The sequence below is a fragment of the Helianthus annuus genome, chromosome 4, assembly GCF_002127325.2.
Source record: "Helianthus annuus cultivar XRQ/B chromosome 4, HanXRQr2.0-SUNRISE, whole genome shotgun sequence".
Classification (NCBI taxonomy): Eukaryota; Viridiplantae; Streptophyta; class Magnoliopsida; order Asterales; family Asteraceae; genus Helianthus; species Helianthus annuus.
In genome coordinates, this window is record NC_035436.2 from 145,504,836 (window position 1) to 145,576,924 (window position 72,089).

At 35.5% G+C, this 72,089-nt stretch overlaps 5 protein-coding genes across 12 annotated transcripts; 2 read left to right on the plus strand and 3 right to left on the minus strand.

The window, feature by feature from the left end:
* The first annotated feature begins 12,631 nt into the window (after positions 1-12,631).
* On the plus strand, positions 12,632-15,803 carry LOC110936744. Of its 7 annotated transcripts, XR_004891424.1 has the most exons (8): positions 12,632-12,787; positions 12,929-12,981; positions 13,053-13,170; positions 13,243-13,405; positions 13,497-13,628; positions 13,724-13,969; positions 14,293-14,354; positions 15,287-15,803. XR_004891424.1 is itself a non-coding variant. In XM_022179158.2 (6 exons), exons 2-5 carry the CDS (start codon positions 12,943-12,945, stop codon positions 13,591-13,593), a joined length of 417 nt encoding a protein of 138 aa, XP_022034850.1. In that variant the 5' UTR covers positions 12,633-12,787; positions 12,929-12,942; the 3' UTR covers positions 13,594-13,613; positions 13,724-14,244. The 7 variants fall into 7 exon arrangements, 4 of the variants coding, with proteins under 4 accessions (XP_022034850.1, XP_022034851.1, XP_022034849.1 ...); XR_002590241.2 differs by having other exon boundaries at positions 12,633-12,787; positions 13,497-13,969; XR_004891423.1 differs by having other exon boundaries at positions 12,633-12,787; positions 13,497-13,969; positions 15,450-15,803.
* Positions 15,804-28,772: 12,969 nt separating this feature from the next.
* Positions 28,773-31,629, plus strand: LOC110936743 (vesicle-associated membrane protein 722). The gene is made up of 5 exons (XM_022179156.2): positions 28,773-29,130; positions 30,436-30,577; positions 30,685-30,805; positions 31,092-31,154; positions 31,281-31,629. The coding sequence occupies exons 1-5, from the start codon at positions 28,941-28,943 to the stop codon at positions 31,428-31,430; spliced, it is 666 nt and encodes a 221-aa protein (XP_022034848.1). The 5' UTR covers positions 28,773-28,940; the 3' UTR covers positions 31,431-31,629.
* A 349-nt stretch (positions 31,630-31,978) lies between these two features.
* LOC110936742 (pantoate--beta-alanine ligase) lies at positions 31,979-34,277 on the minus strand. Its single transcript, XM_022179155.2, has 4 exons — positions 33,595-34,277; positions 32,735-32,848; positions 32,493-32,624; positions 31,979-32,209 (listed from the first exon to the last, which is right to left on the minus strand). The coding sequence occupies exons 1-4, from the start codon at positions 34,153-34,155 to the stop codon at positions 32,090-32,092; spliced, it is 927 nt and encodes a 308-aa protein (XP_022034847.1). The 5' UTR covers positions 34,156-34,277; the 3' UTR covers positions 31,979-32,089.
* A 6,291-nt stretch (positions 34,278-40,568) lies between these two features.
* Positions 40,569-43,888, minus strand: LOC110936741 (glycine-rich cell wall structural protein 1.0). Of its 2 annotated transcripts, XM_035989031.1 has the most exons (9): positions 43,645-43,888; positions 42,200-42,280; positions 42,043-42,131; positions 41,880-41,954; positions 41,684-41,778; positions 41,452-41,547; positions 41,200-41,421; positions 41,067-41,129; positions 40,569-40,979 (listed from the first exon to the last, which is right to left on the minus strand). In XM_035989031.1, exons 1-9 carry the CDS (start codon positions 43,765-43,767, stop codon positions 40,900-40,902), a joined length of 924 nt encoding a protein of 307 aa, XP_035844924.1. In that variant the 5' UTR covers positions 43,768-43,888; the 3' UTR covers positions 40,569-40,899. The 2 variants fall into 2 exon arrangements, with proteins under 2 accessions (XP_035844924.1, XP_022034846.1); XM_022179154.2 differs by having other exon boundaries at positions 41,200-41,547; positions 43,645-43,886.
* A 22,622-nt stretch (positions 43,889-66,510) lies between these two features.
* On the minus strand, positions 66,511-67,877 carry LOC110933619 (protein ALP1-like). Its single transcript, XM_022176833.1, has 2 exons — positions 67,418-67,877; positions 66,511-67,334 (listed from the first exon to the last, which is right to left on the minus strand). The coding sequence occupies exons 1-2, from the start codon at positions 67,875-67,877 to the stop codon at positions 66,511-66,513; spliced, it is 1,284 nt and encodes a 427-aa protein (XP_022032525.1).
* Between the last annotated feature and the right edge of the window lie 4,212 nt (positions 67,878-72,089).

Genomic DNA, 72,089 nt, shown 5'->3' on the forward strand with positions numbered 1-72,089 from the left:
CTCGTAGAGTCGTTTGTTAACAACTCGGTAGAGCTCGGACACGTAGTTTAACTACGTTATTTTATTAGAAAACTTATAAGTATTCCTTCGTAGGAATGTCATAGTTGCATGCTAGGTAATACACGTTCTTGGAACAACACTACGGAATCACGCTAAGCTAGCTTTGCACAGGAATGTCAAGGTGAGTTCATAACCCCCACTTTTTACTGTTTTACATTTTTATAAATGTTTTCGGGGGTGGAAAGACATGCAAGTTTTTGCTAAAGCAAACAATATTTTGACGAACAAAAACACATATTTATAAACCATGTTACGAATGGATTTCAAGGAACTTAAATGGTTTACGAACGATTTATACTAAATATACTGGTTTTACAAAACAAACGCGTATTTTCGCAAACGTGCATGAGTTTCATGACTAGTGACAGGAATGTCCTAGTTACTACAACAGGATTGGGTTGTTCTGCGTACGAACAACGAGACAACCCAATGGGTTTATGTCCCCCCTTTTCTTTTGAAATACATATTAACTAGGGTATGATTAAGCTATGGAATGAACTCTTGGATCACGTGCGAATAGGCGCAAACTTAGGCACCATTAATCCTTTTAAGGACCACGGAACAGGGGGTAGATCTATCGGGTACGGGCGAGCCCCACTCACGGTCCTTGTGCGGCCACATAGAGTGCTTTTGTGTCCCTGTCGAAGTGAATCGACACTTAAATCGTCTACCGGGTTGAGTGCTTCCTATGTCGGCACACATATTAATGTCTTAGCTACACATTAATAATCAATATGTTCATAGACGCATTACATACCTACTTATAAACTGAACTTTCAAATGTTTTTAAGATTCATTTGATGTAAACTCACAAATACATGGATTTACAAACTTTGGTAACATTTTTCAAATTATACCTAAGTAAGAGGACGCGCTGATCCTGCTTACAAAGGTTCGTTTGGGCTCGGCCCACTCTCTCTCGTGCAATGCACAAAGACTATTGTGGGCTAGACTCACAGTTTTTCATATATCATGCCAAGAAAATAATTTTACTATATTTTCTTAACAACTTTAAAACTGGTTATCAAAAAGATTTATTTTAAATCTTTTCAAAACAAACTATGAACTCGCTCAACTTTATGTTGACTTTTTCGCATGTTCTTTCTCAGGTTACTTTTTCAGAAACAATGGCACGGTTGGAATAGGGGAACCATGTGGAGTCGAGTACTTAGTGGCGTTCGTTACCTAGAAGTCTTAGTTTATTTGCTTCCGCTGTGCAATGAAGATACCGGTCCAGTCACGCCAGCTCTGATATTTCGGGGTGTGACAGATTGGTATCAGAGCTATAGGTTTCAGCGAATTAGGTTTCTGTATAGATACCTAGGCTCGAACCTCACTTTCCTCTGTGGACTTAGATTATTAAGGCTTGAACACATACAAAACGCCTAATACTCGAATATGGGTTCCAACCGTTGCCAAGAACAATGAGTTAACTGTTTTGATTTTAAACATGCACAAGAGTTGTGTCTGATACACGATACACGAAACGATTACATACAGTAAGCAAAACCTTGAGAGTTTTGATAACATGGATCTAGGACCTTTGTAGAATCTATGTCAAAATCCATTAAAGGTCATTACGTAGGAACTGCGACTATTAACTTGGGCAAGCACTGTTATATTATGTCGTCTATGCTATCTTACTTACCCGAGCAGGTAACCTACGCGGAATGAAATGCTAGTGCACAAGAATACATGAAACTTAAATTATACGTCAACGGATGTCGGAGCACATCACATTCTATGCGGAACGAAACGCTAGTGCACAAGTGTACATGAAACTTAAACTATACGTCAGCGGACGTCGAAGTACATCACACACGATTTTCGAGGCAAGGCCTTGGGGAAAACACGATTGGACACGCCAACAACAATGTTAATCCCGTTGGCAGGAGAACTACGGACCGAAATGCGGCAATTTGCCACGCGATCATACAAGCGACATGAATCACGCTAAATGGGATTTCACAACAGTCGATACTCAGTCTAAAGAGACTCACAATGGTTTGGCGTTGTAAAGGAAGTCACACGTCTTCGCATTCTCCCTACTTTATTAATGGCGACTACACTATGTTTGACATTCCATGGTAATGTCATCTAACAACTGGTTATCACATGAACTTCCAGGTAAAGTCCTTAAATTCTTTTATTGAAATTCTGAATTTTGCATATAATGAGTAGATCTTCCCACTTCTACTCCCCCTAATGGTCCTTGTAACACGAGGATTTCTTCCTTGATAGCAAACATTTATTTGTTTCATTTCTTTTGACGAATTCACATGTCACACATGCATTGTTTGTTACGCATGTGGTTTCACTTCGAATGGTTGTTTTGTCAACATCTCATATATTATTTCGCTATAATAAATCTTTACATTGTATTCTAGATGACCCGTATTATTGCAAAATGTTGACTCCTTGGTATCGAGTCAACGGAATTCTTGGAAAACTCATTTTCTTTTGAGTGGCATACATGGTTTTTCGTTGTGGCCATGTCGAAACTTTCTTATTGATACATGAATTCATTGTTGGATTATGTTTCAACCAAGTTCAATTGATTGAACTTGCTCGTAATATATATTCGAATCAAAATTCTATATGATGGATTGAGGCCATCATATTCATAATAATCCCAACAAGCACTTCATTTGCTTTGAACCGTAACAGGCTTGTTTGGTCTTCGACTTCATTGAATCGTTTCCTTGATCACGATCACCTTGTGGTGGCGTTTTTCACAAGTCTGAAGGTTGCGCTAATCTCGTTGCTCACATCATGCACGGATTTAATTATTTAATTATTAATTTGGTTATTGATATTAAATCCGCTTGTTCGATTTATTGTATTAAAGCAATCTTAAGACAATCGTGTGTTAAGATAATGGTACACAAATTTATGTCATACTTCGGTGTATCTCCTAACGGTTCTTTCAACATCGATCGAACATTTTGTGATATTCATTGCTTTCATCTTCGATCAAGAATATCATTGGGTTGTTTCAATATCAATTGAAGATCCTATGAGATTTGTTTTTACTTCGTTGAACCTTGCATCTGATTTCAAAACACGGTGATACTTGTTCGGTCACCACTATCATTGCATTATTTTGATCACTACGACACCTTGTGGCGTCGGTATAAACTTGTAGCTTGGGCTAATCATGATCGAGCGTTCATGCAAATCACGGTGATGCTTGTTTGATCACCGTTATTAACGAATTGTTTCATTCATTACGACACCTTGTGGTGTCGGTATAATCCTGTAGCTTATGCTAATCACGATCAGCCGTTTCATGTGAAACTATTTATACTTTTCATTTGACACATCGTTTAACTAGTCTTAATGCAACTATGTATTAAGACAATGATACACCAGGTTCGGTGGTACTTCATTTCGGTGTATCCTTGCAACTCAATAGTGCCAACACGTTAATTTTATTCATTTAATGGTTCGATAGTTGACAAATCATTTTTATGATTCTATTTAATTGAGCTTGTTGAATTCGAGTTTCAATCATACAATGCAAGTTTCTGTTGGTAGTAAATTCTATTGTTTCAAAAATTGATTTGCAGTTTGTGAACGTTCATTTGGAATTCCATTGGTTGAATTTCCTCTTTTGTTGACCCAGTAAACCTAGTCAAATTGGTGATAGTTTCACAACATCTCGTTCACTTGACATCGATTTCTAGAACAAACTCAGCTGAACCATTGGGTTCTCATTGATGCAAAATGTCTTTACATTCACGTAATTTGAATAAGTCTTGATTCAATCAAGTTGTCATTCACTTTGGAATTTTTCGGACTTACCTGCGAAACGAAACAACTCTAAGGAGATAACATAGTCTAAATTTCGAGGACGAAATTTATGCAACAGGGGGAGAATGTGACAACCGGTAATTAACGGCTGCTAATTACGTGATTAGCAAACGTTTCAGGCGGTAATAAATAGTGATTAAGGCACGAATTAACTTAATTAGGCTATTAGAATGCCTAGGGGCGCTTATCTGACGCTACAGTGCGCGTATGGTGATTTTCGGAAAAACTGCGGAACGATAAGTAGTAACGAACTGACGCCGGACAAAATACTGACAACGCCAACAAATACGAAGTTTATACATAAAACTTATCCTTATGAATGTGGTTTTAGGAACCAACATGATTTCGAACGGTACAAAGCGCAAACGGGAACGAATTAAACCGACAAGCACGAACTTTGGTGATAAATGTTTAAATACTTGGGAACCCATTCTACTGTATTATTAAGTGAGTAACACTGTAAACATATATTTAAATATATATATGTGTTATTATTTGAAGTTTCTATCACGTAAATCAAGAATTATATTTGCGTTATGCTGATTAGCACGACACGAATACAAACATATAAAAGTAATTTTTATACAACCGACACGTTCATATTTTTATGGAGATTATATTTAATATTTCTATTAAAAATGAGTAACTAATGGGTATAAATAAGTGAGTATGTTATACACCTAATGAAACCCAACCTTACATTCAACCAAATTAAGTAACACATCCTACATACTTAATTGTATGAACCCACAAGTCCAAAACATGATCTTGCTTATTGATCATTTACCATCGACCATACACCTCTATATATGTATTTTCCATATTCCTATTTCATCACATGTAAATTTGAGGAATGTTTTATTTTAATCTTGTAACCATGCCAAATATACTTAAGTACTAAAATGTGTTAAGTCAAAGACAACATATCTTGCTTCCATATCTTTCCAACGTCCATGCCTCCATTATTTACCAAATTCCATCATTTGATTTTGACTTCTTACTAAATATCTAAACATATACACGTTTCATATCTTATATACAAAAAAAAAAAGTTTACATATATAAGCATTTCTTTTTCTCCTCCTGCCATTTTAATTGGGGAACCCTAGACAAGCTCACCTGCACTCATACGCTCCATCTCATCTCGCTCTCTGCACACCGGTCACCGGAGTAAACACCGGCCGATTTTCCGGCTGGTTACCAGTAAATCACACCCACCAAACATCTTTCCTCCTCCTCCCTCTCTCACAACCATACACCCCAGCCCCCATTCGCTCTAAAACAAACCGGCCACCACCAACGGTGGTGGCATACGGCGACGAGAACGGAGAGAGATGGAGCAGAGAACGGGGAGAGAGAGAGGCAGACGAGCGGCAGGGGTCTCCGGCGGCGGCGATCTCCGTAGCTGATATCGATGATGAGGATGATGATGAGGGCTAACTGGCGAGCGGCGGCGACTAACGGCGAGCTCCGGTAACCGCGGTTCCTTCTCCGGTAAGCTCCTCGACTTCTTTTCATTTTCTATTTGATCCTGTTCGATCCGTGTCTTCCGGCCTGTTTTGATGTCGATTCAGGATATTGATGATGATGTCCGAGATGATGATGGCTGCCGGTGACAGGGATGGTGGTAATATTTGACTGGGGTCCTCAGTCCAGGTTTCGGGTTTAGCTGTCGTATACTCGTATGGAAGTTGTCCTTAATATATTAATCATGTTGGCAAGGTCTTTGGGACACGGTAACTTTACTCCAAAGCTTTAATCATACGATGGATACTGATCAACATGCCACTATATATATAAAACTATAAGTACGTGTCGATCATTCTCGGGTGCGGGTTCAGTCAAAACCAGTCAACAAATCAGGTTGACTGGTCAAAGCGGGTCAGTGGTGGTCAACGGCAAGACTTGGTGCGTCACGGTTCGGGTCTCGGCTCGAATCTTGATTCAGTTTTCGACAAGTCAAACCGCGGTCAACAAAGTCAGATTCGGTTCGGGTCAGCGCGAGTCAACACAGTCAACGGTCAGTTACGGGTTTTCGGCTCGGTTTCGGGTCTTGGTCAAAGGCAGTCAACGAGTCAATGGTTCGGACAATTCAGTCAACGCAAGTCAACTCTAGTCAACCAGTCAACTGGTCAAACGCAAGACGCGGTAAAGTTTAAACGACGCGAAATTCTTTTTTATCTATTTCGTTGTTATGAAAAATTTTAGTTTACGCGACCGAGCTCGACCCGAATCGATTAAATATTAGTTACTTTTGATTCATTTGATGAAAAATTATACATATAGTGTTTATATATTATTGAAATATTGTTGAATTTTGATGAATATAACGACACTTGATTGTCGGGATCGTACAAGAACAGAGGAAACTCTGTCCGTTTTTCCGTAAAAACCCGACATACAAAATGTATTTTGGATATAAAAACTGACACTTATCGAAATCCAAGTTAGATAAATGATCTAATGAGTTTGCACTTTTAAGAACCTTGGTTCTCTACAAAGGTTATATATTCTTTTAAGGAGTTTTACAAGAACCGATACATCTTTTAACGAGTATTTTCTTATTACGTTCATGACACGATTCAAAGAAATTTTGGTAAGTTTTCATTATTTACGAAGTTTTACATGGAAATTTTAAAACTTTCAAAGTCCTTATAAACTCTATTTACTACAAACACTATATTTGGTGGGAAAGAATATGTTAGTACATGTGCATATGGAAATACATATTATATTTGGACAAATCAATACTTATGTTCGCATAAAATATAATTTTAAGAACTGTTATTGTTTTGCACAGATTCATAACGCGAACTAGAGACTATATCTCCACAATAAAAATATATTATATATGTGTAGTTATTGTTCGAAGCGAGTTACGACTTCAGTTATAGATAAATTTATTTATTACCACCCTACAAAAACTACAACGGTATATTACCGTATCATATATGATATTTCGAATACATACCATTTCACCTACGTACTTCTATTCGCGACGACTAACAAGACACCGTAAGTATATTTATATTCAATTATATAAATAGATATATATCTTATAACACTCCAAAACTAATTTGATTTCGTGACTTAGTTTCATCCCGATTATAAACGGGATCGAATAACCGTAGTTTGGTTATTTCAAATCAAATTAATAATACCCTCGTAGAGTCGTTTGTTAACAACTCGGTAGAGCTCGGACACGTAGTTTAACTACGTTATTTTATTAGAAAACTTATAAGTATTCCTTCGTAGGAATGTCATAGTTGCATGCTAGGTAATACACGTTCTTGGAACAACACTACGGAATCACGCTAAGCTAGCTTTGCACAGGAATGTCAAGGTGAGTTCATAACCCCCACTTTTTACTGTTTTACATTTTTATAAATGTTTTCGGGGGTGGAAAGACATGCAAGTTTTTGCTAAAGCAAACAATATTTTGACGAACAAAAACACATATTTATAAACCATGTTACGAATGGATTTCAAGGAACTTAAATGGTTTACGAACGATTTATACTAAATATACTGGTTTTACAAAACAAACGCGTATTTTCGCAAACGTGCATGAGTTTCATGACTAGTGACAGGAATGTCCTAGTTACTACAACAGGATTGGGTTGTTCTGCGTACGAACAACGAGACAACCCAATGGGTTTATGTCCCCCCTTTTCTTTTGAAATACATATTAACTAGGGTATGATTAAGCTATGGAATGAACTCTTGGATCACGTGCGAATAGGCGCAAACTTAGGCACCATTAATCCTTTTAAGGACCACGGAACAGGGGGTAGATCTATCGGGTACGGGCGAGCCCCACTCACGGTCCTTGTGCGGCCACTTAGAGTGCTTTTGTGTCCCTGTCGAAGTGAATCGACACTTAAATCGTCTACCGGGTTGAGTGCTTCCTATGTCGGCACACATATTAATGTCTTAGCTACACATTAATGATCAACATGTTCATAGACGCATTACATACCTACTTATAAACTGAACTTTCAAATGTTTTTAAGATTCATTTGATGTAAACTCACAAATACATGGATTTACAAACTTTGGTAACGTTTTTCAAATTATACCTAAGTAAGAGGACGCGCTGATCCTGCTTACAAAGGTTCATTTGGGCTCGGCCCACTCTCTCTCGTGTAATGCACAAAGACTATTGTGGGCTAGACTCACAGTTTTTCATATATCATGCCAAGAAAATAATTTTACTATATTTTCTTATAAACTTTAAAACTGGTTATCAAAAAGATTTATTTTAAATCTTTTCAAAACAAACTATGAACTCGCTCAACTTTATGTTGACTTTTTCGCATGTTCTTTCTCAGGTTACTTTTTCAGAAACAATGGCACGGTTGGAATAGGGGAACCATGTGGAGTCGAGTACTTAGTGGCGTTCGTTACCTAGAAGTCTTAGTTTATTTGCTTCCGCTGTGCAATGAAGATACCGGTCCAGTCACGCCAGCTCTGATATTTCGGGGTGTGACAGATTGTGACAACTTGTATTTCAGAACCTTTCTTTATACTTTGATGTGACCAGTGTGGACGCTATGTGATTAACTAATGTGATTGTTTGCAATAAAACGTTATGCTTTATTATGTGGTATGTGATACAAGATTGTGGTATGTGATGTATATGTGTATAACTTATGTGAATCGTGCAAGATTAGTCTAATCGCACAAAAACCCATTCGGGCCGCACACGTTAAAGCCAACCACACAAGATTGTCCGGTCGCACAAGATCGTTGGGCCGGGCATGTCGCACAACAGGCTTCTTCCTCTCGGCCCATTATGATCAATTTGAAACCAATGGGCAAGCCATGAGGGATTCGGCCACTCCCCTATATAAACCGGTACCTAACCCTTTTGAGGGTTTGTTCCCTCATTATTTGCGAATCACACAAGACATACAAAAACCCTAGCCCTCTCCTTCTCTTCTCTCTTTCTTGTTCGACGGCTGCCCTTCTTCCTCTCGAAGCTTTCTTCATCTCATCATTGATCTGGTTAGTGTCTCACAATGGTTTATGTAATACATGATACTACAATTGCTATATGTTGATCGATACTATGATTGTTTGCATGATAATCTAGGGTTCTTGTTAATAGATCATTGGTAATGTATGATCATGAGATTTATACAAACGATTAGATGTAATAATAAAGTTGTATGATTAACTAGACGTGGTAACCAGGCGAATCGGCTCGCATGCATATTGTAATTAAACCAAATATATGATAACCGATTGTTAAGCGTTTGGGTACGGATGTTGATGTATGTTTTAGCTTGATATATTGTATGATGAACTAGGGGTTCCTAGTGATTCGATGTTGATGATAATGGGCTGATGTTAATGATGATGAACTGTTGTTATTCATGATTGTAGGATTAATTAGGGTTCATGATTGGGGAATTCTCTGGTTAGATCGAATATAGGCATAAAAGGAAACTGTTGGAATTAATTGGAAATAAGGTAACTGAATTCCATGATTTATGGAATTTTAAACTAGTCGCACAAGCCCTCTCGGTCGCACAAGATCAGGTCACACAAGACCTGATCTGATCGCACAAGGTGCATCGCACAAGCAGGGTGCAACCACATAAAGCACATTGTACAACCTAGGATTGCATGATCGCACAAGACTTGTGGATCGCACCAGACAGTGCCGATCGCACAGACCTTGGGCCACACACAATTGCCATGATTTGGGCCATGCGGCCCAACTCCATCGCACAAGCTTTATTCAGTCGCACAAGCTCTATTGGATCGCACAAGATTATTAAACTGCCTAATTATTTGGGCCGCACAAGTTGTTGGGCTTATTTATAAACTGGGCCAGGCGAACATTAGATCGCACAACATGATGTGGGTCGCACAAGGTTGTGCTGACCGCACAACATGTTGGGTCGGGTAGTTGTTTGGGTTTCAACTACCCAATCGCACAAGATGTTAGTGGGCTTACACTGCTACTTCAGCCCAATACATCCTGATCGCATAAATTTGGGTTTTTATGTGTTTAACTGATTTGTTTAACATGATCTATGTGTATGCCATGATCGTTATGTGCTCGTAACTTGCCAGTTTGTGTGTAAACATACGTGCACTACTTGAACCTAGACCTGACTTGTATGGTAACATGCTAGGACGTGGTTGACCACATATAGCTCAAGTGACCTTTTCGTGTATCTGCCGAGCAAACCGAGGTGAGTTCACACTTTCTACAAGGCATGGGATTCCTGGTGGTTTGGGAATGGGTTAAGGAACTAAAATGAAACCTACATATTCTCCTTGGGTAGAATATGTACCTCGGTCCTCCTTGGGTAGGACAACCTTTAACTTACTAGATAAAACTCTATCATGAAGTCCCTCATTTTTATATCGACTTAATCGCCGGGCCAATGGCGAGCGGGTCATTAGTTGATAGCGCTATTAGAGTTGACAAGCCTCACACCGTGCCGGTACGATGGGCGTGTACTAATGGATCTGGGCACTTAGTCAATGATGATAGACATTGACGTAGGGCACAACTTACTTCAGTCAGTTGTCGATATGGTAACGGTCTAGTGGTTCACATGGGGAAGCCCCCACTGGTTATGGTTTGGGAAAGAAGGAATTGGTTAATCATATTTTCAACTATGGGGTAACCCCCACGGCAAGTAAGCCAGCTAAAGAAAAACTATGTTTTTGAAACAACTTAAAACGAGCATCCAACTGTGAACTCGCTCAACTTTGTTGTTGATTTGTTGTTGCATGCCTTGCAGGCCTTTAGGTGCATATCATTGGAACTTGCTGTCTGGGAGGCTGGAGTGGTCATGGGTCGAGATACATGGAAACGCAACACAAGACTAATGGCTTTTACATGTGGTTTATAAACTCTTAACGAATGAAAATGCTTCTGATGTATATTGTGAATTATTTGTAACGTGTAACACTTGACTGTAATAAATGAAAGTTTATTTAAATACACCTATGAGTTCAATATGATTGGTGGCTAGATCCTAGTACGTCACACGCCTCACGGGGGTTTCCGCATGTGGTATTTTGGGGGTGTGACAACGACTCTCTTCCTTCTTTAATAATATTGAACCAAAACAAAACAACCAAATAATTACATACCCTAAAACATCTATTTATTCTAAACTAATTACTTGCTAAACAAGCTATCCTAAACCAATACTAACTCTAATTCTTAATGAGCCAATAAATAAAATAAAATAAACTAAATAAACATATTACTTCAAGATTAGCTAATAATTATCTCTAATTATTTAAGGGATTTTTACATATTTTCCCTTATTAAGAAGGCTTTTTACAAATTTACCCAATCTCTAAATTTAATTACATATATCCCCTTTTTGTTATGAAGTTACTCATTTACCCTTTTTAGTATTCATTTTCTTTAATCACTAATAATTTCAAACAATGTTCCCCATGATCTTCCTCTGCTTCTCTTCACAAACGACAGCAACAACCCTAGTACCCTACGCAACTTGGTGAATGGTGGTTTGCGGGTTTGCTTCAGCTTGGCAACAACCCTATAGTACGGTCACAACATCACCGACAGCAGGGGCTGATTTTGGATTCACATTAACCTGCGTTCGACGACAACCTACTTCTGGTCGACGACAACCCAACAACCTGAGTTTATCTTTTGTTTCAGAGGATGATTTCGCAGTCACCGTTGTGGCGTTATACGATATCAGGCACGCATTTTCGCGCTCTTAATTACACGTGACGTCGGGTTTTTGAATTTTGAAACCATTAGCTGTTTAATTCTATAATCATTACCGTTTTTTTAGGCATTAGTGATAATGTATCCAATTCTATTTTCAAAGATAATAGTAACAGCTTGTTCTTTCTGCGATTTGGATATAGATAGAACTGTAGTGAAAAGGAGCAGTGGTGACTTATGTCTTGTTGATCAGTATATATATTCTTGTTTCTGGGTTATGTTGCTTGTTCATATTTCAAAAAACAGCTGTTAATAGATTAACTCTTAGGTGTATTATACAGTGGGATCTTATCTACTAATTGTAAATAGGTTCTTCGATTGTATATAATGACTATTTTTTTTGGTGGAGATGCATAAAGTGAAAAATAATTGCCGTTCACGTTTTTAATTTGTATAATTTTATAGAGATTCACAGGAGACAAATTGGTGATAAAAAAAAACTAGAAGAATAAAGGGTGTTATTAGAAAGGGGAAATATGTAATATGTTCATTAAGGGTAAAATAGTAACTTAATAAGACTAATTTTAATGAAATGGACAAATATGTAATATATATAGTTTAGGAAGAGGAAATATGTAATTGATTTTAGGAGTTGGGTGAATATGTAATAAAGTCTCTTAATAGGGGGAAATATGTAAATGACCCATTATTTAATTACTTCCTGTTCAGGATTTAGAAACACGAATCAAGATTGTAGAGGAGGATTCAGGGAGAAAGAAGGGTCGGGTCGGGTGTGAGGAAAGGTAAAGCGGAGCGTGTGTTTTGTGGATCGGAATAACATAGTTGGGTCGGGTAACTCAAACGGGCTTCACTAATGAGAAAAGAAACCCGAAGATATAATAGATATATGTTTGGGTAAGCTTATTGAAACAACTTATTGACTTATTGGCTTCTTGGAAAAGTCAGGATTTTGTGACTTATTGACTTATTGGCTTTTCCCCCTCACATACACCATCTTTGCCAAACATCATTTTAGAGCTTATGACTTTTCAAAAAGCCAATAAGTTGTTTCAAAAAGCTTACCCAAACATGCCCTAGATCCCCGCTGTCACAAGAATATATAATAACAGATAACAGATGGTCGTTTGTCTTCCATTAGGGTTTCGCACCATTAAATTAATCATCCGCTCTTTGGACGTTTGATCATCCGGTTCTGGCGATTACGCTTGATTGATCACGGTATGAAATCATCAATTCAGTGATAATTTAATTGCATACACCAGTATATCTATCTATCTATCTATCTATCTGTATTCGTCGTATCTGCGTGTTGGTTGTTTTTCTAAGTAATTGATTGATTGATTCGTGTGTTATATGAAGAGTAATACAAGACGATGAGGCACCCGAGAAGGCCGGAGGATGTTTCTCAGAGAGTAAGAACATTCATTCAATAAAAATATGTCTTAAACGAAGAAGTTATTGATGACTGAGTTTAATTGTGCAGCATCGAGATCACATTAAAAAGTATGGCAAGATGCCTCTTGGACTACCATCAGATCTTAATAGGAAGAAGCCATCTCAGCTGGAGGACAGGTTTGCCAAGATGCGTCTTACACCATCTGGTACGCATTTTCTAACTTGATTATGGATGATACAATTGATAAATAACTAATATAAATTCTCTTTATACATAGATGAAATTCCACTTCCTGTATATACCAACATTAAGAAGGCAGTTGACATCATGAGTGGTCCTAAGGAAGCCAGTAGTTATCTCGATGATTTGGAAAGAGCTGAGTATGGAATTCGCGTGGCTACTAAGGTCTACAGATCTTATCTTCCACCTGGCTGGAAATAGTATGTCCCCTTCCTTCCTTCCTTCCTTCCTTCCTCATATTTAAGTTTTATTATGTTTAATGGTCATTCCATTTTCCTTTTCTTTTTGCAGTGACCGAGAGACTGCTAGCTCCCTTATTTCCGGCTATGACAAGATTTATACAACGGAGGACGGGAAAAAATTCATTATGCGTTCATTAGCTTCATAAATGTCAACAAACAAACTATGGTTTTTAAACAATCAGTAGTGTTATATATGTAGTTTGCTACTTTCTTATTTTAAAAAAAGTAACTATAAGTGAATTTACCATCCTGCTTTATCTGTTAATCATTCGGCAGGTAATATCATATTCCTTTTCATTCCTAAATTTTCTGATGAGCTGAAGGAGGAAAAGCTGCCCGTTTAGCTGGATTATTTTTAAGGATTTGAATGGGAATTTAGATTAGTGAGTCGGAAGAGACTTGTTATATGATTCCAGAGTAAAAAAAGTATGGGGGACCACAAACGTGGGCGACATTGGCTTAAACAAAATCAACTGGGGTTCTGCTGTTGGATATGTATCGTGCTGAATCGCAGGACATCATGTGAGAGCTCTCAATAACCAGTTTGCTGATCTTTCTTTGATAATTTGATTGGTTATATGATGGTGTAGGCTAAGTCTGTATTTTGATTGTGTTATTGTGAGCAATTGGGTTCAATCTTAGTTACATAATCATCCTGATGAACTTTGAGTTGGTTATAGCAGGCTCAAATCAAAATGGTTATAGATAGTGTAGGCACTTGTGTTTGTTGAAATCTGTATTATTTATGTAAAATGATACTTAGTTTGCCTTGTGTCAAATGGTTGTTGTTTTAAAGATACTGCGAAATTATAAATGGTTTCCGTTTAAACCTGCCTTATTTTCAGGGAACTTGATGAAGTTGCGCGTTTGTACAAAGAAAGTAAAATACGCCCCAGTCCTGAAATTGGTACGTTTATTAAGGTTTCAATAATTAGGCATACTCTGTTGCTGGTGACAGACATAGCATCTCCAGTGGCGGAGCCAGAAATTTTTTCTTATGGTGTCATTTTTTATGGATAATCCGGTTTATAGTAACTCGGAGTCGAACTTTTTGGATCGGTTCGGATCAAGTCGGGTCAAATCACATAATAAAAGCAAATATCACAGTAAAAGTACAATGTCATTGAATAAAAAAACATAATAAAATTACAAAGTCATTTAAAATATATAAATAATGCATTTAATAGTTACTCTGTACGTATTTTCATGTTTTGAAAACGATTCATAATGTTTTCAATAGCAACTTGCAAAAAAACCTTTTTTTCATTATAACAAACAAATGCACGTATCATTCAAATAATCATCAAACAATCAAACATCCTGTTAGGTTAAACAATTAAAAGAAAACCAATTAGACATGGGCTACCGGATTTGAAAAAATAAAAATTAAGCATGAACCTTTAATGATTTAAAGTATACTAATTAAATTCAAGTAACTGAGCTTAATTTTTTAAATATAAATTTGTTTATTATGTAATTCTTTTAGAAGAAAACAAAACAATGGTGTCGGTTGTAAAAAGAGAATGGGGTCGCTCGAATTTTTTCTATTATACGTTTTATTCGCTACACAAAATTCATTGGTGTCGGACGACACCGTTGTTCAAAGTGTGGCTCCGCCACTGCTTCCTCAACAAAAGAAACAACACCACCTTTCGGAACACTAATACCATATTTACTCATCAATTCAGTAAATGGCTAAAAATATATCATATAAAGTATATGTCTAGACTTATGAAAATCGGACAAATGCTATGTAGGTCAGAATACAGGATAAAAGATCATAACGGAGGGTCTTTCTTTAAAACTGATGCAATTTATCTCTAAACATGATTTCTTTAGGTCTCACATATAGCTAGCCCTACCCCAAGTAATTTGGGATATAATACCTGCTGCTGCTGAGGCCTAAAGGGAATGAAAATACTTTTTCACAAAGTGAGTCCCAAACATCAAAAGATAGCATGGCAATGTTACAATCACTTAGTCATTGATCATTAAGTAACAGTATTTCAGTTTGTGAGAGATTAAGCAGAGCAGAAGAAAAAGAAGATATCATATAGGCAGGCTGGTAAAACAAAGAATGCAGACATGCCACATGTGGCAACATAAGAAGCTAAATCGGCTAATGTGGCAAATTGTTTATGTGATTATAAGATTTTTTGTAACAGCGCTTGTAAAATCTATTCATTGCCTAAATCGGCTGGCCCTGAGAATTCATGTACCTTGTTCGAGCTCGAAAAAATGTACCCTTCCTTCAAGCCCCTCCACACCGTGTAGTCTTAGCTTTAGGCTCCCAATTTTGTCAACACCATTTGTTTGTACGTAACTATATACTACATGCGTTAGACTTACAAGAACACAATTGCTTCTTCAGTTATTTGTAGACTTAATTTATTGTTCACTGCTTCACTTTGTTGTTAACAAAATAAATGAAGAACTTGAAATATGTTTGGCACATGGTTGCAAAAGTCGCTAGGTGCTCCCTAGTCGGTCGACTGGGGAGTTGAGAGTACTCGGCCTAGGCGGAGAGTACCCGGGGAGTACTCGGACATGCCAGATTATAAAGAAATTAGTTTTTGGGTATTAAATATATGTCAAATAACATAAATTTACTAATATTTATAACAATATACTTAAAATTGATATTCATTCTTTAATATTATACGCATAAAAATTATGGTTTATTTTATTTTAAGTCAAACTCAACCCGAGTTGACCTTCTAGATCCGATTTTGGCCGATGTTGACCGTATTTTATCGATTCCGAGTAATTAGTCGGAGTTGAAGAAAGTCGCCTCGGCAGCCTACCTTGTAGCGACTACTCGGCCTTGGAGACCTTGTTTTACAACCATGGTTTGGCATGGAGCTTTTAGAAGTTTCTAGCTTTTATTGAACAGGAGTTTTTTCTTAAAAACTTAAAGCTAGAAGCTCCTAAAAACTGCATGCCAAACATACCCTTAAATGAATGGATTATCTTGTTTATTTGTTTAAAAAATCTGTATGTTAATTTGTATTTGTTAATTAGATAAACGAAAATACATGAAAAGGGGTAAATTATATAAAGAGTAGCCAATATACATACTACTTATATCTTCAGTTATGTAAGTGTTCTTATTCGTTTGTTTAGGTATAAACATATGAGATTGATAAATGCACGAACAATTTATTGGAAGTTCATAAACATAAATTAACGAACCATAAGCATGCTCTATTTGTTCGTTTAATAAGTTCTATTGTCCACCATTGCATTTGTTCTTAGATGTCGTGTTAACCGGAGAGTGTGGATGTTGAATCCACTATTGCACTTCTAGTTTTGCTTCTTTGGCCTAACTAGCTAGTGTCTTGCTAGTCGTTGATTGATTTATATATTCTTAAAATCTGGCACCTTTAAAAAAAGATAAGATCTATTATCCGTGTTCATTTAATAAATTTTGCCATTCGTGTTCATTCGATAAATTTACTAATACATTTAGATATCTAATAAGTTTCGTTTACTGCATGGTTATACTAGAACTAAGCGTGGTAATGATGATCCAATAATATATCAATTGGTTAAATTGGGTAAAAACAATTGGCATATGAGTTAATTTGGGTCGGCTCATATTAAACAATGGAACAAAATGAGTGGCTAAGTTATAAAACTTACCAACATAGAATAGGTTTAGCGAGCAACACTGACGACCATTGTTAACGCCTTCGCAACCACCACATCTGCTACGCAACCACCATCGGTGTCTACACAACCACCACCATTGGTAACGCCGTCACCACCTCATCACAACCATCTCAACCACCGCTGACATCACCCCATCATAACCACCGCAACCACAACTAGCGACTCCTCCTACATAACATCATTGATACCACCGTGACCAACACCACTGGCATTGCTTCTAGCCATCATAAAAATAACTATAGTTAGTTAGAAAACTTGCCAACTTAGAATAGTTTTCAGGCCAAAACATTTTTTCAGCGACCGGAAACTAACATCATTGAAGTGGGTTGATTGGTTGAAAACCCACTTATGTTCTTATAACTGTTGTTGTCATCGGTTAGTCTTTGTCTTGCCGGTGGGGTTTTTATAGATTCTTATTTTGCTGGCCAAAAAAGTATAGTGAGTGGTTTACTTTGATACATTTTCTCTATGGTTGTTTACTATCGGCCAACGCCCGTACCATGTGGCAAGGGGCTTGGCGTGGAAGGGTGAGTGACACCACCAGAAGGGGCAGAGTAGGGTGTCGCGTGGAGGAGGAAAAGTGTTGGTGAGCCCTATGTGAAATGGCTAGTTTAACAAAAAAATCCATTTTACTAATATATGTTCATCTAACATACCATACACTTTCGAAAAACTCACCATACTCCGAATCCAATTCTGACACTCAAAAAAATGGCAAGAAGAGGTTGGAGTGATGAATAAGGCATCGCAGTAGTCACGACTTGGATTAACGTTTCCAAGAGCGGGCTAGCAGAAAACTTCTCGTTTGGAGTAGCTTTCAAGAATTTCAACCCGCTTTGCAGACTGTTTTGCTTCAAGGAATAAAAAATAAATACACAAATAAATAAATGATATATAAAACATAAGAAATAAATAGGTAATGATTAAAAATGATTGGGGTGCAGTGATACGAAGTGAAAAGGGGGTTTCACCAAAGTGTGTTAGTGAAGAAAAGTGAGTTGGCGATGTAAATAAGGTGACACGTGCTTTATGATCCGACATGATGTGGAGGGAAAGAGCGTAAGCCCATAGGACAAAGCCTAAAGCAACTCATTTAAACCCAACATCATTTTAGTCGAAGCCATTTTGACCCAACTCATTTTTATTATAACCCATTTGACCTGAATTTTGCTATAGCCCATTTTATTCCGAATCCGTCTATAACTTCGCAAACGAAACCTCTGAGTTATATATTCATATTGCTAAATGTTTGGTTTGCTTACAACACAAACGAAACCTGTGAGTTGTATATTCATATTGATAACGGGTCTTGGGGTGGATTGTGATTTTTGAATCATGTTTCTAGTAACCAGGGGCGGATCTAGGCCATTTTTGTGGGTTCTCAGGAACCCATTCGGTTTAGAAAAAATAGGAAAAATTAGTGTGAACCTCGTATGATTTGGAAAAAAATAGTGAGAGTTAGTGAGAATCTACCAAAAGGAACCCAGTGAAAAAAATTCCTAGATCCGTCACTGCTAGTAACAACAAACTAAATTATAGTCATTTTTATATGATGTAAACGCGTCAACAGTAGCCATACAAAGTTTTGTGATTAACATATCTAAAAATCAATATGTTGTAATATGTAGGGGAAAGTTATTGTACAAATAAACTTAACGTATAAAACATACGAATTGCATGAAAAGGAAAAAGTAGACGGTGGCATTTTTCTAATTATCAATAATTATCAAAGTTACTCTACAAATGTACCTGTAGAGTAATTTTGATTTTTTGTAGAGTAATTTTGTAAAATGGTCTTGTAGAGTAATTTTGTTCTTATAGGGTAATTATCAAAAAACTGGTGAGTAATTTTGATCTTTTGTAGAGTAATTTTTGGTCTTGTAGGGTAATTATCAAAATTACACTAACCCTCAAAAAACTGTAGAGTAATTTTGATCTTTTATAAAGTAATTTTGTAAACTAATTTTTGATCTTGTAGAGTAATTTTGTTAGCATTTAGTTATGGGGTTTAGCTTTATGGTTTAGTTTTTAGCTTTTAGTTTGAGTTGGGAGAGTGGGGGTGGGGGTTAGGTTTTTTGGGGGATGAGGGTAGGGGGGTTACTTTTAATTCACTTGTAAAAGTAATTTTGATACAGAGTAATTTTACAAAATTATTCTACAAAAGATCAAAATTACTCTATAAAAGATCAAAATTACTATACAATAGTAATTTTACAAAATTACTTTACAAAAGATCAAAATTACTCTACAAGGGTAATTTTGATAGTTACTCATAATTACAAAAATGACATCGTGTTTTTTTGTCTTTTCCTTCCGTTTGTATGTTTAGTACGTTTAGTTTATTTGTATTTGATATTTATCCGTAATATGTAATGGTCGTTTTTCATGCTCGGTCTCATATTTGACCGTTTTCATGAATACTTATCTAAATTCTAGAAAAAATCAAGCCAAAAAGTTGGTTGGTTGGTCAACTCGACCTATTCTTGATTTTCTTGGCGTATTCACAACCAAATGACCAAATTTTCTACGGCCTAAAAAGTATTAATTTTCAAGACTGGAACATACGATTGGACAGATTTAATAAAAAACATTTTTATTTATTATAAATTTAAAAGTAGCTTACTTTAGTTACGAAATATTTGGGAGGTATTTGTATTGTGATAAAATATAAATATTATTTTTCATTGCAATACATATAAATAAAGTTATCATTGTTTATATGAAGTCCATTTTATTTTGGAAGAGTATAACTTATAGTAACTAATTTCACTTTTTATAAAATATAATCTATATCTATACTATATAATAAAAGAAACCAATTTTAGGACACTTGTCATCATATTAGGCCATGTCTTAGGGATAATTATTATTTAAGTTTAATCTTTTCTTATTAATTATAAATAACCCTCCTATGAAATATTATTTAGTTTAATATCTTATAGATAATTATTATTTAATTTAATCTCTTCTAAATAATTATAGATAACTCTTATACTAAATATTATTTTATTATTATTTAATTTTTATTTTCATTAATATATATAATAATTTAACGAGGGATACGATCAAATTTACATAGCACATGTGAGATTATTTGTACCATTAGATAACCATTTTGATTTTTCTAATAGTTGAATACATACTCACTTTTAAATAAAGACAAGACACTATAAGAACAAGATAGAAATTAATACATATTCCTATAACTCACTATATATGGTCAACATTCGTATATGTGTTTTTACATTTCTCTGTTTAAAGTTAGTTTTGTATTAATACAACACACACATATAGAGTAAAGAGATGTTCAATTTCTAACCAAATTTAACTAGAGTACGACAATAACCAAATAGACGTTGTAGATATGTTTCAAATGTGACACATAATATAGTTTTTTACGCCTCTCTCTCTATAGTTTATGTACCTTTTACAATTGTTATAAAAAAAGAGTTAAAGGTCATTTTAGTTAAATTGTTATAATAAAGGTACCGAAAAGAATAAGAGTAAATTCGTATATTACAAATAAAAAAGATGTGTTTGTCATATGATATAGATATAATTTTATTACACATAATATGATGATAAGTGTCCCAAAGTTGGTTTCTTTTATTATATAGTACAGATTATATCTATTTTATTACATAATTTTAAACAAATCGTATATAATTTCACTATTACTTTATATATAAAATTATGTTTATTAGGGGCTTTTTATATATAATTTATATTTTATCACTCAAATGGCTGTTTATTTGCTTTTTGAATAACATGTTTGACCACTGTATTTTCTTTTCAATAATTATCTCCACAATCACCATATTTATCGTGTACCGAGTATACTCATTAGTTTTTTTAAATATAATTTTCTTATTTTTTGGTATATAAAATCATCTTTATTCAAGCCGTGTAATACACGAGGGTTTTAAAGATATAACTTTTTTATTATTTGGTAAACAATATTACATTAATTCAACCAATGTAATACATGTGGTTTTAAAGATATAACTTTTTTATTATTTGATATATAAAATTACATTTATTCAACCCGTACAATATGGTTCTTATAGATATAATTTTTTATTATTTAATATAAAATTATATTTATTCAACCCGTGCAATAAAGGAGGTTTTTAAAGATATATTGTTTTATTATTTAGTATATATAATTTATTTATTCAACCTGTGTAATACACGGGGTTATAACCTAGTTACAAAATATATAATAACGAGATTCTCGTTCTTCGTAGGAAATATCATAGTACAATACCGGTTGCAATAACTAAATAAAAAGAATATAAAATATAATTTTATATATATTCAAGCCGCATCTCTGGTGGGTCCTTCACGCGCATTTAATAGCATCATAGACTCGAGTATTCATCATTTTGAGTCTTGAAAAATACTATTTGACTGCAACAAAGAGCACACTAAAACGTTGACGATTTTGGTTGAGGCACGTGTTCAACACGCTTCCCTTAAAACAGATTTCGCGCCTCTACTAAAGACGGCGCGTCTGTCTCCTAGGGTATAACAGCCGAAGTAGTATGTACTGCCGAAGATGGGCCACGCGCCCGAGATTACACTGGATAAAATTATAGTGTTAGAACTAAGTACCCAACACATGGGTCTTCAAGTATCTCCAAGAACTATTCTAACTTTTCCTTCTAAAATTCCATTTATAAATCTCTACTTGTAATTAGCTTTATCAAGTTAGGCATATAACCTACTTTGCATACAAGAGATATGGGGTAGAGAAGAGTCTCATTTTATTAGAGATTTTTTAGAAAAATAAACTCAATTAAAAACTAATAAATTGACATAAAAACTCTACTAAAAGTCTCACTTTATTAAAGATTTTATTAGAGTCATAAACCCATATGAAGAGTCTAGTAAATAATTATAATTTTACTAAATTATAATTTCACTAAATTAATATTCATTTACAACATCTAAATTTCTAACTGACATTTTCTATTTTTATTAGTATAGGCGCTATTTAATTTGTTGCAAGTAGCGGCATCTTTGTTATTTTATAATTATGGTGAGAAGTTTTGGCCTAAACTGATATAAAGAAAAAAAAATACATATTTTGGTTATTTATAAATTTCTATAGATTCTAGAAGAGTAAACTGCCATTTTGGCCCCTGTGGTTTGGTCAATTTTGCCATTTTAGTCCAAAACTCAAACTTTTTGCATCTGGGTCCCTGTGGTTTCAGTTTTATTGCCATTTTGGTCCAAAAATGAAATCAGGTCATATTTATCTTATAAAATCCTGTTATTTTGTCATTTTCCGCAGGGGCAAAATGATCATTTCTTTTTTATAAATAAATACCATATTTTATAAGACAAATATGACCTGATTTGCCCCTGAGGAAAATGACAAAATTGCAGGATTTTATAAGACAAGTATGACCTGATTTCATTTTTGGACCAAAATGGCAATAAAACTGAAACCACAGGGACCCAGATGTAAAAGGTTTGAGTTTTGGACTAAAGTGGCAAAAGTAACCAAACCTCAGGGACCAAAATGGCAGTTTACTCATTCTAGAAACATAATTCTCTTAACATAAAATAAAAGTAATGCCTAAATGAGATTCATTTTATCTAAGTTTAAATAATAGCAAGTGGTTTGTTTTTTTTTTTTTTTAAGAGCATTAGTATGTATGTTCTTGCCGGTCAACAAACTTTCAATTTATAATTTGAATATATAGACTTTTAGTTTATTACAACTTTGATTTTGGGTTACGTATACATAGTTTATTGTTTATTAGGTTTGCTTAAAGAAATTCAAAATATATAATAAATCAAACAGAATTAAGTTTCTTTTTTAGTGTTTTATTTTAGATACATTTTTTCTAACTTTAAAAATCACTTAAGTTTCAATATTATTTCTGTGTTCTCATTTTTATAGATGTTAAAACTTCTAGAATTAGAATTTAATTATCTGGATGAAAATATATGAAACTTACTATTATTATTTTCACATTTAACCAAAAGTATGATATAGTTCTAAAGAAAAAAAATCACTAAATTGTAAAGTTTTAAAGTTGTTTGATTTATATGAACTAGAAAAAATAATCACTATATAGTAAACAAATTATGTATAGGATCAATTTCAGTCACGTAGTTTAACAAACGTTAACATTTATATAAGAAACTCATAACAAAGCTATTTTATATATATATTGTTTACCAACTATCTGTTGGTGCATACATCTGTCGACTTCGTCTTGTATCGAGTCTTGTATTAGATTGTTAGATCAGGGAACGTTGTACGAGAAAATAGGTTTAGATATGTTTAATGCTGATTTCGCTTGAACATGCTGATTCCGCTTGAAATGTCAAGTGACTGTTTCATGCGAAATCAGAATTAACTGATTCCGCTTGAAATGTTCTTGTCTCTTTCAAGCGGAACCTCATGCCCTATATATAGTTGTTCCAAGCGAAATCATAGTAACTGTTCTTGTTTCTGGTATCGAAGTGCTGCCGAAGTGCCGACTGATTGTAAACTGAATTTTATCAATATACAAGGCAAATTATAGTGATTTCAAGCTGTTTTCCACATCTGTTTCTTAGTTTCCGCCTCTGAAACAGATTAGAACGCCTCTGATCGACTCGTTTCGGGTCCGTACACGATCCTACAAGTGGTATCAGAGCTCAGGAGGAGGAGTTCTTACTGAATCAGCTTAAAATTTCTGTTTTCTACACCTTCTTTTCAAAATTTACAACTTTTCACGGTTAAAATCAGCTCAATTTTTCACATATTGTGCGAAATTGCTTTTTAACAAATCCTTGAAAGTTACAGAGCAAAATTCAGCTTAAAAGTGGTAAAAATGGACCAAACAAGTGATTCCACTTGAACGAACACTTTTGGTTCCGCTCGAAATTGTGATATCGCTTGACTGGTTCCGCTTGAAATAGACATATTCCGCTTCAAAGGTACTATTCCGATTGAGATTTTCAAGCGAAATCAGTGATTTCGCTTCAGTCAGATTTCGCTTGAAAGTTGCTGGTCATTCCGCTCCAAAAGGTTAATCTCGCTTGAGTGATTCCGCTCCAAATTGTACAGCTGGTATTTCGCTTGAAATTGAAGTTGGTGATTTCGCTCGAATCTGATATTCCGCTTGGAATTTACCAAATCATGGAAGAAGAGTTCTTTAACGTGTTTGCTACATCTTCAACTACTCCGTCTGCCATTGCTCAAAACATGAACTTAGAAAACGAAACCGGAACTTTGCAAAAACCCCCAAAACTTATGGGAATTGAGGAGTACCATGGATGGAAAAATCGTTTTGAGAATTGGGTTCAGGCAAACCATCTAAGAGCGTGGGAAAGTATTGAAACAAAATATATTAGACCACTGTCTGCTTTGAATGTTGATAAAATCATTTCAGAATTCACTGAACAAGAGAGAGATAGTTATAAAGGAGAGAAAATGATGATTAGTCTCCTACAACAAGCTGTCAAAGAGGGTATATTTGTTTTACTTCAGCATGATGGGAGTGCGTTTTCAATATGGGAAGCACTTAAGAAAAAGTTTGAAGGAAGCACAGAAATGCACAGAAGTAAAGCATCCTTGCTGAAAAAGGAGTTTGAATTGTTTAACAGTATGCCAGGGGAGACTACAAAGACTCTCATTGAGAGATATTGTCATCTGGTGCGTACCATGTCTCAGTTAAAATTACCAAAACTCCAGCAGAATGGGTCGAGAAGTTAGCTGACGCATTACCACAGAAAGAATGGGGTACTTATCTTATGATCTTGAAAAATTCTGGAGAGTTTAGCAGATTGTCAATTGGACAATTTATTGAAAAGCTTGAGGCACATGATCTTGAACAACAAAAGATTTCCAGAATGAATAGCTCAAGTCATCAACAAGATATCAAACTGTACTACAAAGGAAATGTTCAAACTGTTGAAGCAAGTCCAAAGATCCAAACCGCTTTTAGTGCAGGAAATTCATCTGGACCAGTCAATCAAAGTTCAATCAACACTAGTGGATTTTCAAATGTAAATCCTCCAAGTGTTCAAAGTGAAAATGTTGGTAATGGACATATGATTCAGTGTAATGTGGCATTGCATCTTCAAAATGGACAGAATTTTTTAGAAGAAATTGTGAAAAATCATATGGCAATGCTGGTTACTGCGTTGGAATCTTACGAAGGATTGATTGTTGGAAGAATTGGCAATCCGATGCTAACAAAGGAAGATTACGACCAGATTGATGCAGAGGAATTGGAACTTATGGATATAAAATGGGCTTTAGCAAGTGTTCTGAGAAGAGCTGAAAAGTTCAAAATGATTACAGGAAGAAATGATTTTTTGGATGCTCATCTTTCAGCTTTAGGATTTGATAAATCTAAAGTTACTTGTTTTAAATGCAGAGAAAAAGGCCACTTCAAAAGAGAGTGCAAAAATCAGGAGACTAGTGGAGCAAAGAATCCATTTGGAAAAGATGATTACTATCGGAAGGCTATATATCAGCAAATCACTCATCAACCGCATCAACAGAAGGATTCACAAACTGCACATGGAAAAATGATCGAAGATGCGAATAAGAAAGCTTATTATGGCATTATTGATCAAGATGACGAGAAAGTGGCTGAAGGTTTTAGCTGGGACAAGTACATTCCAGCTGATTCCAATGTCAAAGTTTTTATTGCTCAGATCGTTCAAAAGCCAGAATTGATGAAGGAATGGATAGTTGTGTTATCTGATAAAGAGAAAAGTCAAGATGAAGGATCTGTTTCTTCAGAAAACAGTTCAACAGAAAGCAGTGATGATGATGAAGAAATTGAACAGATAAATGTTGGAAAAACTCATTTATCTTATGACAGTTTTGAATTTTATTTTGCAGATAAACTGAAGAAACTCAAAGAGAGAAAAGCTGCAAAAGAAATGAAAGAAATCAAAATTGTTGAAAAGATAGTTGAAGTGGAGAAGATAGTTGAAGTAGAAAAGATTGTGGAGGTCGAAAAGATTGTTGAAGTCACAAAACCTTGTGTTACTTGTTTGGAATCTTGCAAACAATGTGAAGAAAAAGACGAGAGGTTTAGTGAACCAAAAAAGTTAAAAGAAAAGTTGTTGTTTGATGTCAAGAATTTGAAAGAGTCGTACGATGTATTAAACAGAACTGTAAATAGTTTACAGAAAACTAGCTCTGATACCAACACGGATAAGTTTAACTGCTTAAGATATTAATATCGTATCTCGAAACAGTTGAACTTTGTGTGAAAATTAAGTGGACCAGTATACTGACAATCTAAGTGAATTGTTTAGAACTTAAAATGAAAAGAAGCTTAACAGTGTTGGTGATTTGTCTCATAAACTGATATGATCCTCTTACACAAACTCACAAAAATATTGTCTGTAAATATTTCTTTACTGCATTTTAGTTAAACTCAAAAATCCATAAAGATTTTCAGTGTGTTTTAGCATAAATATTGAAAAATAAAAAAAAATATTTTCGACAACTGATGTTGAAGAGCTGATTTTTCAAAATTCCAAAAGCTGAATATGATGAGCATGTGGTGAGGGGGAATCTGTTAAATCTAAAAATGTTTAAATTTTTCTGAAAATGATCATAGATATTCTGATTGTTTTTGAAGAGGGGAGTCAATGTTGGTGCATTCATTTTAATATAAATTGTTAAAACTTATGAAACTTATTGTGTGATAGAGGATGTGCAGAATAGTTGGTTTCTAATGCTGAGTGTTAGAGAGTCAGGTTCCGATGCCTGAGGACTCTGAATCTGAGAATAGAGCCAGTTTATGTTCCTGAATCTGTTGATGCTGATAAACTTAAGGAATGCCAGCATATCGAAAGGGGGAGTCTGAAGAATTTTGAGAGAAGACTTGAAAGAAGCCCAAAGACTGATCAAGATTGAAGATGAGAAAACTCGACACTTAAGACTCGTCAACATCTGAGGGGGAGTCTATTGGTGCATACATCTGTCGACTTCGTCTTGTATCGAGTCTTGTATTAGATTGTTAGATCAGGGAACGTTGTACGAGAAAATAGGTTTAGATATGTTTAATGCTGATTTCGCTTGAACATGCTGATTCCGCTTGAAATGTCAAGTGACTGTTTCATGCGAAATCAGAATTAACTGATTCCGCTTGAAATGTTCTTCTCTCTTTCAAGCGGAACCTCATGCCCTATATATAGTTGTTCCAAGCGAAATCATAGTAACTGTTCTTGTTTCCGGTATCGAAGTGCTGCCGAAGTGCCGACTGATTGTAAACTGCATTTTATCAATATACAAGGCAAATTATAGTGATTTCAAGCTGTTTTCCACATCTGTTTCTTAGTTTCCGCCTCTGAAACAGATTAGAACGCCTCTGATCGACTCGTTTCGGGTCCGTACACGATCCTACACTATCAATGAATAGTAGTTTTAAATTTGCATTAATATGTAGCTTTTTAATATTTTATTATATCAATATATTATTTTTAATAATCACTTTTAACTTTTAACATATTTTTATGTTTTCCTTTTATTATTATATTTACTTTTAGCTTTTAACGTATTTTCATTTTTTTCTTTTCTAAAACCATATTTTCTTTATCATTTAGTTTTTTTAATAATTCTTTTCTCCTTTTTAGATTCATCTTTGCTTTCAATTAATTTGATATTTTTTAATAACTTATCTTCATTATTTTTTTTAAAGCTTAAATACGTAGTTTTGTTTAATTTTTACCATCGATCAGTATAAGTTTTATTAAAAATGAATTTATATTCCAAATAAAGTATTTATTTGGTATCGTAATATGGTACGATGATATCAACTGAACCGATTCTAACGGTCAGGCTTTCAAAACAACATGCTACATCTTCAAATAACGTTTGTTTTACATTATCATTTGCTTAGTTTCGCGATAACGCGCGACGTAAAAAGAACATCATAATCTTTTATTACCTAACCTAGTATTATTAAAACGCAAGTAGTCTTTTACTTAAAAATTACAAGTTACTTTATTGAAAAATAAATAAATTAAAACTTCATTGTTTTTTTTACTTTTTAACATTTTATTCTAACCGTATTTGAATCATTGTTACCCTTTCTTCTCTCCAGCTTCTTGTTAGTTTTGATAATATGGTTTAGATTCCGGTACAAATTGGTCTTAACATACAAAATGGCTTTAACATGAGAACTGAAAGAGATAATTTTTTTTTATTTTAATTTTTTCTCATCTTGTCAACCACGTATTTTCATCTTAGAATTAAAAAAAAAAAACTAAAAAAGGTAATTATGTAATTACCCAGTAATTACATAATTATTACTATACTAGAGTAAATACATGATTTTTTTTTGCATTTGCAGTTAAATATCATACAAGTAAATAGAAAAAAGTTTAAAAAAAAAAACTTCCTTAACTTCTCACAAGTAAATAGAAAAAAAATTAAAAAAAAACTTCCTTAACTTCTCATGCTAAGGCTATTTTATATGATAAAGATAAAGATCTATTTGTTTTTTTATCAACACTTAATAATATATCTCTGTTTTTTTTAAGCTATTATATAGTTTTATTTACTTAATTAACATACCCTAATTATTATTTTTTTTTTTTGGTGAGAGGAAAGGAGAGGAAGTATGCATATGCCATATTGCCATATAGATCTGAAAATTCAAATGCAGATTTTCAACAGAACACCGCGTGGCATTCTCGTTATTTCCTTGTAATTACCCAGGCATTTTCATAATCTCTCTTCTCATTCAGTTCACCTTCCACTTTCTCTCTCTCTCTCTCTCTCTCAAAACTTCATCCGATTCCACCACACGCATCAATAGTTGCCGGAGACGGAGAGTAGGTTGTTACTATGGGACAACAGTCGTTGATCTACAGTTTTGTGGCCAGAGGAACGGTTATTCTGTCTGAATACACGGAATTCACCGGTAATTTCACCACTATTGCTGCTCAGTGTCTCCAGAAGCTTCCCGCGACCAATAATAAGTTCACCTACAACTGCGACGGTCACACCTTCAACTACCTTGTTGAAGATGGATTCAGTGAGTCAGATCTGGTCTATATCTTCTTGTTTTTATAGATGATCTGATGATGAGACGTAATTTGTGCTTTTGAAATGTTATTTTAGATTTAGTTGTTTATATATTATTGCTATATTGTATGTTGATGCTGTTTCATTACATGATTTATAGGTTTTGATAAGCAGTTTACATTAATATGCTCGTTTTTAAAGTTGATGTGAATGATTAATGATTACCTGCGTAGAGTATGATGATCCTGCTTGTTTGATCTGCTTCTTGTTGATGAAATTGATGCACATGTGTATTTATTGTATTGTATTGTTGTTGCTTGAATGTGAATCTAAGATGCATGATGTTGTACTTACTTATGATGTACTCTAGATCTGGAATTCATTAACTAGTTTTATTTACGGATCGTAAATTGTAAAGAATATGCAAATTCTGCTTCCAATTGTTTACATTTGCAAGTTGAGTTACACACCGACATGTAAATGTTGCTATATTTACCATGTTTTTGGACTTTTCTGGTATTTATTTATCGTAGGATTTTGATGTTTAACATCTAGAGGATATCAGTTGTAACACCCTAGGCAAATCCCACATCGGGCCCAGGAGAGATCACTGGTTCATAAGTAATCCAATACCTCTTAAATCACCAACTCGATAGTTAAGCGTGCTCAGGTGGGAGTAGTAATAGGATGGGTGACCTCCTGGGAAGTCTCCACCGGGCGACCAAAACCAAAACCGTGAGTTCCTGGATGGGCAACCCATCGGGGGCAGAGCGGACAATATTGGTGGTGCGAGAGGCCGGATGTTACATCACTACTGTTGTATCTTGTACTGGAAATAACTTTGTGAATTTGCCCTTATTGTTGAGAATTTTGGTGTTCTACACGTCAAGCCGGCTACAGTTACAAGTTTGACATTTCTTTGATACCCTGATCTGAGTGTCATACCAGTGCTTCACCAATCAGGCTGTAATATAACCACCTGTCAGCTACTGGTTCAATCATGTAGATATCTGTTATGATGTAAATGTTACTGTTAATTACATCAGTTTGTAGGTTGAATTCAAGGTTCCAAAGTTGAGTTGGGATCCATATCTGTAGAATGTGAAGTTCTTATGATAGTTTAATAGCTTAACCATGCCTCAACACGTATACAAACATGGTGGAAATACGGTTTAAATATACGATAAACTATATTCACCAACCAAGCATAGATAAAACAGTAAATTTAACAGCTTAAATGCCTGGATTTTTTTAAGCGCTTGGCTAATAAACCTCTTACATATGTTAACTAACATTATCTTCTCTATTCATGAAGCATACTGTGTTGTTGCGGTTGAATCCATTGGCAGACAGGTTCCAATTGCTTGTCTTGAGCGCATCAAGGATGACTTCACCAAGAAATATGGTGGCGGGAAAGCTGCAACTGCTACTGCCAACAGCCTGAACAAAGAATTTGGGTATTTCCACTCTCCTTTTTAACTGCCATAATCTTTCCCATGTATTAACTATCATCAAGCTTTTAGTTCTGTAGTTCTCATGCACTCACACAAACCCTTTTTGTTAGTCCCAAGCTGAAGGAACAGATGCAATATTGTGTGGATCATCCAGAAGAGATCAGTAAGCTTTCGAAGGTGAAGGCTCAGGTTTCAGAAGTTAAAGGGGTGATGATGGAAAACATTGAGAAGGTAAGGTCTATGTGAAATTCACATCTGGCATGAATAATGTAGGACATTAAGCATTGAATATGTACTGTAAGGCTGTAAGCCGGGCAAAATGTGTGGGTCAGGTTGGTTAACGGGTCAAACTGAGTTTAGGTCAAAAACAGGTTATGAGCAAAAGGAGTTTGGGTCAAGATAGGCTGTTTTAGAATAGTATAAATTTGGTTTGGGTCAAAAAGGTGGACTCGGGTTGAACTTAGTTGTTATAATTTACTTAAATAACGGGTCATGATTGACACCTTCTGTACCGTAGGTTCTTGACCGTGGAGAAAAGATTGAAATTCTGGTTGATAAGACAGAGAACCTTCGCTCTCAGGTTAGTGAATGCAAATGGGAATTTGTTTTTTTCGCATCTTGAGCTTGAAATGGGACTTGTTTATATGTAATACGATACCGATCTTGAATTTGTATAATCTTATATATGGCGGATGTTATGTTGCAGGCACAAGATTTCAGGACACAGGGCACTCAGATGAGAAGGAAAATGTGGTTGCAAAATATGAAGATAAAGCTTATAGTTCTTGGCATCATTATCGCCCTGATTCTCATTATCGTTCTATCAGCTTGTGGCGGCTTCAACTGTGGCAAGTGAAGCACATTTTATTGAATTGAAAACACCTTGTCCTTTGTTCATTTGTTTCTTCTTTCATTGTTTTATATAATTTTTCATATGTAATTTTTTGCCTGATTGCACTTATCTACATTCTACATAAAAAAGATTTAAAAGCTTATATTGAGAGACAATGTCTGTATAGCTTGTACTTGTATGAAACTTTATATAAATTATGTCATTATATGCAATAAATAAACTTTCAAACCTAATTTTTTAATATAGTGCAATCAATAAACTTATATAAATTTTAACATGGTGTCGGTGTCGGTTACATAAAAGACAATTTGTACTATTTTGATGTACATTATTTATTTTTTTTACATATCACGTGGAGGTGTCGTGATACCTCCAACAAATGATCAAATACTTTTGCCAGGAGATGTGTGGAATGAAAGTATCAGTTCTTTTGAACCAATGCTTGATGATTTCAACTTTTATTTCATTTCACATGATATCAAATAATGTAATTTCAGCTATGTGGTCCTTTAGATAGAGATGGCACTCCAAATTCAAGAAGCATTTACACATTTCTCACTTTACAATTAAATTTCTTTTATCAATAATAAATATTTTGATTTTAAAGCCAATGTATATGAAATTTAACATTTCACAACAATTATTTTCACGTATCGTGAGTACTACGACGCATCAATTTCAATGTTGTCGATCAACCTCACCTTCCCAAACCATGCTGCAACACACACCACAACTCCATCCTTGATCTCTTCAACCGTTTCTAGACTTTCTTGATCCACAATCTGCATCCTCGGCAAAAAACATAGATACATGAGTTCAGCAAATTTCCGAAACTTGAAAATGAATTTAACAAACAATATAAAAAAATAAAATCCTTAAAATCACAACTGAAGCATCATAACTTGTAGAACAAGTTTAGAGAAATCTATTAGTCCCCCACTTGATGTTGGTAGTTGATCGAATCAGTAAGGTGCCCATATTATCTTGTGGGTTGCTCAACACCTAAGCAACCAATTAAAAAGAGGATTATTTAACTTCACTTTGAATTTAAACACTTATTCTCACCTCAACATAATCTATTTTTCCACCGGCTGCTTCTATACTTTCGATCACTGATCTTCTCAACTTACTGCAATTGCTATTGCCCTTTTTGGCAGCTGATTTGGCTTCAAATAAAGCCCGGCTTATCGACAAGGCCTGCAATTTTCGAAAGAGAACAGTTTATATTTTATTTTAGTTTCTTCTGATATGGAGTTGAGCCCACGTAACGAAATTAAAAAAACAATAAAAATATGTTGGACCCGGACCTGTTCCCTCTCTTGTTGTGAAAGATGCACGTTGCGGGAGCTCATTGCCAGGCCATCTTCTTCTCGCTTCAACTCAGAACCAATCACTTTAACAGCAAAATCAAGATCTCGAACCTAAATGTACATTGTTCATCAAAAAAACAATCAGATTTATATGATAAAGATTATCATAAGTTGCAGAAACTCGAAAATCATGAAATAATTCAAAAGAATTGAAAATTTGTATTGCTCAATAATATATTTTACTAATTTCGTGAAAATAATGTTAAAAGTGGCGGATGGTTAATCATGCATTATGTGGTGGCGATGATAGCCGGAAGACAAAAGGGTACATGCACTAATCGGCCTTTGTCCCGATTGTTGAGTGTTATGTGCCTTATGCCCAAGGCTTGATGCAAAACTACTATCGAGCCGGGGGTCTCACTGGGAGCCGTCTCTCTATTCCTACGGGGCAGAGGTAAGGCTGTCTACATCTTACCCTCCTCGGGCCCTACCTTAGCTTTGCTATTGGTGGGATTTACTGAATATGATGATGATGAATTACTGGACTCCGATCTCTTTACATAGAGAGATTAGAACGATACGGATAATGATCAAGTCAACCAACCAATGAAAATGATAGAACGTCAATAACTATCCAAACATTCATACTACAAACAGAATAATGTCTAGCGAACAAGAAGGAAACTCACACTCAAGCAGAGATTTTAAACAATATGAAGCCGAGTATGATCATAATTAGCAACAATTCGAGCATCAAACAGACGGAAACGTTTAAATCACAAAACTCTATAAAAAAATGAACCAGACTGTCTTCACAACAATGTATAATTCAAACACTTAATCATAACCAAACTCACCATCCGTCGAATAACCCGCCACTGCTGATAATCCTTCTTCCCAAAAACCGCAACATCCGGTTCAACAATATTAAACAACTTAGCCACAACAGTAGCCACCCCTCTAAAAAACACAGGCCTACTCTTCCCACACATCCCTTTCTCCAGCTTCTCAACTCTAACCCATGTCTCATGCCCCGCACCCTCTAAACAACACACAACACCCCCTTCATTCCCCACACCCAATTCCCCTGTTTCAACCCCATAATCATACAAGTTTTGTGGATTAAAAACAACATCAACACCGTTGGGGAGTGATTTGAGTTTGTTGATATCGCCTTGGAAGTCAGATGGGTATGTGGAGAGATCTTCGTTGATGGTGAATTGGCCCGGGTTTATGTAGATTGAAACGACGGTGAGTTGGGTGTGTTTTTGGGCTTCTGTGATGAGGGAGAGGTGGCCTTGGTGGAGGTAGCCCATTGTTGGGACTAATCCGATTGTTTTGTTTTGGGCTCGCATTGATCTTGACCAGTTTCTCATTTCTTGTTTGTTTCTGATGATTTGTGGTTCTTTCTGTGACATTTTGATGGGGAGATTAGGGTTTATGGGGTTGTCGAAGTTGAGGAGATGAAGATGGTGGGGTTGGTTTAAAATGGCGGCCGCTGTGATTGTGATTTGATGGATCGGAGGATATTAGGGGCATGTTTGTCTAAGTTTTTTGAAACAATTTATTGATTAATTGGACTTTTTGAAAACTTATAAGTTTTAAAATGATGTTTGACAACGACGGTTTATGTGAGAAGAAAAAACAAATAAATCAATAAGTTACTGTATACTGACTTTTCTAAAAAATCAATAAGTCAATAAGTTGTTTTAAAAAACTAAGCCAAACATGCCATACTTAGTGCCTTCACCAATTTGGTGGCGGCGGAGCGATATTGGTAGCCATATGGTGGGGAGGGGTTTTGAAAATGGACGTTATATGACATGGACGACACCTAAGCATGTGTTAGAAATGAGCGTGGTGTAAAAATAAAGGTGTGAGACGGGGCGTGAAAGGGTGACCATATTTGACATGTGATACACACTTTTTGTTATTATTTTGAGTAAAATGCACGGATAGTCTATGTGGTTTTGCAAAATAACACATATAGTCCATAACTTTTGGAAATTACACCAGTGCTCCCAATGGTTTGACAGTTTGTTACTCGGATAGTCCCTGGAGTGGATGTCCGTTAGTTTTCTCTGTTAAGTGGATGTGAAATGACAAAATTACCCTTCATCTTCTCCACTCTATAAAAACAAAACAAACCCACCCTAACCCCCACCCACCCCCACCTTTCTCTCTGATTGCAACCCTTGTTACATCCCCTGCTCCTCCTACGTTTGTTATCAGCACCAAGTTGAAGTTGAAATATGAGTGTCCATTCACTGTAAACCTGATCCCACCTTTCTTCATAAAATAGCACCCTAACAATAACAACCACAAGAATGCAAGATTTATTTTAAAGATTCATAAAGTTCCCAATCTTGTGCCTTTTGCATGAGTTTAAAACATAAAACATACCTTCTGTAATGAACAGGAACATTCGAGCTTTGTATCGAGCCATTTGCTGAAACACACATGCTGAGAGAGGTCAAAATGGTGTTGGGGAGGGTTGCACCAGCCTCCATCATTGTTGGGTAATGCACTGTTTGGTGGGCAGAAGTTGGTTGCAGTAACTACTATAGAACCAGGGTAACACCATTTTGGTTCACCGCACACTTGATTTCAAAGCAAGCTCCACAGCTCATCCCATTGTTGAATAGTGTTGAACTTAGTGTTGTTGTGGTGTAGGTGGGAGGTGGTTACTTGTGGTGTAAGTGGGAGATGGGTGGTGGTTGGTGGTTAATGGTGGGGGGAAACAGAAAGAAAGGTGGGAGGTGGGTGCGGTAGGGGTGGGGTTGTTTTGTTTTTATAGAGTGGAGAAAATAAAGGGTAATTTTGTCATTTCACATCCACTTAACGGAGAAAACTAACGGACATCCACTCCAGGGACTATCCTAGGAACAAACTGTCAAACCACAGGGAGCACCGGTGTAATTTCCAAAAGTTGAGGACTATAGGTGTTGTTTTGTAAAACCACATGGACTATCCTTGCATTTTACTCTATTATTTTATATTTAAAACTTATAAAAAATGTATTAAATTTAAACCCACCAACATAGAGTTGCCACGTTGTCTCCCGTTTACCCTCAACGTTGGTGGAAATTCGATACCCCATGCACAATGTCGTCGACAACACCATGGACGGGGTGGTTTGGGCGTCATGGTCCGGCCTCCACGCCAAATTTCAACGCCCACATCGAGAGGTTTTATAAGAGCATTCACGTTGAATTCCTTTTCTCTATCCATATAGTTACACTAAAAATCACTACCTTTTTTCTCTTCTTTTCAATGAATAATATGTTTATATCTTTATCATTATATTTTCTCTCTCCTACACTTACAACTACTTTAAAAAATATTAAAAAAATTATAAGGGGTGAACAATGTACTCGTACATTTACAAATTAACAGTAACATTTTCTCTCTCCTTACTCACAACCATTTCTTATAATATAACTAATCCACTCACATAAATATAAGAAATCCATTGTGAATGCTCTAAGTTAACTAGTCATTGGTTCTCATACAGGTTGTATAGTGTGGTGATTGTGTTATACAGGCTGTTATGAGAGGGTTAACTTGGTTATACAACTTGTTCGAGTGAGTGCTTTGTCCATATAATATGAAAGTATGACCTGACAAAGAGATGACTAGTGTGATAGATGATCCATATGACATGTATCAGTTTATAGTCGGTCGGTGCAACATATATGATGTGATAGGTGTCATGGTGTATTATGTTCGTCTCGGGTTTAATGGATACATAAAAAGAAATGAACAAAATGGAATTAAGAAGAGATAAGATATGAAGGGCAATGAAAAGAGATGATTTAATTTTGTGTTCAACTACTCACTTTGTCACCATTTCCTTTCTTATTGGTAGTTTTCTATTCATGTATTTCTAGTTTGATTTGATTGTATGATGTTTGTTTTTTTAGCAAGGGAGTCTCTCAGTAAACGGCCTATTTACCCTAATGATACGGGTAAGTCACTCTTCCCGAGTCCTACCAATATCTTAGATATATATGGAATTTATTGGGTATAATGTTTGTTGTTTCAAAAAGTAAAAGAAATCAATCATTATTTTATGTGTTCCCAAGTTGAAAGAAAAAGAAGAGAATATTACAATTTTACAAGCAAACCATTTTAAGATTTTTCTTTCATATTGATGATGGTTCTTAAAAAAATTATTTTAATTAGTTGGTTTAATTTCATGACATGAAGATGATATGTTCCCTTTTGGATTTTGGCACCATGTATCTTGAATATCTTGAATGATTAAAGCATACGATTATTAGTTTTGTTTTAAATAAAAGGAATATAAAGAAATGACAAATTTCTCGTGCTTACACGCAGCACGCGAAAAGAAGAGAAGGATAAGTGTCATTGGCAGGAAGCTTCTTCTCAACAAACATCTTCCTCTTTTAATTTTCAAACGGCTGTAACTTTTTCATACGTTAATATTTTTTTTAATTACATCATATTAACGAGCATTTCATTCCTTTTAATTCGAGTAGGCAATTGCTATAGTTTTATTAAAAAAAAATACCGGATTTTGAATACTCATTAGTTCATTACGTGATTATGTGATTTTAAATACACAGCACATGACTACAGTGGTGTTTGTTTTTCTAAAAAAAATCTGCGCAGGATCTTCCGTCTGCGCCGCGCAGACCACACGCAGACATTGCCATCTGTAGACTGTTTGTTTCTCCGAAGACGTTTCATTAAAAAACGTCTGCCCGAGCTCTTCTTGATGCAGACTTGGCTCAGACACTTCTAAGTTCTTCTAAGGTCTGCAAAGGATTAAACACCACCACCCACCACCACCGTCCATCATCCACCATCCACCACTATCCATCACCACCACCACCACCACTGTCCACCACCATCGTCCACCACCCACCACCGTCCATCACCACCACCACCCTCGTCCATCACCACCACCCACCGCCAACGTCCACCACCCACCGCCACCATCTACCACCATTGTCCACCACCACCCACCGTCCACCAACACCACCTACCACTACCGTCCACCACCACCACCGCCTACCACCACCATCCGTACACTACCACCCGTTTATTTTTTAAGTCTACATACTTTAAAAAACAAACAGTCTTCTTCTTGCAGACTGCAGATGTTTGGTCCACATCTTCTTCTACAGATGTGGTCCGCAGACTGCAGACATTTTATCTCTTAAAAAACAAACAACACCTACGTGATTTTAAATATCTGTTACGTGATTACACATTCAACATAAACCATTACGTGGTTACACATTCAATATAAATCCATTACTTGATTACACATTCAATAATAAGAAGTTGATTGTTTATACTTTATTACGTGGTTAAATATCTAATATACGACATTATGTGGTTATTATAGGTTGATTTGGATAATGTTTTGTATATAGTGTATCCTTAATACGTGATTAGACCTGAAATATTAGGTATTCCATATGAAAGATTATGTATTACATGTTTTTTGTTTTTACGTAATTACGTAATCACTCAGTTTGGTTTCACATAAAATACTATAATGAAATCACATAATCACGAAATGGGTATTTAAAATCACGTAGTCACGTAATAATACATAGTCAACTTTTGTTACGTAATTACGTAATCACTTAGTGGGGGTTTCACATACTATAATGAAATCATGTAATGGGTATTCAAAAATCATGTACTCATGTGTTGGGTATTCAAAATTTCGTAATTATGTAATGAGTATTCAAATCATGTACATTTTTTAAGACAACTATAGCAATAGGCTGCTCGAATTAAAGAGAATGAAATACGTAATTTTTCTAAAAAAATATTAGTGTATAAAAAAGTTATAGCCGTTTGAAAATCAAGGAGGAAGAGTTTAACTAAGAAAGAACCAGAATATTCTTTCTTTATTTGTTTCTTCAATTGTTTGAAACTTATATTTACGAAAATATCACCTCCTAGCTTTCAACCATTGATTACATTGTCGCCTATGCTGAATTCTTTGTCTTTCACATGATCGGCTTGATATAAAGAAAATAGAAGTTAAGTCATTGAGAATGATGTATTTTTACTTTTTTTAATTTTAGATATGTAATCCATAACTATAAGTTAATAAAAAAATGGAACTTTGTGTAATTTCCTATCAAGGGGGCCTTTTAGATGATTGGAAGTAGAGGATATCATTTTCGATATATCATTTATCAATGAATGAATAACAAGAGTTATAATTTTCAGTTGAAAAATCGAATATTTTCATAACCGGACCAGACATCAAATCAGACACCTCATCGGTTCACTAGTCGGACCGGTCAGATCGGTCAGACCGGATTTAAGAGCCGGTTAACTTAAAATTTATAATAATTAAAAATAGACTAGATTTACATTTTTCTAACATGATATTAAAAAATAATCTTTATTACAAGTAACTTACATTTACTTATACTAAAAAACCTATTCTTCTTGTCCGCGTCTACTCTTACCAAAAGTCAATAGATGTTTATGTTTTTTTTAAAACCTCAATCCACCTACCGTCATTTATTTTTCAACATTTTTTTAGGGTTTTATCTGCCGCCGCCCAAGAGTTTTCCCAACATTTGAAGGTTCTTATTCTGTAAACCAACATTTGAAAGGTGAAACCCTAAATGAACTTTCTCATCCCGACTCACCCTCTGTTATGTCGAAGATTCTCGTTATGAAGGTAAGGTGTCTTTTCAAGCCAAGATTCAGATCTGCGAAAAGAAGTATAGATTCGCCATTTTCGTTCCATTCTACGTCTTCATCTCAAATAACGGCCACCGGTTCGACCAGTGAATCTCCGGTTCGACCTCCGGCCGCCGGTTAGACCGGCCGGCCACCTTCAAAACGGCTCGACACACTAAACCAGACCAGCGTAGTCTACGGTTCCTGGTCCGACCGGTCGGTCTTGTACAGGCGTGAAAACAATGGAAAAAACAATCTAAAAAAGGGGTAAACATATACAAGTAAAAATACTTATTATAAATTTATTATCATATTTAACAATTTATTTAGTTGATTAATTTTAAAGAGCACAAAATAACCGGTTAATTAACCGTAACCGGTTATTAACCAATTTAGGAATAATCGGTTAGTGGTTATATTTAACCGTAGGTTAGTAACCGGTTATAAGTATGTAGTATAGGAACCGGTTATTAACCGGATTTTCAGCCGATAGACCGGTTAAGCGAAAAATTAAAAAAAGGCAAGTTAACCGGTTAATAACCAAACATAACCGCCCAAAGTCAAAAAGTAAAATTAACCGGTATAACCAGTTAACCAAACCGGTTATTAAAATTAGCCGGTTTGTGCACCTCAAAATTAATCTTGACGACTTGACTAGTTTACCACCACTAATTGTAAATGTTTTAAAAGCACAAGTATCCAATACGGCAAGAGCCACTGAAAAGCCCATATAGAAATCAGTTTAGACTTTGTACCAGTTAAAACATTTTGATTAACTTATACAACAGTGTCAGATTACTATAGTTTTTATGATATATCATGTACATTTCATATCCTTCTCCCCAACTAGTATATTTCATAACCTAAATACTTAATTATGTCAAAAATACACATAATATTATGATTTTATTGATAAATATAATATTATTCAAGTTTATAGGTGACATGAAATTATCCTGGAATACACTCTAGCAACAATTTGTACATCAATTCCAACCGTTAGCCAACTTCAGAAGGGAGAGGGAAAAAAAACCTAAGCACACAAAGTGCCGTAGCAACTAGAATCAAACCGCTCAAAGACCGATCAACCGACCTACAAACCAACTCATTCAAGATATAAAAAGAAACAAGATTCAAGAAAATGGGAAACAAATAAAAAAAAAAAAGTTAACCTTATATGGGCATATACAAGAAAAAGCATAATCCAGAATATACCAAAACAAACTGCACCTAATAAACTTGCTTCTTTTGCTATAACAATAGCAGATATAATAAGTCAGCTTACCCAAAAACCAAAATAGGGAATAAAAAAGAAGACATTAGTAGTCCTAAATCACTAATTACTACTAACTAAACCACCCTTAGCTGAATGAAGTAACAACCCCCATTACTTTTTAATTCTTCTTTAAACAAACTCCCAACATTAAGGCAAGCATGCATATTATATATATAGCAAGAGAGCAACACACACCCGGCTACTACTCCGCCCCGCCCATCCTTCCCCTACCACCTCTTCCATTCATTCCGCCACCCCTACCGCCTCTCATGTACCCACCTCCTGTTTGTCATTAACATCAATAAACCCCATTAATCAAACAAAAACCGGAGAAATATAAAAGGGTAAAACAATAAAGAAAGCACTGACCACGATAGCCTGCGTTTCCTCCACGACCACCACCTCGACTGCGGTTCGAATAACCATTGTTATCTGTTGAAAACAGAGCAATAGTGAAAACTAAAAAGTTACAGTGTTAATGTTGATGCAAAAGCTATACTACCTTGATAGTTTCTGTATTCACCACCTCCGTGGTAGTTACCATATTCACCGCCGCCGCCACCTTGAAAGTTCCCATACCCCCTGCCACCTCGGTAGTTCCCCGGTCCCCTGCCGCCTTGGTAGTTTCTGTACCCATCCCCGCGTTGATAGCTTCCGTAACCACCATTCGCATAGCCACCATTTCCATAGCCACCGTTCCCATAGCCACCGTTCCCATAGCCACCATTCCCATAGCTACCATTCCCATAGCCACCGTTTCCGTAGCCACCACCCCTGTTCCAGCCACGGCCTCTTACTGCACCGCCTTGACCACGACCCCTATTTCCATGATAGTTACCGCCATATGGCTCTACAAATGCAAATAATACTTTTTTGATGAACCAAGAATATAATAATTTTTTGGACAAAAATGTTTCGGGTCAAAGGGTCAACCCAAGCCAACCCCTACACACATTTACCTATTTAGAAATGTGAAAAAAACCCACCTTCATTGTATGATCGTTGTGTCTGTCTCGGCTGCTGTCTCTGATAACCGTTATACTGAGGCTTTGATCGCTCCACATATAGTGGAGCTTGGTACCTAAGCCATAAAAATTGCGCTGATGTCAATAACAGGAGCTGAAAAGCATATTCATAAAAACAAAAGATTAATTGAAGAAAAGAAATATAGCTGAAACTCACCCTGGTGAATCCTTGTTTAGCTCCTTAGTAGACAAGGTAATGGAAATCATAGACACCTGGCGAGTCATCTCCACACTGTATTTTATTTAACAAATAGTGAAACATCTAACAAATATTTTAGCAAAGCTTATTAGTGGCATAAATATAACAATTAGAAACTTACGGCAGAAGACCTTCTTCATTCGGCTCCCATACATCAGTTATGCTTATTGAGCAGATGCTCGTATCTTGATGCAAGCGAGGAATGTTTCTCTGTTTAAAGTAAAAGCATCTTATTACTTCTGCACATGAAAAACTAACAAGAAAATTGAGTAGCAAACCTTAACGATCTCTGCAATAGCTACTGTCTTGCTGATTGCCTGTCCCATTCCTTTCAAGACAATTTCTTTCTCACGTCTCTCCTACAGTAACAATCTGAGTAAGATTCTTCACATAAACAATATGACCATATCTAAAATAACAAGGTACGTAATTAAGGATGCACCTACTGCTTATAACACATTAATGATCAAATGCAGCAACATTAGATGATCAACTAGCCAATTCAGTATATAGAGAATGTTGCATAGCTGAACAGTAATCTATAACGGCCTACTGAATTTCATCTATTTCAAGGTAATTTAGCTTTTCAAAACCAAATTGTGCTAATCATATTGCTCAACTACGCAAACACCCAATCAAGATTATTTACTCGCGCATGGTTGTCAATGAAGTGAACTTAAGAATTAAGATGAAAAGATTCAACAAGATGATATACCAAACTCAAAACTGATGCAACTACTTCAGTAACGCTCGTAAATAATGACAATACGTGCAAAAAGAACAGTAATCAAAGAAACAAGGCTGAAGCATATTTGAACAAAGTAAGTGTCAATAATAGATGCAACTATGCAACCTCCGTCACTCCATCCATTGCTTCACAATATCAACATAATTTCTTAAATCAACACAATAAGATGCAGCCTAGAGGAACACAAAATCAACACAGGAAAAGAGAACAGAAACACGAAAAACAGAGTACAGATTTGTATTTACATAAATAATCATATAAACATACCATCTGCTGATCTACTATCTCCGCATGACGGTGGCACAAATGAAAACAGGAAGATGAACATATCACGAAACATATACGGATAACATGAGTTTTAACATAGAGACAGTTTAGATCTTCTCAAACACATGCCAGTTTTACCTACCCAAACTATATTGAGATAAAATGATTATTATATCAACTATTAACACTATATTGTTTCATGCAATAGAAAACAAAACAAATAACACATCAAACAATTCCGTATTCTTCACATTACACTCTAACCAAACAAAACATGTTAACATACAAGAAGAAACGAAGGATCGGATCCTGATATCCATAGAAAACCTAAAATAATCAATGTTCATACAAGCCATATACCTACAAATTAGATCCAGATTCTGAAACAGTAACGATTATAACAAACCAGCTAGATCAAAACAAAACAACTGCCGTTACACTAAACCCTACAAAGCCATAGAACACAAAAATAACATCGATCGGCGTTGTAAGTACTCGTAACGTTGCATCCTTTAACCTAAAAACCAAATCAAACAAAAACACAACGAGAAACTAACAATGCACTCATCGCAACAATGACAGACACCAGATACAGATTTCAGTTTTCACCTAAAATTGAACAGTAACGAAAACACAAAATAACACTCATTCGTCAAACAAACAGAAGAATAATAATGATGATGATGATGATGAGAATAATAATGATACCTGAAGAAGAGTGGAAGCGTAGCTGATGTAGTTACGAACTAAGCCTTGAGAGGTGATTCTGATCTCATTTTGGCTGATAGGAATATCAGGTTTCTTCTGATCGACCTTAGTGTACCTATCCATGGTGAATCGAAACCCTAGAGAGAGAGAGAGAGAGAAAGTAGCAGTAAAACCCTTGTGAAGAGTGAGAGATGAAGAAGATGAGTGAGAAGCTAAAACCCAGTGGAAACAGAATTTGCTTAACAACTAACCGGGTCGGTTAGTTTTTTGTGCCCCGTTCTACGGGGCTGACCCGATTTTTACTTCTTTGGTAAAACCCACGCGCCTCATTGTGGATATGAACGACACGTGTGATTATTATTGGCTGGGACTGGGAGATGAAACAAACCGCACCAATTTAAAATCCATTTTTAGTTTTTTTTAAGGGTGAATTTCTTTTTTAGTGACCGAATGTCACACCATCTAAAGGGTGGTTCTAGCCAAGATTTGTCCAGACTATATTGTCTTAACCGGGCCCACATTAGGTTAGTCAGACTTAGTTACAACGTTCTCCTAGAAACCGTATTTCCTTCACACGAGATGTCTCGCTGAAATAACAGCCGGATAAAAACCAAGATGCGGCTTAGGATCGAACCCCATCGGTGGGTTACAACTTTAGTAGAGTAATGTTAAGTTATTCATCAAACAATTATACTATAACATAACACAACTTTAGTAGAGTAATAATAATTATGTTTGAGTTTGCAATTAGATTAGTGTATAAGTAGTACAATTTTATTATATTGTAATTACTTTAACTAAAGTAATTACAAAATTGTCACAACTTAAATTTTTCTTTCATTCATTTGCACTTTAAAACTTATTTGCATCGTACTCTTATCGATATTCTATAATACAATATTTTAACTCTTAAAACCTCTTTTCGAAATGGTATAACACTTTCTTTGATATGTTTATTTTATATATATATATATATATATATATATATATATATATATATATATATATATATATATATATATATATATATATATATATATATATAGAGTGGAGGATCCTACGAAAAGTGTGTTTTTCCTAAAAATTGTAAAAAGTCATAAAACACAACAATTTCAGGCATAAAACACACCTAAAACTCACAAATAATAGAATGAATATTACTAAAACACCATATTCAAACTCTAATAGTCCATAAAAACTTCAAACACGCCATCGTAAAACTATAAATATAAAACACACAATGCTAAACAACATAAAACACAATAATATTTGTCATTCCACAATCAGAGCCTTAACATCTAAAACACAACACAAAACCCACATACATGATGTTTTAGTAATCTTCATCATATTATTTGTGGGTTTTGGTGTGTTTTATGGTTGACATTATGATGTTTTATGACTTTTTACACTTTTTAGGAAATTTGGACTTTCTGGCCATATATATATATATATATATATATATATATATATAGGGAGCCGCTAGAATAAAAACCACCTCGAGTTGTAAGAACCGCGAGAACTACACCCCACGGAGCGCCGTTCGCCATGATTTTTTTTTACAAGTAGATGTGTATATTATAAACACAGCCGTAAAAAATCATGGCGAACGGTGCTCCGTGGGGTGTAGTTTTTTACACCACAAGTTTGGTGAAAAAAAAAAGAAAAAAGAAAAAAAATTAAAAAACACCAAACTTGTGGTGTAAAAAACTACACCCCACGGAGCGCCGTTCGCCATGATTTTTTACGGCTGTGTTTATAATACACACATCTACTTGTAAAAAAAAATCATGGCGAACGGCGCTCCGTGGGGTGTAGTTCTCGCGGTTCTTACAACTCGGGGTGGTTTTCATTCTAGCAGCCCCCTATATATATATATATATATAGGATAAAGATCCGTTAGGAACCACCCTTTATTGCGAGAACCGCGAGAACCAATGTGAACACATGGCAAATTTGTAATTAATTGACATTTAATAAAAAAACACGCTCTCCTCTTATTTCAGCCCCTGCTCTCCTCTTATTTCAGCCCCTGTTCACCATCGTCATTCACAATCTAGGGTTTCGCTGGAGATTTTGCTTAATCGGCGACGGAGATCTATGGCGGTGAGTTTCACGGCGGCGATCTTACGGGGGATTCGATTGGGATACTGATTACGGTGTTGGGATACTGATTTCGGCTACACATGGCTTCGTCTGACTCATCTCGTGTTGGAGTTGAACCTACGACATCTGAAGGTTTTAGTTTTCGAATCCAATTCAGATGTTTATGCTATGATTTCAATTTATGATTTGCCCTTGATTCGAATCTCGTTTTAAAAGATTATTTGGTTGTTCTGGAATCGAAACAAGTTGCAATGACAGGACGATGGTTGTTGTAAGTAATTCAATTTTACATATAGCATACTCCAGCAGGTTTTATTCTATTCGAATCCCTAATAAATTAGGCATTCTTGTTTGGTGTTTGGTGGTAGTTGCAGGTCAGAAGTGATGGTGAATTTTTAGCCAAGTGGTATCTTCTCAGGTAAAAGGTTTATATATAAATCTTTAATTTGTCAATAGATGGTATTTTATATCCATTTTATGTAAACTGTGACTCGTTCAATGATATACTCCTTTGCAGCATGTTCACAATTGTTTTATGATGTAAAATATGATTACTCAATATTATATGCACATGTGCATTGTGTCAATTGCATCATGTTTTATGTTGTACATTATGGTTACTCAATATTATATGCACATGTGCATTGTGTCAATTACATCATGTTTTATGTTGTACATTATGGTTACTCAATATTATATGCACATATATTATCTCCACTTTGGGGTTTCGGTAGTTCACCAACACCAGTTCATGGTCTTCTCACTCGGCCGAGAGGCATTCACGGCGGTTCACGGCGGCGGAGAGCCGTGCACGGTGGTTTTCATGACATATAGATAGTCGTGTTCATGTACTTCATGGCGGTTGCAGTCGGCACGATGTTTACAGTTGCATATGGCATCTTCGTGTCGATCCTCGTATATCCGATGGACTCCTCATATATTGTCTGAATATCATCATCATACAACATCTGATGCTGACTTTGGTGGTCCATCTGTTGTCAATCCTGTTGATAGTCACAGAATTATGTCTAAAACTGTTGAAAGTCGACATACCTTTCATAGGTTTGAAATTCGGACTCTTGACTCTATGTCTACATCACTTTGACAGCACCTATAAATATAGATCATCAAGAGTTACAATTCATTCAATTTGTGACTAAAGGTATTATGTTGACTGTAAACGATGTTTATACTTTTGTAAATGATATTGTATTAAATGATGTGCACATGTGCATTATATTGACTGTAAATGATGTTGTATTAAATTATATGCACATGTGCATCATGTTGATTGTAAGTGATATTGTATTAACTTATGTGCACATGTGCATTATGTTGAAAATTATACCATGTCGTTGATGTATGGATTCTGTTTATGTATGGATTCTGTTTATGTATGGATTCTGAACAGGTGCCTTACGGATGACTATCCAATTATGTACAGAATTGCATTAAACAAAGGGTCTTGTGTGGCGGACAACTACAAAAAAAATGGAAGAACAAGCCGACAACCGGGGAGGCATGGTGGAGTTTATGCATCTTATGGCGTGCTGAGAAACACCAGAGTGTAGACGGGTCAAGATGGGTGGGGTTGGCACTGTTGATGCTGAATTCCCTACTCTAAATAGAACGTTTAATCACTAGGAGGACATTGTGATGATGTACAACACTTATGATACAACAACTGGATTTTCCACACGCAACTACTTATATATTGATTATCTCTTGTTTTTTGTTTACATTCATTGTTTATACTTATTGTTTATCTACTTAACGGTGTAATATTCATTGTTTTATTCATGTCCATTTAACATAAATTACCAATATGTCCACTGTTTTAACACATGCACATGTGCGTTACCAAACGCGTGCATTTTCAACATTGAAACCGTAGCATCTAAACTTGTCGATTCACTGTTACTAATGTCATTATGTTTTAAGTGTATGTACTCCATTTTCAATCCACCTATTATACATTGCAACGTATACATTATGCACATTTGCATTGCCACCATATACTATGTCAAACAACATTAAACATTACTACCTTTACGTTATGCACATGTGCATTGCCAACATAATTTATGCCACACATTATATCACATCAATATGTGCCTGGGCATTTCCAACATATATTATACCATACAACATTGTAAACTACATATCCTAACATGTATTATTATTCTAAATAATGCATATGTGCATATGACATATCACTTTAACATAACCTATACAAAGTTCATTTCCATCTACATTACCATCCGTGGATATATTACTAACATGTTTACCAATTTCAAATTATGCACATGTGCATACAAAAACCTCCTTGCCATACCAAATGTATAAAAATATTACCAATATGTATACATTTTCAAATTACACACTTTGACTCTTTTTGTTCCACCTACTTTTAAGTGTGATAATATTGGAGTCACATTTCATCTATGAAATATCATGTCATTGATTTAAACTTTATTCAAGATATAGGTTCAACAATAATTTGTGGGTTTCTATTGGACCACGTATGTAACCAAAACCTAGTTACAATGTTTGGCAAAACTGTCGGTTGTAACAAAGAATAATTACAATATCAGATTATGATTCAAGTCATGTAAGTGCAGATATGACTGCATCAGTAACCTCTTGTGTTGTGATACTTCCACCAAGATCTTTAGTTCGGTATTTACTCTCGTAAATAATGCGTTTCACTGCAGTTTATAAACGTAAATAATGCGTTTCACTGCAGTTTATAAACGATCTGCATAATTAGGAAGTTGAAGATGTCTCATCATCATGGCTGATGAAAGAAGCAGAGCCACTAGGTTTGCTCTCTTTTTCTCAACCATTGATGGTTTCCCAACATTCCCGGCTGATGCACCTTGTTCAAAGATCGCGTACTCCGTGCCAACGTTACCTGTAATATGATTGTAAAAACTTTATTACTACAAAATCATCGTTACAAAAAGGGTCTAGGGTTTTAAATATATGGTTTATGACTGTGTACCTCCTGGCATGACCCCTGTACCGCCAGCAATACCAACAGCAGCGTTTGCAACTAGGTTTCCATACAGGTTAGGTGTCACCTGCAACATTTAATCAGTTAACACCCAATTGGAAAAAGAATAATCTCCTGTGTGCGTTTTAAAACTAGAACTTATGTACAACTTAAGCATTTACAGAAATAATAAGTAGTGACGTTATTAATGTAACAATGTATGTATTTTCCTATATTTATATATGCATATTTACTTGTCCTTTGTATGTCTTTTCCTATATCTACATCTGCATATGGTATAATATATGTGTTTAAATGAATGACAACATCATTTAACATAAAAACTAAAAAATAATGCAAATGTGCATCTCTACCCAATTGAAACATTAAATATTAAGCAAGCTATTCTAACTTTTTGTTTCAATATTACGTCCGTCCTCGTCCTCTGTAGCATCTCACATTTTTTTCGATCCTTACTCCCTTTATTTTATAATAAATGGAACCCTTTTTCGTTTTTTCCATCGTTGATCTACAATAATAAAAAAATCATATAATTTACCAAACCTACAGACCTACCGCATTTTTGCATTCCACACAATGATGCACATGTGCAAAGAAAATAAAACATGTTATCAAATGTTCATACATATTACTGCACACCTACATTTATAAACTTAATGTGTTTACACAACTTATAATATTAACAAAAAAAAAAAGTAATACAATGTTGCACATGTGCATAAACTCAGATTTAATTACTAAAAAATTATAATAATACTAAATAATCAACAGCTTCTAACCTTTTTGTTTAACATTCACATATTCGTCTTCCTTTGCGTCCGTTGCGTTCGGCATTCTTAATGACCCTTCATCCCTTGACTTTAATACGAATGTTACTTTTTTCGATTTTTTTTCCATTGATGATCTACAATGAACATGTGGATAAAAGTTAAATACCTTACTAACCTATTATGACAAATTATGCACATGTGCATATTAACATATTTTGTCAAGCTATGCACATGTGCATATCTATGTATCGCATAACACTACCTTATTAACATAATCTGACATTAAATACAAATGTGCATAACTATACATCACACCAAAATACAGCTAAATACCTTATTTAATGTCATCTGCATCAACATTAACTACCTTATTCACATGTTATTGCACACTATGCACATGTGCATATTGACTTATTATTACAATCTATGCACATGTGCATAACCACATATTACACAGGAATTACCTTAATAGCCAATTCTGCTAAACCCATGATGTCAAAATATGCACATGTGCATATTTATATATCACACAATACAAAACAAAGCTTGAATCGACAAATTATCTATCATATAAAAGTACAAACGACAAATTATCTATCATATAACAATATAAACGAATTGTATAAACTTGCAAACGGTGTCTCGATTAATATGACAATATCTATATTACCAATCCGTCAACGATTCCGTAGGCGGCGGCGATTTCGACGGCGATTAATTCCAGCGATACCGTCTTAGTGACACACTCATTGAATCATCTATTCTTATAATCACTGGATGAATTTTCGGAACTAACCTCGATTATATGACGAAATATGAAATATCTGCTGGTAAAAATCTCAAATCTGAGATACAATCTCAATCCAGATGCAGTTGCTTCGATATGATGAACTGATGATGCTGAAGTGATGATGTATTCCAGACGATGATGAAATCGATTGTAATTGAAGAATTGTTGAGATAATCAGGTTGAGAAATGTTGAGATATTTGGATGTAATCACAGTTCAGATGATAGAGAGGATAGTGGACGTGAAGTTTGTATTAAATGTAGTTTAATTTTTGTTTGAAGTCCGATAGTAAAAGGGCAACAGGTAAGCGGGTTTTTTAAAGTTGTTTGGTATTTACAAAATTGCCCCCTGTTCACATTGGTTCTCGCGGTTCTCGCAATAATGGTGGTTCTCGCATGAACCCTACCCTATATATATATATATATATATATATATATATATATATATATATATATATATATATATATATATATATATATATATAGGGCAAGGATAAATTGAAAACCCCCTTGAGTTGAATAAACCCTGAAAACCCATTAATAGCCATTGATTAGAGTGGATGGATGGCTAGGATGAGTGTTTAGATGTTTGTTGCTTTTTAACTCTTTCTCTTATTATTAAAATAGATATGGTGTACGTAAAGGGTAAAATAGGAACAATTTTACGCATATTTGATACAAACAAACAAAAACTCTGCATGTTGTAAGAATTAAGTAGCTTCATCATTACACTAAACCCCCTATCCCCTACCTACATTGATATCAAACTCTCTCTCTCTCTCTCTCTCTCACACAATCCTCATCTATACCAAAAAATACAAAAAGCAAAATACACACTCTCTCTCTCACAATCTTCATCTATACCCAAAAAAATCGCCGGACATTTTCATCCAAAGTCACAGTCCAGACCAGAAGTCCGACGGATATTTCCGTCCAGAGCAAACTTCGTCGGAGATTTCCAACAAAAACGTCAGAATTTCAGGTGCGTCAGTCCTTCTTAACTAGAATTATGAACTTTGTTTTAACTATAGAGATTTGGGTTTTGTTAAATGAAATATTTCTATGGTTTTAAAGAGTTTCAAGGTGTCGTAAAAAGGAAGTTCTCGGTTCCTTTAAAAGCCATCTAGCTTTTCTTAGTTCTCGGTTCCTTCATCAGTTTTAGACGAAAACATTGCATCTATTTTTCCAGCAGTTGCCGACGATTTAGTGTTTGAGAGGAACAAGTAGATGGTGTAGGGTTGCAAGCAAAACAAGCTCAGTAAAAAAAAGTATTTAAAAAAATGTTTGATCATAAAATCTGGTGTTGTTTAAGGTCTATATGATTATAATGTGCTTAAATAAATTGAAGACAATGACGTTTTCTATGTTATAAATGATGAAAAGATGTTTAACTGATCATGAATAAAGTTTTTTTTTCTTTTTTTTTATTTTGTTTTGGTTTTTAATGATCCATAATGTTGAATATGTTGGGTTTTTTTCGTGTTTTTTAAAAAAGAAATAACTATGATTGTATTCCTATAAAAACCCTGGATTTTTCAAAAAGATGTCAAATAAAAATCCTTCATTTTTCTTACATTTAATGAAACGTTCACGGGGTTGAACAAATGGTTTTTTTTTTTTTTGTGAGAAAGCTCATTGATTTGTTTATCTGAATAGTTTTTTGACATTAACAATCATATTATTATATGGAATCGAAACTGAATCTTGGGTTTGGGAAAAGGTGGTTTTGGAAAGTCTAGAAACATTGGTTTCTTGTTAGTTTGTTGTGAACATATGTTACTTTTACACCATCATATACCATATGAAAAAGGGTGCTAACACATGTGACACGAGCAACACAGGTTCGTTGGATGTTGGAAGACCACAAACTTAATGAGGATAAGCGAATGAAGACCTTCACGAGAATGATCAGAAAGGATATCACATTTTTCCTTAAACAATCCAAAGAAAATGTAACATACATTCCTATAAAAAAGCATGTTATTCACCTTTACATATGCGTGATTGAAAAAGTTGTTATGTGGTATGTGTGACATGTGACCTAATATTAAAAAAAATGTAAAGCAATGGCTAGTTACGTTAATATTGTTCAACAAATGTATGTAACAAAGTGTTGGCATGGGAATCTCAACTAGTTAAACAAGTTAATACCGAATTCATAGAACCTTAGTGTTTATGAGAGACCCATAAAAGTATTTTAAAGAACATACATCCAAAAAGTTATAATGAAAAAAAGTATGTTACATGGATATCGAGACACACGAACTAATGAAAAACAAAATGTCGCATAAATACTGTGACATGTTACCTATTGAGATGTCACAGCCCCCGATCCCTATCTCCCGGGAACGGGCGGCCGTGAGCCAGTTTCGGTGGTATCACGTTTATTTATCCAATTTGGCAGCGGAAATTTTCATCAGGATCGTAGTTAGGAAATATTTTAATCAGAGTAAACCACCATGTTTTATAACATTAAACATATGGGTAAAAACCCAAGTTTTCAATACACACGTTTTATAGGAATAAATCCTATTTATTTAATAAAAACATCCATTTTATTCTTAGGTAACTTTATTGCCACTTTTCCAAGCCTTCAGTGCTGTCCAGCTGGCTTCTATTTGGCTTTCACATATTGTTACCTGAAACGCGTTTTAAAAACATTTTGTCAGTGGGAAATACTGGTGAGTGAATCCCAATTTAATCAAGTTTAAGTAAAAACCAATTTGTAGTATTGAGGGCACATCCGCAATTATATTTGTATCCAAGACATCACAATTAACATCAGTGGTATTGTCATACTCAACTTATGGGATGTTACCACGCCAGTAACCAATTTTGTATACAAAACCCCAACATACCCACTATAATTGTATTCTTTACAAATACTCAATAACTGCTTTGTATATATTTAATTAAGTGAGGTTTTGTAAAAACAGTTTACAAAAAGGAGATTACTCACATTGCTGTTTTAGGTTTTTCGTAAGGGTTTCCTGGAGATAATCTATAAATTACACAAATGCACGTGTGTTAGTATAATAACCCATTTTAACATTAGTAATACCCTCCCCGAGACGGCATTCCAACAACTACGTCGGGCAGAACCACGACAGCCGTTACGGAACCCTAGATCAATCGGGCAGCGTATCTAATACGTCTCCAGGGGTTATAATACTTACATCGTAGCAGAACCTCGCTATTTTAGGGGATATTGAACTCGGGTATAATGCCCACTATTTAAAAGTGTAGAGAGAGACAGAAAGAAAATGAACGAAATGGACTGAAGGCCGTTGCCTTCTATTTATAGTGCTGAATTCGAGTCCCCACGCGGTCCGCGTGAAGTTTGGGCCGGGTCTACGCGGCCCGCGTCACAGTGGGTCAACGGCGTAGCTTGGCCCGCTCACCACTAGACTGGACACGGTGCTGACACGTGTCGGCTCCGTATCATGCCACAAATCAGGACGCGCGCGGCCCGCATGGACTTAAACGATTATGTACGCGGCCCGCCTAAACTAATGGATTTGGCTAAGTCTGGTTATCTCCTCGCGCGGCCCGCTTAAGCTTGAGGTGAGGCCCTACGCGGCCCGCCTCAACTTAAATATTATTGTTTTTATTTATTTTATATAGTATAATCTATTTTGGGGCTCGGTTTTCACATACGGGGTGCATATAAAGGCAAATTGATATATTTAAAGATATATTAGGGCGTCGGAAATATTATGAGGATGTCTGTTTTACCGAGGGTTGTTATATCCTCCCCACCTTGTTTTAGAGCTCGTCCTCGAGATCTACTGGAACAAGTGTGGATATTTCTTTTGCATTTCTGATTCTAGTTCCCACGTGTACTCGGGTCCTCTTTTGGAGTCCCACTTTACTTTGACCAGAACCAATCTCTTATGCTTGAGATTTTTAATTTTCCTATCTTCAATTTGTAGAGGCTTCTCCACAAACTTGAGTTGCTCATTAACCTCTATATCCTTAAGAGGTACTACGAGTGATTCATCAGCTAAACACTTTTTAAGATTGGATACATGAAATACATCATGTATTCCTGCCATTTCTTCTGGCAGTTGTAGCTGATAGGCTACAGGTCCTATTCTTTTAAGAATTTTGAAAGGTCCAATATATCTGGGACTAAGCTTTCCTCTTTTGATGAATCTTACCACTCCTTTCCAGGGAGAGACTTTCAATAACACTTTATCTCCCACTTGAAATTCTAATGGTTTGCGTCTGTTATCAGCATAGCTCTTTTGGCGATCACGTGCTGTTTTCAGTCGTTCCTTGACTTGAATAATTTTATCAGTTGTTTCTTGTACTATCTCAGGTCCAGATAGTTGTTTTTCTCCGATTTCTGCCCAACAGACTGGGGTTCTGCACTTTCGTCCATAAAGTGCTTCGAATGGTGCAGCATTGATACTTGTGTGATAACTGTTATTATAAGAAAATTCTATTAAAGGTAAGTGTTCGTCCCAATTACCTCCAAAATCAATTACACAAGCTCTAAGCATGTCCTCCATTGTCTGAATTGTCCTTTCACTTTGTCCGTCTGTTTGAGGATGATAAGCTGTGCTTAGATTTAACCTGGTTCCCATTGCTTTTTGGAAACTTGACCAAAAATGAGAGGTAAAACGGCTATCCCTATCAGAAACAATTGATAAAGGAATGCCATGTAATGAAACAATTTCATTTACATACATTTTGGCTAATTGTTCCATACTAAAGGTTTCCTTCATTGGTAAGAAATGAGCTGACTTGGTTAATCTATCTACAATCACCCAGATTGTATCATTACCTTTTCTTGTTTTAGGCAATTTGGTAACAAAATCCATTGTTATCAATTCCCATTTCCAAACTGGTATTTCTAATTGTTGTAACAATCCTGAGGGTTTCTGATGTTCAGCTTTAACTTGTGAGCAAGTTAAACATTTAGAAACATAGGCTGTTATATCCTTTTTCATTCCTATCCACCAGAAATTTTTCCTTAAATCCTGGTACATTTTATCACTTCCTGGATGCATCGTATATTTAGACTTATGAGCTTCTTCTAATATACGGTGACGTAATTTTCCTAATTTAGGTATCCACATTCTCTTTTGATGGAACCTCCAAATTCCATCTGTTCCTTGTTCTAATTCCTTAATCATTCCTTTTAATTTTTCAGTATCCTCTTTGATTACTGTTTCTTGTGCTTTTCTAATTTGATTGTTTAAATCTACTTGTAGATTTAATTTAAGAGAACGTACCCTTTTTGGCTTTTCGTGATATTTTCGACTTAAAGCATCAGCCACCACATTGGCTTTTCCTGCGTGATACTGGATATCACAATCATAGTCACTAAGTAATTCCATCCAACGTCTCTGTCTCATATTCAACTCTTTTTGCCCGAAGACATATCTTAAACTCTTATGATCAGTGAATATGGTAAACTTACTACCATAAAGATAATGTCTCCAAATCTTAAGGGCAAAAATTATGGCTCCTAGTTCCAAATCATGGGTCGAATAATTTCCTTCATGACTCTTAAGCTGTCTAGATGCATAAGCTATAACCTTTTGACGTTGCATTAATACGCATCCATAACCTAATTTTGAAGCATCACAAAAGACTACAAAGTCTTCAGTTCCTTCTGGTAATGCTAGTATTAGTGTATGGGTTAATCTTTGCTTAAGAATTCTAAAGGCTTCTTCTTGTTTTGGTCCCCATTCAAACTTAACAGATTTACAGGTTAACTTAGTTAAAGGAATGGCTATTCTAGAAAAATCTCGAATAAATCTTCTATAATAACCGGCCAATCCTAAGAAACTTCTAACTTCAGTTGGTGACTCTGGGGTTTTCCATTTGGTAATTGCCTCGATTTTTGTTGGATCTACATGAATTCCTTCATGATTAACTAAATGTCCGAGAAATTGTACCTGTTCTAACCAAAACTCGCACTTTGAAAACTTAGCATAAAGCTTTTCTTTTCTCAATAAACTTAAAAGTAAATGCAAGTGCTTTGCATGCTCTTCCTTACTTTTAGAGTAAATTAGAATATCATCTATGAAGACAATTATGAATTTATCCAAATATGGCTTACATATTCGGTTCATCATGTCCATAAATGCGGCTGGGGCATTGGTTAAACCAAATAGCATGACAGTAAATTCATAATGACCATACCTTGTTCTGAATGCGGTTTTAGGAATATCCTCTTCCTGTACCTTTAATTGATGATATCCTGATCTTAAATCGATTTTAGAGAAAAATCGAGCTCCTTGAAGTTGATCAAACAAATCATCGATCCTCGGTAATGGGTACCGATTCTTAATCGTGACTTTGTTCAATTCCCGGTAGTCAATGCACATACGCATTGATCCGTCCTTCTTTTTAACAAATAAAATCGGCGCTCCCCATGGCGATGAGCTTGGCTGTATGAATCCCTTCTCTAACAACTCGTCTAGTTGTTTCTTCAGTTCTTGCATTTCTGCGGGTGCCAAACGGTAAGGTGCTTTAGCAATTGGTGCTGTTCCTGGTAACAGATGAATTCTGAATTCTACTTCCCTGTCTGGCGGTAATCCTGGCAATTCTTCTGGAAAAACATCTGAAAATTGGGATACTACTGGAATATCTTTTAATTCTTTTCCTTTAGTGTTAGTGATTATCGAAATCAAATACACTATAGATCCTTTTCTTATACAACTCGCAGTTTTCATCACAGAGATGAATTTAGTGGATCTAAAGGGTTTATCTCCTTTAATTGTGATCTTTTCACCTCTTGGTGATTTTATCTGAATTGACTTTTGATCACATAAGATATTTGCTTTGTTGGCTATTAACCAATCCATTCCTAATACGACATCAAATCCTACCAGATTCATTGGGTAAAGGTTTGCAATAAATTTTTGATTAAAAATTTCTATTCTCGCTCCCTGCAAGATTTCAGAAATTCTAACGGTTTCTCCATTTGCTGTTTCTACTAGACATTCTTGTGGTAGTTTAGTTAATGATTGATTTAGGAGTTTGCAAAATGAAGTATTAATAAAACTTTGGTTGGCACCAGAGTCAAATAATACTTTAGCAAAAATATCATTAACTAAAAACGTACCAGCAATTACGTCTGGAATCATCCTGGCTTCCTCAGTAGTTAGCACGAATGCTCTGGCATTTTTAGGATTTTTGTTGGTTGCAGCTGGAGCCAATTTCGGACAGTTTGTCCTAATGTGACCTTTTTCTCCACAATTGAAGCATATTCCATTACTGGATTTCTTCTTGCAATTCTCTTCCTTGTGTCCTGGGGCCTTGCAAAAATTACAATAAGTAGAGCATCTTCCAGAATGCTTCTTTCTGCAGGCTTTGCAGTAGGGTGCAGAGGTAGAACCTACATTCCTACGATTGGAATTCCCAGAACGGAATTCTTGAGTAAGCCTTTGGGTTAGGTTTCTCCTCTGGTCTTCTTCTCTAGTACGGATTAACTCATCTGTCAAGGTATTGGCTAGTTCTACAGCTTCCTCTATGGTTTGGGGTCTAGCTGCCTTGACTACATGTCTAATCTCTCCAATTAATCCCCAGATATATCGGGAGATTAATACCGGTTCAGGTGATGCAAGGGTAGGTACTATCCTAGCATATTCAAAGAATGTGGTAGTGTAACCCTTACTGTCTACTCCGGTCATTCTTAGATTTAGGAACTTATTTGCTATCTGTTCCTTTTCATTGGGAGGGCAGAATTTCCTTTCTACCATATTCTTAAATTCCTCCCATTCTATGTTATAAATTCTATCACTTCCTCTTGACTGGAGGATAGTGTTCCACCATTCTAAGGCTGCATTTTTAAACAGATTTGAAGCAAACATTATTTTATCTTCTTCAACACACTTGCTTATTTTCAGAACTGCCTCAGTTTTCTCTATCCAGCGTAAAGCTGCAATGGGTCCTTCATTGCCCGAGAATTCTATTGGTTTGCAGGACCAGAATTCCTTGTAAGAACAACCATGTGGCATGGTTCTTCTTCTTTTGGGAACGGGTGCTTGAAGTATGGGTCCATTGTTCACGCTGTGTTCCGGTTCACTTGGTCGTTTACTGCTATGCTTACTTTTATTATTCGCTTCCTGAACTGTTTGAATAATAAATGGCATTGCATCTATAATTCCTTGTGCCACTATATGCTGAACGGCACTATTATCCATTTGGTTTCCATTGTTATTATTGTCCGAATTCTCATTAACCACGTTAATGTTACTCTGGTTATCGTTATTCAGATTTTCTTGATTTCCCGCGTCGGCCATCTGAATTTTAGACATTTACCAAATATTAATATCACAAATAATATTTATATATAGCAAATCACATGACACACACGTTTAACCAAAAACGTCGAGTATTGCGACTTTTACTCTTTTTATATAGTATGCATCAATACACACCAGTACAGAAATAAAAATTACAGTACCGACTGAAATGTAAAGCTACGATATTAATAGTATGCATCCGTAGTTTTTTTTTTCTAACACATACACACATATATTATTTTATTATTATTACTACTACTACCGTACTGTCATCACGTTCACTGATATGGATTCATCCAAAAATCCATATTACGCTCATCGTATTTCCATACGAGGCGTTCTCCCACCTGTCGCATTCTATCACTGCTTTCTAAAATTTCCTCCCCAAAAGTCCTAAGTTCCTGGACATTTTCTGCACTCATTGGGGGTGCAGGTTCTAGGACTGGGTTTGGAAACTGAGGTATGGGTTCCTGATACGGAGGCATAGGGGCCTGGTACGGGTATGGATTCTCTAAAATTTCCCTAACGTATGCATCACTAATGTTGTAGGGATCTTGAGGATCTAACCCTGGATAAGCTCCTAAGTTAGGCATTGGCACATTTTCCTGTATTGGGTTTTGTTGCACGTAGTCCCTAACATCGTCCCACCAGGGGTCGTAATTGTTTGGGTCTAGAGGATCAGGTGCAGGTACCCTAGGTATTTCCTCCGGGTTGAAATTAGGCATTTCTATCTGGTCTTCTACTTCCATGGGTTGGTCAGGATTTTGTGGTTGGGGTGCTAGCATTTGTTCCAGGTTTGGGTCAGCAGCAGTGGTTGCTAAAATATGGATATTAGCGATACCCCTATTGAGCATATCCTGATTATAAGCATCAGTTTCTCTTTTTGCTGCGGCTAACACTCGCTGTTCCTGCAACTTTTTCATTCTTTTCCTACGCTCGTGCGCTCCCCTACTGAACCATCCCCTCTTTTTCTGAGGAAATGGCTCTTCAGACTGAGCCTTAAACACAAAGATCCCTTCTTCTGTGTCAGCAGAATACCCTGAGAGGGCAGGCTGAGAAGAGGAGGTGCCTTCGCTCCTAGGCGAACCAGACAGTTGACGATAGGCGTCAGAAGGTCCTTGGTCACTCATACTGTAAACTAACAAATAGTCAGATAACACATAGCAAGAAATACAATTATACACGTATTTCCATAATTTATTTCCTAACACTTTAAATTTTGATGTCAGCAGAACGCTTCTGTGGCTGAATCAGTGGCATGGCTCTGATACCACCTTCTGTCACAGCCCCCGATCCCTATCTCCCGGGAACGGGCGGCCGTGAGCCAGTTTCGGTGGTATCACGTTTATTTATCCAATTTGGCAGCGGAAATTTTCATAAGGATCGTAGTTAGGAAATATTTTAATCAGAGTAAACCACCATGTTTTATAACATTAAACATATGGGTAAAAACCCAAGTTTTCAATACACACGTTTTATAGGAATAAATCCTATTTATTTAATAAAAACATCCATTTTATTCTTAGGTAACTTTATTGCCACTTTTCCAAGCCTTCAGTGCTGTCCAGCTGGCTTCTATTTGGCTTTCACATATTGTTACCTGAAACGCGTTTTAAAAACATTTTGTTAGTGGGAAATACTGGTGAGTGAATCCCAATTTAATCAAGTTTAAGTAAAAACCAATTTGCAGTATTGAGGGCACATCCGCAATTATATTTGTATCCAAGACATCACAATTAACATCAGTGGTATTGTCATACTCAACTTATGGGATGTTACCACGCCAGTAACCAATTTTGTATACAAAACCCCAACATACCCACTATAATTGTATTCTTTACAAATACTCAATAACTGCTTTGTATATATTTAATTAAGTGAGGTTTTGTAAAAACAGTTTACAAAAAGGAGATTACTCACATTGCTGTTTTAGGTTTTTCGTAAGGGTTTCCTGGAGATAATCTATAAATTACACAAATGCACGTGTGTTAGTATAATAACCCATTTTAACATTAGTAATACCCTCCCCGAGACGGCATTCCAACGACTACGTCGGGCAGAACCACGACAGCCGTTACGGAACCCTAGATCAATCGGGCAGCGTATCTAATACGTCTCCAGGGGTTATAATACTTACATCGTAGCAGAACCTCGCTATTTTAGGGGATATTGAACTCGGGTATAATGCCCACTATTTAAAAGTGTAGAGAGAGACAGAAAGAAAATGAACGAAATGGACTGAAGGCCGTTGCCTTCTATTTATAGTGCTGAATTCGAGTCCCCACGCGGCCCGCGTGAAGTTTGGGCCGGGTCTACGCGGCCCGCGTCACAGTGGGTCAACGGCGTAGCTTGGCCCGCTCACCACTAGACTGGACACGGTGCTGACACGTGTCGGCTCCGTATCATGCCACAAATCAGGACGCGCGCGGCCCGCATGGACTTAAACGATTATGTACGCGGCCCGCCTAAACTAATGGATTTGGCTAAGTCTGGTTATCTCCTCGCGCGGCCCGCTTAAGCTTGAGGTGAGGCCCTACGCGGCCCGCCTCAACGTAAATATTATTGTTTTTATTTATTTTATATAGTATAATCTATTTTGGGGCTCGGTTTTCACATACGGGGTGCATATAAAGGCAAATTGATATATTTAAAGATATATTAGGGCGTCGGAAATATTATGAGGATGTCTGTTTTACCGAGGGTTGTTATATGAGAACTATGTTACGTGGTTCATATTTAGTTTTTGACTTACGTACCTACATCTATGACATAGATGAAACTATTCACTGTTGCTTTTCACTTTATTACGCTGACACGTCTTAAAAAAGAATAAGATATGTAACTTTAATTTAAAAAATCTTGATGTGATTTATGTACCTTAAAAATTGTGTACATGTATGAAAATACTATAGCACATGTTAAGCAGTCATATCCCAAAGCTCTCATTTAACGAGTGCTCTTTCCCTCTCACCTTTTTCGTATTTTCCCATATTTTAAAAAAAAATTGTGGTAACTACCCTTAAAATATGAAATAAAGTGTAACAAGTACAAATTCACCTCTTACAAGAAAGACAAAAAGACTGCATATGCAGACCTCTCAAGATGTCATTTCCCAATGTAAGATAATATAAAAAAAAGGTAAAAAGTACAAATTCATCTTTCCCTAGAACTGAAAAACAATCTCTTTCTCTCTCATAGTTGTTTTCAAACATACATCATAATTCATCTTTCCTACTCTCTCTCTCTAGTATCGACCTTTTTTGTTTTCATTTTCAAATATATATATGTAACACTTAATTCAAAATTTAATACCTACTGCATTTATTTTATATACATAATAAAAACTTGAACTATCCTATATTTGCAAGAATCTTGATCCGTATCTTCATAATCACTTACATCACTACACCAACATTATTTCTGTAAGACAAAAAATGTAACAGTGTATATGACAATATATTTTTGTAACATATTTTTTTTTTGTTTTGTTACATGTGTTACATAGAAACGTAACATATAATTTTTCTCTGATCAAATGTTACATAGAAACGTAACATATAATTTTTACATTATTTCTGTAACCCAAAAAATGTAACATGCATTTTTTTCTTTGCTTGTTACATTTTTTATGTAACACAAAAAAATATAACAGGCATTTTTGCTTTGATTGTTACAAAAAAATGTAACGGGCATTATTTATGTAACACAAAAAACGTAACTGGCATTATTTATGTAACACAAAAAATGTGTAACAATGCACTTTATTTTCAGTAACATACATTATTTATGTAACACGAAAAAATGTAACATGCATTTTTTTCTTTGATTGTTATATTTCGTAACTAAGATGCAAAGAATTGTTACATCCAACAACACTAGATTTTTTAGATTCAACCATAAAATCAGTAATAACATATCCAGAAAACAAGAACTTAATAACATACATTATTTACGTAACACGAAAAAATCTAACATGCATTTTTTCTTTGATTGTTACATTTCGTAACTAAGATACAAAGAATTGTTACATCCAACAACACTAGATTTTTTAGATTCAACCATAAAATCAGTAATAAAAAACAACATATCCAGAAAATAAGAACTTAATAACATTAATCTTCTTAAACAAGAAAATAAAAAAAAGTTGCAAATCTACAAAACACAAAAAATTGCAAATCTGGATGACCTTTTAGATCTGGAACACAAAAAAATTTCAAATCTAAAAATTACAAAAAAGTGAAGATCTACAAAACACAAAAAAATGAAGATCTACAAAAACACAAACATACTTATGGATCTGGAGGATCTTATAGACCTGGAACATCATGTTCAATATCAAACATCTTTTGGATCATCTTCAACATCAAACCGTCATCTGAAACATCATCGAACATCTTCAACCGGATCTGGAGCATCTTTTGGATCTGGTAGCATCTTCCCGGAGCATCTTCAACCGAAGCATCTGGAGCATCTTCAACCGGAGCATCAGAATCATCTTTTTTTATTCGGATCATCTTTTTTGTTCGGAGCACCTGGAGAAGATCTTGATCGGAGCATCTTTTTTGTTCAAACACACATGCAAAAACCCCACAACTTCATCTCCTTAAAGCCCTAATCACACCGGCAAAACCACCTCCGATTTTATTTTGTTCAGATCTGAAACCCATATGTCAAGACTTGTTCCGATTTGGTTTAAATGTGTGTGAAACATCTGAAATTTATGTGAGATCTAAAAGATTGTGAAGAGAATGATATATGTATAGTTTCAAATGTGTATGAGGATGATTCTTGAAATGAGACATGTTAGAGAAAGAGATCAGAGAAATATTAGAGGAAGAGAAATATGAGGATGATTCTTCAAATGTGTATGAGGATGAGAAATAAATGAGATGTGAGATGATGAGAGATATGAATATCTAAAAAGAACAAAAGAGAAGATGTTGAAAAGATGACAAGAAGAAGCAAAGTTGAAAAGTCTGCGTGTGCAGACTTACACATCACATAATCTCAAAAGGTAAAGAAAGAAAATGACGGTTATGCTCTTGCCTCCTTTCAATCTAAATTCAAACGTGGATCAATCCTAACCACATGTGTGAGTTTTCAGGGTTTAGTCAACTGGAGTGGGTTTTCTCCTTATAATTAGCCTATATATATATATATATATATATATATATATATTTGATTGGTTCAATCTTTTATTTTAGACATACTTGTGGTTAAACTATTTAACATAATACTATAACTTATACAAAAAGCTAATAAAATATATTATGTTTGTAAAATTTTTTTACAATATTTGAATGTTTCGAGATTAAAACGAAAAAAAATTACAGGTAATATTTAACACTTAATATTAATGACTAATTACAGGATTGCATTTATGTTACCATGACGTTACTACTAGTAGTATTTATTTATTTATTTATTTAATAATGTTTAAATTACAAGATATGTTGATAAAATTAATATAAAAGATTATTGGTCACATGATGAAAGAAAATGGGAACATATTCTTATATAAGGTTGATGTAAAATGAATCTTTCAAAAACCGGTTTCAATATCGTACCTATGCTTAGAAATGGTTTAATCAGGTTGTCTCAGACGGTTCAATCGGGTTGACTAATTAACCCTATAAATGCATAAAAATACATTTTTTTACTCAAAAAAAAAAAATAATCCAAAACTACATCACTTCATTATAAAAAAATATTCCAAAAGTTAATCTAAAATAAAAAGTAATCCAGAAATTCACTATTGATACTTTTTTAGGCGCTAAGTTTTACTAAGAAGGTAAATAATCAGCCATCACCACTTTGGTGGGTGGTAGACGCTTTGTGCCTCTTGGGGAGAGACTAGGGTTCAATTTCTGGCATGAGGTAAAATTTGATGTAATTTAAGAGTAGAGTTATGTAACCTTTGTCGTTCAAAAAAAAGGTAAATTATCACCTTTTTGGGCCCATAAAAGATTATAATTTCAATTTTTAACCTTTGACCCAGTACCGGTATACGGTTTAAAGCAAGTATAACCCAATTTACCGGTGATACAACTTCTTTGTCGTTCCCTCAGTTTACTGGTACGATTCGTGGTGGCCAAGCTTCCGGCATCCGGTTTAACCAGTTCAATCGGCCGATATAAACCGGTTTTTAAAACATTGTGTAAAATATACATTTTTGGATTAAATCACATGATGAAAGAAAATGGGAGCAGATTGTTATATTAAGGTTGATGTAATTACATTTTTTGATTAAAAATAATGAAAAAAGGTTAAAGAGTCTGATAAATAAGAAAATAATAAAACTTTAAGAAGTAGAACGTTAGCTTTGTTATCAATAAGTGAAATGATTTAAATTCTTAAAATCAAAGTTTAAAGTAAAATTACAAAATATATAAAACTAGGTTATCACCCGCAATTGCTTATTAGGCTCGAGAAAATTATTTTCTATCCAAACTCTTATCATTAACAACTTAATTAAAATCATATAGCAGGTATAAAATAATACATGTGTTATCTATAAAATGATTCGAACTCTTATCTTAATTAAAGCTTTTACAATGTTAACATGTCTAGATCTAGTAAGAAAATGCAACGCATTTTTTCCATTGGCTTTAGGAATAAGACAAAGAAGCTATTGTCTTTCGATAGCAACATTGTACTACAACGGTATTCTCCTTTGTAGTTGTTATGAGAGGGTAGCGTTTCTGTGGGATTTCGTTTGTTGTGTGACAACTGTCAAATTTGCATGAATCCGTACAATTAATTAATCTTGATTAGTGCTCAATGACTGTGTTTAATTACAACTGATGACTTAAACTGCTTTCTGAATACTATATCATACATACATGTGCATCACATATTACATGATGTCATCTCATTATCACATACAGACTTTATTGACATACGTGATGCACAAGCACAGTTAGCACCATTAGCGGATAACTCAGAAACATGCTAACAATGTCAGTACATAGACAGACAATATTTTGAGACCCCGTATGGGCCAGAGACAAGGTACTACACTAGTATGGAGTGTAGGGAAGTAAGGATCATAAAACTGCATCACTAGGTGATAGTTTAAGTGCCGGAAAGTGCCTAAAACCCACTAAAAGTGCAGAATTCTGCATATTTCAGCAAAAAATCAGCTTTTTAACAAGCTAGTAATGCGCAAAAATATGGCAAAATGGTCTTGTATGCTTTCCTAAGTGACGGGAATTAAAAGTGTCACAAAAGGGTACTTAAAGAACACTAAACGGAATAACTTGACACTTTAACGAACCGGTATCTAACCGAACAACCGGACATTACCCGGAACACCAAAATATTACTAGAAGCATCGGGTTATTACTTTTGAACTAGTTATGGTCCCCGAACACCCTACCATACTACATAATACATCCTACACTTAAAACACTAGACTTTTACACTTAACATCCTAGCTAATTACCTACTTACCATTTAAAAGTTACCATTAACCCCCCCCCCCTCTAATAGACGGTTCAAGGGTGGCCCACCCTTGATTTCCACAATCCCACTAGATCTTGTATAATCCCAATTGATTTGTTGTAAGATCTTGTAAGGTACTATTAAATCTATGGAGATTTTTAAACCATGGACCTCACATTTCATTCTCATTCGTCACTAAGGCTATGTGTTATGGGGCTTGGATGAGAAAAAAGTGCTGCCACGTAGGTGACACATATGCACACTTTTTTCTCACTCAGAATTGCCCAAAAGAGGCGTGATGGTAGGGGCTTTGTTAAGGATTAAGTAATCATTGTTTAATTATTATTATAATTTATTTATGTTAGTTTATATATTAACAAATATAATTTAATATTATTAAATACAAATAAAGCAGAAAAAAAGGAAAAAACATATTTTTAAAACATAAAACATCAAAAATACAAATAAAATAAATATAACTAAGCTGACTCCTCTTCTGAGTCCGAGCCCAACTCTTGAGAATGATAACGCCAAACATGCTCAACCAAATCCGCACGAAGGGCATTATAAAGGTCACCAGAACGAATTTCCGCGCGATTTCGAAGCCTCTGCTCATTGCTTATCGTACAAGGAGGTCGTGGAACATCACCTTCATAGCTTTGGCATATCGCCTTACCTTCATCCTCCAAAATCATATTATGTAGAATCAAGCACGCGTACATAACATCTCTTATTTTTTCTTTTGCCCACATACGTGCCGGATTGAAAATGATTGCCCAACGCTTCTTCAGAACCCCAAATGCACGTTCGATGTCTTTTCTTGCGGACTCTTGTTTTTTTGTGAAAAGTTTTCTTTTGTCGTCGTGTGGGTGTGAAAACGCCTTGACAATAGTGCCCCACTCTGGATATATACCATCGGACAAATAGTATCCATACTTGTACTCTTGATCATTAACATAGAAGACTTGCCCAGGTGCAACTCCATCAACAATATCGTTGAAAATCGGTGATGAATGAAAAACGTTGATGTCGTTGTTGGATCCAGCTGTACCAAAGAAAGCATGCCAAATCCAAAGATCATATGATGCCACGGCTTCAAGCATAATGCTTGGGCCTAGATGATCGCCTTGCTCATGCTGACCTCGCCAAGCCGTTGGACAATTTCCCCATGACCAATGCGTGCAATCGATGCTACCAAGCATACCGGGAAGACCGTGGACTTGTTCATGCACCTCGTATATTTGCTGAATGTCGCTCCATGTTGGCCTCCTAAGATATCTCTTACCATATATTCGTATCACACCTATACATAATCGTAATAATAATTTAACAGACTAGTATACTACTACTAACAATAACAACAATTAATAACATTAAAAATACTACCTTGGCAAAAATATTCAAGACTATCTCGCGATACTTTTTCGGACATTTTTAAGTATTCATCCCACGAGTCCGGTGAGGTCCCGTACGCAAGTTGACGAATAGCCGACGTACATTTTTGTATACCCAAAAAACCGAGTACTCCCGTAGCATCACGTCTTTGTTGGAAAAATTCAAAAGAGTTTTGCAAATCTCCAACTACTCGTAGAAAAAGTCGCCGACTCATACGAAAACGTCGCCTAAAAAGATTTTCACTGTAAACCGGGCTTTCGGAAAAGTAGTCACGTACCAATAGATCATGAGCCGCTTCACGATCCCGGTCTAGATGAGGCCTTATTGTTAAGGGTTGTGGAGTTAAACCTTGGATTACTTCATTCATAAATTCGATTGCTAGCTTGACCGAGTCCACGATGACCGCGTCTTCTTCAGAATCCGAATCCGATGATGAGGATGAAAAATCCATGGTGAAAATTATTTAGTCTGAAATGTTTGAATTGTATGTGTGAGAGATATGAGTTTATATAGATCCTCAATATTAACTTTTTGTTACCATCGACAGAATGCAACTACTTTCAAAAAATAAAGTAACAACTCATGCAACAACTTAATGTTCAAGTTTCAAAAAGGTCTAACTGCAAAATGCAATAGCTAACTCAAAAACTTACAAATAACTTCAAATAAAAAACTGCAAATAACTAAAAAGAACACAAATAACTTGAAATAAAAAATATCAAATAACTAATTGTTGTTTCGTTTCCTACGATACTCCGCGCGAATTTCATTCATAGTCATCTCGGCAAACTCGCGATCTTCTTCGTTAAGGTGTTCGACATTCATAGCCAAAGTTTTCATATCCGAATATCTTTGTCGGTTTTTCTTAACGGTGACGATTTCAGCCAGATTTGTAGTTAAGCGTTCGATGCCTTCTTTGAAAGTGACCGCTATATCGCCAAATTGTATACCTTTATTTTTAGCCCCCGCTTTGTTGCTCCTCCCCGGTGGGCGTGGAAGTTCCTCGTCCGGGTCGAACTCGTCATCAGGGTTGTTAAGATTGATTCCCGTACGAGCGTTGGAACTACCTTGGCTAACATCTTGAGACGAAGAAGTCTTGGTTCGTTTCGATGATGGACCATCAACCACTAAAGGAACCAAGTGCCACTTTGTAGATTTTTTCAAAATCTCCCAAACGGGTCGTTGAGAAAACATGACGTTCATCTCTTGAAAATACTCGTCCATTGTATAGTTGTAAACATCAAAGTCACTTTGTCCGCTTTTTCGATTAGGCAATTTTTATTATAAAGATTACCAAATAAACCGACTTTTCGACGAATTTCGTTCCAATGACCCGAAATCATGTCGACGGTACGACTTATATTCCCCACACTAGCCCAAAACAAAGCTCGAATCCGGTCCCAAAATTGTGTTTTAGTTTGGTTGACGCCTACACATAAAAATATATATAGAAGTATAAGCTATTTTTTTAAATAATTAGTGTAAAAAACGAACAAATGTGTTAGAATAAATAAATAAAAATTACCAACACGTTGATCTTTTGAGACGTCAACCCAAGCACGCACTAACGCGCATTCTTCCTCGACCGTCCAATGCTTAGCCCTTCGTTGTATGGATCCCGATGACTCACCGACTTGTTTTTTCTTGTGTGAGCGTTTTTTTGGTTCGAGTTCAAGTTGGGGTTCGGGTTCGGGTTCGGGTAGGGTCAATGGAAAGAACGATTGTTGTAAAGGGGCTTGTGTTTCGGGTACCCATTGTGTTTGTGAATCGGGTAAATCCCAACCGCCGGCCCCGTATTGTTCGTATGAGTCGAACTCAAACGAGGGTCGGTAATCACCTCTTTGATTCATAATTTAAGAGGAGAAGAATATTTTAGAGTGGTGTGGTTTGAATTACAAAATGTGAGGTTTATATAAGTGTTTAAAATTAAGTTTTATTTTTATTTTTAATTGGTATTTTTGAGTATATTAATAAAAATATTACCGTTTGAATTCTTTGTTTTCCAAAGTCAACTTTACAAATGAATTTTCATGACACCAACCAACATCCAACAATATTAATTTAATATTTTGCAGCACCTTTTGTGCACATAATGCCGTGGCTAGCCCCAATTAATTTGCCCAAAGCCCCAATTTACTTCAACGTGTTATGGGGTATTTAGGCTTTGTTTGCTGATGTGGCATACCAACAAAGCCTTGGGCTTTATGGTAACACATAGTCTAACATCAAAAAGAAAACTCCCTCTTCCTCCCTTGGGAGCTCACGGCCACAACAACACACCACATCACCTCCATTTTTCCATACTTTCCAAGGTCATCTCAAGGTGTAACAAGGTGTTTTAGGAAGCCCGATGCTCACGGATCTTGAAGGACCTCTTTTATTTGCTATTATCCTTCACTTTTGTTATCACCATCTTCAAGTGTTCTTCCCTAGCTTAGAGCTAGTAGTAAGATCCTTTTTAACCCTTGTTACTTCTATTTTTAGTTGGTTAAAAGATGTAACATGTTGTAAATCACTAGAACACTAAAAGACATGAACTTGAATCTTGAACATAAGCTTGAAATATAATGAAATCTTGTTAAAATAAGGTTGTTTAGTGTATGTATAATGCTTGCTTGTGGATTTCTTGAGATGATGATGTTAATCATCACATGGAGCTTGCTAGATGGTGATTAAACACATAATCTAGCAAGTGGAAGGATGATTATATAACAACATAGGATGATCATCTTCTTGTGAAAACATGAACTTGATAAAGGAAAGGGTTTCTTGAAAAACAATAATAAAGTAATCTAGTAATCTTATAAATCTAAGATGTATGAATGATTTTTCTCAAAGAACCAAGTTAAAATATGATTTTTAATAGATCATGGTTTTTACTAAACTTGCATTATTTTTGGTGATGAAATAAGTATAGAAACACTAGAGAAACAAGAAGGTTTAATAAAGAAACATTTTTGTAAAATGTGTTTACAAGTTGTAAACATCTACAACTTCCAAGAATGAAGTTTATCAAGAAGTAAATATATTTTGGAGGGTAACTAAGGCTACTAAACATACCACCAAGTTACTACAAGTTTTTACGAAAACTCAAGTTCATGATCTTTTTGTAGATAGCAAATTTTTGCACTTGGTAAGTATAAAAATTGTTTAGGGTTGATTGTTGATCATTGTGTGTTGAATTTGAAAAGAAAATGATATGCTAAATTGTCACGGCCCTCGGCCCCGGTTTGACCCGGTCCAGAGCCGCGAGGCAGGAAATCCCGTGGTATTTATTTAAGTGACAGCGGAAGTCTTTTTAAGCAGGATCGTTTAATATTAAAACTGCTCGTTTATATATAATATAGGGATAAATCCCATAATTTACAATAAGGTGATTTCACTGGAAATCTTTATTTCTCAAAACATGTTTCTTTATTTATTTACATTGAGCCACTTTTCTAAGCTTGTAGTGCTCCACGGCACTTTTTCTTTGCTCACAACAGATCACCTGAAACATGTTTGAAAAAGGTTTTGTCAGCAGGGAAATACTGAGTGAATCATTCATTTTACTGAAAACGACACATTTGTTATAAATTACAGTATTAAGAGCGATTACAATGTTTCTGATATCAAACCAACTACCCACAGTACTTGTCACTCGAACATCCATCGGTAGCCTCTTTGCCCGATGGTGTCTGTGACTATGGTCATATCACTCATTGGCTAACTCGTTGTCCAATAGTGACGGTTATCAAGTAATGTATACAAAACCCCACATACCGGCTGTAATTTGGTGATTACAAAGACTTAGTCCCTGTAATTATAACTTTGAAAATAACTTGGAGTTTTGTAAAACGGTTGATAAAAAGAAAGAATGACTCACATTGCAGATTTAACGAGCAGAGTATAAGCCTACTGATTAGCCTTGATTAACCTAATTTAAATAACAATGCACACACAAACGGGTTAGTAACTAATACAGCAGTTACGACAATTCACGAGAATAAACCCTCACAACGATTAACAAAGTGCAATACTTAACAATTCAGCGGATTCACAACGAATGACAGAGTATAGTCCGAGTTCGAACAGCACTCAAACATTCAAGTCGAAATCACGATGAATAACAAAGTATAAACTCAATTTGAGCAACACTTAAACATTCGTTGGATAGTTACAATCGATCGGACGTTGAATCGTAATAGCGATCGAGTTATTACCCTGATTGCGGCAGCGATTCGAGATCTGTGTGTGTTTGTGTAGTATATAGCTGATAACTCAGCGTGTATTTTGACGTTTTACGTCGTTTCAACTCTCAAAATCAAGTCCCAGACACCCCTATTTATATACGAAATTTGACCCCCGTCGCGTGACGCGAGGGGTACCCTCATGGGCGTCGCGTGACGCGAGGGGTAACCTATGTTCATAGGGTAGGTTTTTGCATGTGTAGGCTTGCTGAGTTGATAGAATTTTAAAATTCGAATTTGACAGCTCTCAATTTAGATAATCGTAACTAGGTTTTGACCCCCCCTGAGTTTTAGGGGCCCTGATCCTGATTCTGATGATTCTGAAAATTTTAGGGTTTATGCAGAATTACTTGGGTTTCTCAATCAGGGTTTTCTTAAGAGACAATTAACATACTAAGTATTGGTTTTAGTGAGAGTTGTTACATCCTCCCCAC

What these genes read in the sequence shown, in the direction of transcription:
- LOC110936742 (XM_022179155.2), bottom strand. Translation starts at nt 34,155, where the DNA reads ATGTCACAGAAAGAACCACAAATCATCAGAAACAAACAAGAAATGAGA. An exon ending in CACAACAAGAGAGGGAACAG is followed by an intron (nt 32,625 to 32,734) that starts GTCCGGGTCCAA and finishes CGAAAATTGCAG; the next exon opens with GCCTTGTCGATAAGCCGGGC. An exon ending in GAAAAATAGATTATGTTGAG is followed by an intron (nt 32,210 to 32,492) that starts GTGAGAATAAGT and finishes CCGAGGATGCAG; the next exon opens with ATTGTGGATCAAGAAAGTCT.
- LOC110936743 (XM_022179156.2), top strand. Translation starts at nt 28,941, where the DNA reads ATGGGACAACAGTCGTTGATCTACAGTTTTGTGGCCAGAGGAACGGTT. An exon ending in CCTTGTTGAAGATGGATTCA is followed by an intron (nt 29,131 to 30,435) that starts GTGAGTCAGATC and finishes CTATTCATGAAG; the next exon opens with CATACTGTGTTGTTGCGGTT. An exon ending in TGATGGAAAACATTGAGAAG is followed by an intron (nt 30,806 to 31,091) that starts GTAAGGTCTATG and finishes TCTGTACCGTAG; the next exon opens with GTTCTTGACCGTGGAGAAAA.
- LOC110933619 (XM_022176833.1), bottom strand. Translation starts at nt 67,877, where the DNA reads ATGGATTTTTCATCCTCATCATCGGATTCGGATTCTGAAGAAGACGCG. An exon ending in TCTTGAATATTTTTGCCAAG is followed by an intron (nt 67,335 to 67,417) that starts GTAGTATTTTTA and finishes GATTATGTATAG; the next exon opens with GTGTGATACGAATATATGGT.
- LOC110936744 (XM_022179157.2), top strand. Translation starts at nt 12,943, where the DNA reads ATGAGGCACCCGAGAAGGCCGGAGGATGTTTCTCAGAGA. An exon ending in CGGAGGATGTTTCTCAGAGA is followed by an intron (nt 12,982 to 13,052) that starts GTAAGAACATTC and finishes TTAATTGTGCAG; the next exon opens with CATCGAGATCACATTAAAAA. An exon ending in CTTCCACCTGGCTGGAAATA is followed by an intron (nt 13,406 to 13,496) that starts GTATGTCCCCTT and finishes TTCTTTTTGCAG; the next exon opens with TGACCGAGAGACTGCTAGCT.
- LOC110936741 (XM_022179154.2), bottom strand. Translation starts at nt 43,767, where the DNA reads ATGGATAGGTACACTAAGGTCGATCAGAAGAAACCTGATATTCCTATC. An exon ending in CTAAACAAGGATTCACCAGG is followed by an intron (nt 41,779 to 41,879) that starts GTGAGTTTCAGC and finishes TTTATGGCTTAG; the next exon opens with GTACCAAGCTCCACTATATG. An exon ending in TGAATACAGAAACTATCAAG is followed by an intron (nt 41,130 to 41,199) that starts GTAGTATAGCTT and finishes TGTTTTCAACAG; the next exon opens with ATAACAATGGTTATTCGAAC.